The sequence below is a fragment of the Typha angustifolia genome, chromosome 10, assembly GCF_048772165.1.
Source record: "Typha angustifolia cultivar Huaian chromosome 10, ASM4877216v1, whole genome shotgun sequence".
In the NCBI taxonomy this organism is placed as follows: domain Eukaryota; kingdom Viridiplantae; phylum Streptophyta; class Magnoliopsida; order Poales; family Typhaceae; genus Typha; species Typha angustifolia.
In genome coordinates, this window is record NC_133248.1 from 5,155,723 (window position 1) to 5,227,811 (window position 72,089).

At 39.8% G+C, this 72,089-nt stretch overlaps 2 protein-coding genes across 2 annotated transcripts in view; both read right to left on the reverse strand.

Annotated features, from left to right (window-relative positions):
• Nucleotides 1–11,384, reverse strand: part of LOC140769174 (uncharacterized) — a 22,196-nt gene extending 10,812 nt beyond the window's left edge. The window contains exons 1-2 of the mRNA XM_073109779.1: nucleotides 10,056–11,384; nucleotides 9,875–9,951 (exon numbers count right to left, since the gene is read on the reverse strand). Coding sequence (XP_072965880.1) covers nucleotides 9,875–9,951; nucleotides 10,056–11,243 — 1,265 coding nt within the window. The 5' untranslated portion in view covers nucleotides 11,244–11,384. The remainder of the gene's footprint in view (nucleotides 1–9,874; nucleotides 9,952–10,055) is intronic.
• Nucleotides 11,385–24,168: 12,784 nt separating this feature from the next.
• On the reverse strand, nucleotides 24,169–46,138 carry LOC140768396 (polygalacturonase-like). The gene is made up of 10 exons (XM_073108658.1): nucleotides 45,763–46,138; nucleotides 45,631–45,662; nucleotides 26,281–26,400; nucleotides 25,927–26,058; nucleotides 25,658–25,804; nucleotides 25,165–25,372; nucleotides 24,902–24,983; nucleotides 24,705–24,813; nucleotides 24,491–24,593; nucleotides 24,169–24,392 (listed from the first exon to the last, which is right to left on the reverse strand). Exons 1-10 carry the CDS (start codon nucleotides 46,136–46,138, stop codon nucleotides 24,169–24,171), a joined length of 1,533 nt encoding a protein of 510 aa, XP_072964759.1.
• Nucleotides 46,139–72,089: the final 25,951 nt, after the last annotated feature.

The window sequence follows — 72,089 nt, forward strand, 5'->3', positions numbered from 1 at the left end:
AATGTGGATTCAAGTTTAAATAAATCCAAGCATAATAAGGAGTAATTCTATAAATAGTAAAAATTCTATATTATATAAGGTGCCATTTACTCCAGAAGCATAATAAACTGTAGTAAGCATTGTTTGTATAAATTGTTCTATCATCTTAGTCAAAAATACTCAGTCTTTAGATAAGTTCTTGATAACCCTCCAATTTCACAACAAAATCTTATCAAGCATAGTTTAAGAAGAAAACAGTGAGGCAACTGACAAAAAGAAGTGACTCCAAGCTAGTAGGATATACATATATCAGTTGAATCAAAGCATTAATTTAGATTATCTCGATCACCAAGGTCTGAAAACTTGGTTTCAGTCAGGGATTGTTATGTCAGTCAGCGCAGTTGGTATGGATCGATATATACCGTGCCAGTAGATTATCAACACTAGTACTGGAAGAGTATCTCAATAGTCCATTATGGTCACCCATGCTAACCGGTGTCACTGAGTATATCTTAATTTAAGCAACTCTAATTTGAGGTATCTTTCATTCCTTTGAATACCTCTTAGTCTTTTGGTGTTTAATCTATCCAAATCATATTCTAAATTTTGGAAATCAAAAAGAAATTTTCCCAAATGTTTTTCGGTAACTTAAAATATCCAAGAAAATTTGGGGAAAATCATGAGATTAAAAAAAATTACATGTGCTACACTAATATCTTGCTTTGAAGAATATTAATTTAGCCCTTAAAATCTATTTTAAGGCCCTGAAAAAGATGTTTCTTCGACATGTCGAGGCTATCTAATGTGCCAACACATTGACTCTACATGGCATGTACCAATGATACATACCATGACGAGCTAAAATCGACATGTCCTGATCACCTGCTATTTAGTTCAAGTCCTAGACTTGGATACCTGCTAATTATAGACTCAAATTGTTAAATTGATTAATGGGTTTAGTCAAGTCATTTAATTAGTTTAGTCGAGTCATTTAATTAGTTTAGTCGAGTCATTTAATTAGTTTAGTCGAGTCATTGAATGTATGATGAGTCCGAGTATTACTCGGTTTAGTCAAGTTGCTTGGAGTAATAGTAATCTGAATTCGAGTCAGTTTAGAGTTAGTCTTTATATATATATGTGGAGTGCAGCCCAAGTTGAGGAGGTATCAAGGAAAATTTGCATTGCCTTTATTGCTATCTTTCCCTTATCTATCTCTCAATTTCATCATCTCTAGCCTCCTTCACATTCTCCTCAAGCCATCTGACGCCCTTTTCCAAGAGGCTGAAGCTTATCCTCCCCACTCTTTCCTTCTAAAGTATTGATCTACCTATTTATCACTATCATCATCAAGCCTTTACACCATCTCCATCACTATCTATAAGCCGATCTACCAGAATTGCCCTCTAAACCTTGTCAACAGTTTGATTAATGGGAAGTCTTCCATGGCAGCGGACCACCCCATGGAGACCTAGACAAAACCATTGTCGCCGCCGACTTCATTACCAAGATGGTCGGAGACACCACCGATAAACCCCTCAACGGTGACGACTTGGCAACCGCCAAGGCTATGATTTAAACCACCCTTGTCATCATAAACCAAATTTTGATGGAGTAATCAAGGAGGCTTCCTAGATCACCACGAGGAGCCACACCACCAACAATCAATGTTGTTGCAAAACCCCGACTGTTACCGTTCGAGCAGCAACCCCTCCACATCCACCTCCTATGGAGTTTGAGGATGATCTAGATAAGTAAATTGAGGCACGGCTGCAGAGTCCGATCTCGACACCCACACCGAAGAGAATCAAGCACCTAACCGAAATTGGGCACCAATAATCCACTGCTTCGAGGAGGACAATCCCTGGGCAAAATATGATGAACCATCACCACATCATCGGGTTGAAGGTGAGGGCTATAGAGGTAGGAGACTCCCTCAAGACGAATAACCAGAGGTCGGAATTCGAGAGACCTTTGCGCTTGAATTTTCCAAAATTCAATGGAGATCCACTTGATTGGATTTATCAAGCAAAATAATCCTTTGAATACCAGCAGACTTTAGAGGCTCACAAAGTCCTTTTGGACTCCTTTCATCTAGAAGAGATAACCATAAGGTGATATCAATCCACCCAACGAGCTTAGCCCTTCCAATCTTGGGACAATTTTACAAAAGCCCTTTGCATCTGATTTGGGCCTTCCGACTATGAAGATTTTCAAACCACATTGACGAAGCTAACACAGAAAACCTCCGTTAGAGCTTATCAAGAAGAGTTTGAGAGGATTAGTAACTGAGTCCATAGATGGATGAACTCGGCCCTTAAAAGCACACTCATTTTCGACCTACGACAGGACATTCAAACTAAGGTGATGGTCTCTCATCCCTATCCTTGCTGGAGGCTTTCTCCACTGCTCAGGTAATGGAACAAAAGCTAAAGGATCTCGAAACATGTCATAGAGCAGCTAGATAGAACTTGAGGCAGGAGATGCCACCGGCCACCTACAACCATCTCGCACACCGGTTGGGCTGCCGTGCACCAGCTAAGATTCGCCTCGCTTCGAGGCCTTTTATAGAGGATAGAGGACTTCCGAGGGCCTCATACAATGACTCACTCCAGCCCAAGTGGAAGATCGAAGAGCTAAAGGGCTCTACTTTCATTGTGATGAAAAGTATACACCCGCCGACACAAATGTGTCCAGCCAGCAGCAATGGTGATGCTCATGGGTGAAGATGACGAAGATGAAGATGACGGACCAGAAGAAGAAGAAATTCAATGCCAGACCGACACCACCATGCATTCATTCATAGGAATGGTTGAGCCACCCTAGGCAAAGATGGAGCTATGGGAGATGCCACCCCCATTAGATGCTCTACCTGAAGATCGCTTTCATAGTTCTCACTTTGGAGACAAAGTGAACAGAAGCGTAGTGGATTAATGTAAGCCGAATCAGGTCAGATCACATCAAGAGGCATTGGGCTTGTCGGGTTGAGCCTAGTTATAATAGTTTAGCAATTTACTATTTTAGCACCTGCTATTTTGTTTGAGTCCTAAACTTAGGTACCTGCTAATTATGGACTCAAGTTGTTAAATAGATTAATAAGTTTAGTCAAGTTATTTGATTAGTCTAGTCAAGTTATTGAATATATTATGAGTTTGAATATTACTTGGTTTAGTCAAGTTGCTTGAAATAATAGCCTAAATTCGAGTTGGTTTAGGGGTTAGCCTCTATATATATGAAGGCTGTCCTAATTGAGGTATCAAGGAATATTAGTATTACCTTTATCGTTATCTTTCCCATCTCTATCTCTCAATTTCGTCCTCTCTAGCCTTCCTCACGTCAAGGTTCCCAATTTCGGTCAATCCCGAGTGGGATCGGTTGAAACGGGAGGGAATAGGTCGGATCCGACGACCTTGACTGCCGGCAACCTCGGGTGAGTTTTTTTTTTCAATTTCTAATTAATTTCTCTTTTTCTCTTTTTTTCCTTCAGGTGCTACTGTGGTGAAGTAGCAACACCAAGTGCTGCTTCACCACTTCAGCAGCAGCACCTGATGCTGCTACTGACCTGCAGCAGTAGCAACAGCAGCAACAGCACCTGCTGCTACTGAGAACCTAAGAGAGGCAGAGAGAGTTAGAAACTAGAAATCGGAAAGTCAAGGAAAAAAAATAAGAGGGTTTTATTTTCGTAAATTTTAAATTATTTTATATTTTATTTTAATTTTTGTTTATGTTTTTAGTTACAGAGTTATAGTGAAAAATATAATTAATAGCTCCAAAAGATAAATCATATGATACCAAAATTGGATAGCAACATTGCAGCACTATTGGATAAGATAAAAGACGTGTTAAATGCAACTGACATGAAAAGAAAATGAGTAATTGATGCAAATCTAGTATGGATGCAATGTTTTGGAGAACAATCGACCCAAACAAGTAACTAAAGTAAAATATAGTAAGCAATAATTGATAAGAAGTTAATTGATTAAAAGGATCACTACTAGATGGAAGGAGAGAAAACCACTCAGATAAGATAGTAGCTTCCTCAATTCTCAAATAGATACGTTCATAGTAGAAAGACTTAAAATATGGTGTAAAGAAAAAGACTTTAGAGTTTAGGTTTACCAATAAATGAAATAGTAGTGCTTTTACTTTGAAACCAAGTCTTCCTCCTCACGTCCGGGCACCCAAAGATTCTCTTTCACTACTGGAATCCTCTAGACAGTAGCAGTAACCAACAAAAAAGTAGAGGTTGAAGAAAGAGAGAGGTTTAAAGAGGAAGTAGAAGAGATTAGAAAAGGATCTTAAGACAGAGTAGAAGAAAGAGAGAGAGAAGAAGAAGAAGAAGAAGAAGACCACAAGGGAGAAAGTGAGAGATCTCAAATAAATCTTGTTCCAACTTGTCCTTGTTTCTCATATAATAACCCTTAAATAGGTTAACAACTTTGATTCTAGCTGATTCAAATAGGAACTTATTTCCTAATAGAACTCTAATTGATCATCTTACCTAAATTGGCTAACCCAATTTAGATAATAAATCAATGTGGACATCCCCCATATATAAGCTTACCATAACTATCAATTGAGATTCTAATAGGAATTTATTTCCTAATAGGATCCTAATTGATTAAATTTTACCTAAATTGACTAACCCAATTTAGGTAATAACTCAATACGGACATCCCCTGCATATAGGCTACCATATCTATCAATTGACTAAGTCAATTAATTATTTGAATTAAAAATCAACAATTAGACCAAAATTGGACTCAAGCAATTTTATTTTGGTTAAATTGAAGATGATGCCCACATCAGTAATGGTGTCAATCATTTAAAAAATTATTTAACCAGAAGACAAGGAAATATAGCAGTTTGCACTCGGCTGTCCTTGAAAGTTAGAAAATAAAAATTAACTCATCTAATTGCCAAAAAAAAGAAGAATAAATAATCAACACAATAAAAAGAGTCCATGGTTCGTGAAGAATTGATGTATAATTCTATACACATTGATGATGATAGCAATGAGCAAAATGGAGAGGATGATGAGAAGAGATAATTGAGGAGGGCAATAAAAGAGAGTAGAATTATACATAGAAAGGAGGAAAAGATGAGAAAAAGCACTGGTGGTAACTTTCAGTGATCTAGATTAGTTCATATACAGACAGAGAGAATACGGGGGCACCAATTCTACCGTTAGGACTCCTAGTGTTATAGCAGAGTCTGAAAATATTAGACCAATAAATATATATCTTCAAAAAAAATGGGTCGTACACAGACTTTCATCAAGATAGTTCTCAAAAAGATTAAAACTGTAAAGAAATATATTGGTAAGGCTATCTCTAAATTTTTCTTCTATAATTATATTCCTTTCAATGTAGCTGATAATCCTTATTATCACACTATAATAGGGTTTGGTATTCCGCCTCTTAGTTTAAATGATATTGCAACTAAATATCTTGACTGAAAGATAAATGAGCTTCATACTTACATTGAGATATTTAAACAGTATTGGGATGAATTTGGTTGTACACAGATGTGTAATAGATGAAGTACATAAAATAGAAAAAATATAATTAATTTCTTAGTGTACTCGAGTATAAGGACAATATTTTTGAAGTCTGTGGATGCTACTGCTAATTTCAAAAATACATATTATATTTGTCAATTGATGGATGAAGTAATACCAGAAATCGGTGAAAAAAGAATAGTCCAAATAGTTACTAAATAAGGTCAATTATAAAGCTGCTAAAAATTTACTTATGATAAGAAAACCTCATTTATATTAGATGTCATGTGCTGCACATTGTATTGATCTAATGTTAAAGGATATTGTAAAAAAACTTGAAATTAATATTGTCATACATGAAGGTCAGAGGTTGACAAATTTTATGTATAATCATGGTTGAGTTCTTAATTTACTTAACCAGATGATTGGTGGTTGCGAGATCATCAGACTCGACATCACTAGATTTGTCACTCATTTTTTAGCTTTAGAGAGCATCATGTGCTACAAAAATTATATTATATGAATATTTACGTCACAAGAGTGTAAAAATTAAGAATATGAAACATAAAGATAAATCTTTAAGTGAAACTTTGAAAAATATGACTCTTAAAAATAAATTTTGGGATGATATTACAATTGCCACCGTAGTATTTGAACCTCTTGTTAAAGTATTACGACTTATAGACAGTGATGACAAGTTTGAGATGAGTTTCTTATATAAGACAATGAACATAGCAAAAGAATCAATAAAAAAATTATGGGCCAAAGTTATAGAAAGTGGTGGAAGATTATTGATTCTAAATCAAACAGACAACTACAAATAGAAATATACATGCTGCTAGTAGGCATGCTTTTAAGTTTTAATTTATTAATTTACTTTTAGTTATAAATATTTAAAGATTTGAATGCTTACAAAATTTAAGTTTCTGCAGGGTATTTTCTTAATCCAAGATTTTAATTCTCTACAAATATCAATAATGATAGTAAAGTCTTGTTGGAAATTAGGAAGGTAATCAACAGGCTTGAGTCCAATATTCATAAACAAATCATTTGAGACAAAGAAGTGAGTTATAATTCAATTAAATAATTTTATTATTATTTGTTTCAAGTATTAACTTTCAATATAATCAGTATGCAATAATATATTTCTAATTTTAGATAGAGAAATATAGATTGAGAGCTGGGCAATCTAGTACTACTAAAATTGTTACAACTATATCTCATAACACTCCAACTGAATGGTAGTCTATCTATAAATGGGATAAGGCACCAAATTTGACACCAATAGAAAAGAAGATTTTTAAGTCAAACTATGTCTTCATCATAGTGTGAAAAAAATTAAACTACTTTCTCCTTAATCTACACAAAAGTACGCAACCGATTGACAATGAAAAGATTTGAAAAGTTAATTTTTTGCCATTATATTATGAGATTAAGGGAGAGAAATTTAATACAGAAGATGAAAAACTAATTGATCTAAATCATGTTTTTGATGAAAAAGACCCCTTAAATCTATAGATCAGAAAAATAAATGATAGGTTATTAGATAATAGATATAACCTATGGTTAGATAAGATATTAAGGGAGACTAGAGGTTAGTATGAATTATTTAGTTGCAGGAGATAATATATCTACCAATACCAGTCATAATCCTGATAATACACCTAGTGGTAAAATCGTCTCATCTACATTTGCTGAGGAAAATCAAAGAGGCATAAGGATTTAAGACTAAGAAATTGAGGATGTATATTCATATTAGCGACGTCATGAGAATGTGCTTCCTATGATTATAGTACATCGAGAATTTATTATTTAGAGTCATCACAAGTCCATATGCTATTATATTACCCTCAGTATCCTCAGTATTTTCAGACACAAGATCCATATACTGGTTATTATCCTCCTCAGACACAAATTATACAACAAGATCTATACAATATGACTAGTATAATAGAATCAATTTTTGGAGGATCAGATCCCAAGCATCATTATTTACAAACTTATGCTGATTATGAGGATGAAGACCAAAGAAATTTATAAGAACCAGCTCGGTATTCATTAAAGTTTTAAATTTTGCGTAAGTTAATACATTTTTTAAGATTTTAGACTTCATATGTGAGTAATTTTTATTTTCTTATTTTTCTATCATTTTTTCTAAACTTTTAGAAATTTTTCTACATTTTTAAATCATATTTAAAATTTTATGTAATTAAAAAATAGTTTGATCCGATACGAACAGCCAATACAGTCAATAGATATTGTTTTTCCAGACAGCCGATACTGATCTCGATCTGATACTAGGAACCTTGCCTCACATTCTCCTCAAACCACCGACGCCTTTCCCTAAGAGGCTAAAGCTTCTCCTTCCTTGTCCATCGATTCCCCTAGTCCTATACGGCCGACCTACTTCTCCTTCTTCCCTTTTAGAGTATTGATCTATGTATTCATCGCCACCATTATCAAGCCTCTGCACTATCTCCATCGCCATCTATAAGCTAATCAATGCTGCCCTCTAAACTACAATCACCACCAAAACCATTATCGGTCTTTCATCCAAATCAGAACTAGATAAAGTCTGAATCTAAAAAGAGTCTAAATACCAAAGATGTAAATTAGGAAGTTACGAACTGAATATTTGGCAAATATTCTCCCAAGATTACGGGGGCCAAAAAATCTATGACTAACCTAGATCTACCTTCTAAGCAAGGTTCACATCACCTTTCAATACCATGATTTCTATAGCAAACAGTGATTGAGATTTAAGGTTGAGGACCTTAACAAATTGCAATCATCTTTGACGAATTCATGCACTAAAACTACATGTGGTCTCTCCCTCTATCTCGCCTCACTATTTTTTTACAAATTAGCCAAGGAAGTTAGCCGCACCACCATAGGCATCGATGCCAAAGGTGAAGCCAAGAAGCTTCACGTCCAACCCAACCGATTATTGAATTTTACACCTTGTGATTGGCTATAGTTTTTAGGAATCACGAGGAAGTCAGACCTAAGCTCTTAAGGCCGAGTTGGTTAAGTCAAGTTAGGATTTGATTATTTGTAAGAGTCGAACTCGAGCCTGTTCGAGTGGCTAGCTGAGTTAGGTTAGATAGCCACTAAATCCATTGTGGTGCGCACCTAACATTTTGATCTATTGCATTAGGATTTGGTTGAGTCGAGTTGACCTAAGCTAAGATTGGCTTGGTCAATCAAATCGATTAGGGAGTTACTATAATCTATGTGGTGCGCCCTAGCCACCACCAAGGCCGACCATTGTTGCCTGCCTTCTCATTTAGTCGCACCCCTCAACCCTAAAGAACAGTCTTACTTCTTCTCTATCCCTTTCCTTACCATTTACACCGATATCCACCATTACCATCACCACCACCTTACCACCACCTTTGGTTGATCACCACCATGCCCACTTTAGCCAACCCTTCTACGATTCGCTCAGATAGATTTGTCTGCCATCCCAAGTCTCACATTTCCAAAACCACGCGTCCGTTTAACCGTTGGATCTCAAATTGCACCTTAATCTTGACAATCCACGGTAACCCTAACTTCTACCTCATGCCTTCGAATCCAATTTCGTCAACGAATTTCGACTCGAGTTGATCATGGGGTTAGGAAGGCGTTTGTATCATATTTCCTCTTATCTTATGATTTTGGATAACTCTAACTAGTTAGTTCTTAGGCTTTGGGCCTATGATCATGAGGCTCTATAATGCTCTTATGTTATTTTGTACCCTAAATCCACATCCCAAGTTGGTCGTCCCTATAAAAGTTATTCTCCTATCCAAAACTGTCCTCGAAGCAATGGAGTACAAGATAGAAAAAGATGAGAAATATAGTAGCAAGGACTAGCACCATTTGGCTATTGTGGAGTGGAGCATACGAAAGAAGCCTAACTAGAAAATGGTGCAAAAAGGTGAAGTTGCTCAACATAAGGGTTAGGAAGATGTATATGGAATGGGAAACAATGAAAGAATTGGTGGAGCCCCATGACTTAAAAACATATGAGGATACATGTTTCTTCTATTTTTCAAGTGAAGCCATCAGCATGCAATTCATATGTAGATCGAAGGGATGCTTTGGTAATGTATAACGATGATAAAGAAGGATAACCTCAAAATTCCTTCAGTTACATCTTACCCTTCTGAATTTCAGATGGAAAAAGAAAAAGAAAAGAGAAACAGATTCAATCTAGATGTCCTTTAAGAATGGTAGGCATCCCCTTGTTGAATTGGAGCAACGCAAAAAACAGTACTGGGATGTAAAATGAGAGCTAAAGTAAGTGAAATAAGACAATAGTATATAATACTAGAGAAAGAGCTGAAAACAGAATGAAAGAGTTGAGACTCCTTAAGAATATCTGCACAAAAGAACTGCAAGCATGGTAAGTACCTCAGGGCTTCGACTATGTGTTGCAGCTCAATTATCTTGAGTTGAGACTCCTTTACAGTACTTTCCACTGCACCCGCCTAAACAAGAATGAAAGAGAAATAACGAAACCATCCACGAATAACGCAATTTAAAAATTATTATAATGCATTTTCAAAATTTATATGTGATGAGCGTAAAATACCAAGTTATAGACTTCATTCTCATGTCCATCTTCTGAGTCATGTTTATTAGGGCCATCCAGTCCCAGATTTATCCCAGCCTCTCTCAGGCCCTCCTGTGCCAGTTGTAAGACATCGTTCGTTTTTGACGAGAGAGCGCTCCTGAGCAAGGTGCCAATATGCTGCTTCTCTGCCAACAATGCAGCCACCTTCTCATTCAAATCTTTCACTTCTTTGCTCCTCTCCTCCATCCCTTCTCTTACCTTCTCTGCTGCCACCTGCGCCAACTGGTAAACCGAGAATGATCCTTCCAAACAAGTCTTCAAATTCCCCTCCAAATCCATCTCCTTCCACATGAACATTGAATCCACCGACTCTGCTTGATCTAACTCGTTCAAATCCACCATCTTGGTGATCTCGTGCATCTCCCCAAAGGCCTTGGACATGTAACTCATCTGCTCAACGAGCACCGGTCTCTGCGCCTCCAATTTGGCCTCCAAGGTCTTAAATTTCGTATCGCAGTCCTCGACAAACTGCCGCAATTTAGAGATCTCGTTCTCCATCTGGGCGACTGAACTTGTTAATCTATCGATCTCTGCATCCTTTTTAGCGACATCTTCACGGAGGCCCGAAATTGTGGCCTCGAGCTGTGAGACCTCGACGGCGATCTCGTAGTTGCGCTGCTCCATCTGTTCACGTGCCTGGTCACGGGAACGGGACGCGGCGTCGAGCTGCTTCAAAAGGTCCTCGACGACGTCGTTGGCGCGCTTGATGACGCCATAAGCGATAGAGGGAAGGCCGGAGGGGTATTTCTGGGATTTGGGGAGGCCGGCGGCGGCGGAGTTCTTTAAGGCGGGGACTTTCGCGGAGACCTTGTCGATGCCGGACGAGAGCATCTGGGAGGCGGTCGCGGACTCAGATTGGAGGGAGGCGAGAGTGGAGGCGGAGTTGTCGCGATCGCGGAGGGCGTCATCGCGCTTCTTGATGGCCTCGTGGGCGAGGGATTTAAGGCGGTTGAAACGGGAGTCGAGGGCGGAATAGGCGCGGCGCTGCTCATCGAGCTCGGATTGGAGGGAGAGGATGCGCTGCTGCTGCTGCTCGGAGGAGGAGGGGGAAAGGGTGGGGGAGGAAGAGGGGAGCAGGAGGGGGGAAGGGTCGTCAGCGTCGTCGACGTCGCTGAGGACGGTGTCGTTGGGGTCGTCGTCGGCCATGGCTAGGGAAGGAAGGAAGGGGAAGAAAACGAGAGAATTGGCTTTTACCTACCGGTCAGTTTTTGTTTATTGTGGTTTTCCGATCGGGAGGCAGGAGAAAACGAGAGAGGAGGGGCCACGGTTAGCCTAATTGCGCTGCAAGGTGGAAAGTTATGTCGTTGGATTTCGACGGTAGGGCTGTCGAAATAAACTAGCTACTCGGCTTGGCTCAACAGAAGCTCGAGCTCGAGTCAGCAATTAGAGCTGAATCAAGCCTGAGCCTAATCAGAAGGCTCGAAAGTAATTTTAAGCCTGAGTTGAAGCCGGCTCATTCAGGCTCGGCTTGATAGGCTCAGTATAAAAGAAATTTATAATTCTCAAAACCCTATTTCCCAAATTTCCATCCCAACTCAACAACTCTCTCACAGCCACTCAACCCCTCAAACACCTATCTCCCTAGCTGAGCTCTCCCTCAGTCGCTTGGTCCTTCTCCATTGCGGCCCACTTTGTCCTCCTCCTTCGGTAAGTTGGCTCCTCCTCATCCTCCTCCTCAAGCCGCCGCCTCATGATTGTCTTCTTCAATTCCTCCTCAAGCCATCGTGTCGTCCTCCTCCTCCTCCTCCTTCTCCAAGTCCCATCGGCAAGCCAGCTCCTCTTCCTCCTCAAGCCGCCGCCTCGTCCTCCTCCTCCATCGGCTTAGCCTTGATCTAGCCTGGTCCAGCTCAATCTGACTCAACTTGAATGAGGCTTGATAATAGGCTTATTTTAGGCTCAAGTTCAACTTGGGCTCAATGTAGCCCGGTTCGAGCTCGGCTTGAATTGAACTAAGCCGAGCCTAAGCAAAATTATAAGGCTCGAAAGTAATTTCGAGCCAAGCCTGAGCTAGCACCAGCTTGCTCAAAATCGACTTATTTACACTCCTATTCGATAGAGTGTGGGTGTGAATTAAATTCGAAGTTCAAGAAAAGATCCATATCCAATAATAATTAGCAAGCCGCAGCCTCCACCCATCAACATAATACATTTTGACCAAAGTAGTCATATTCCAAATTGCTAAAATAGATTACTCCTCAAATTTATTAGAAAGGGGTCTATGGCACTATAGCCCCACTTAAAACATTAATTTTTTGTATTTCACCTTTTAGAGAAAATGCTGATAAGATAAGTATTTTTCATAAAAAGATGAAATACCAAACTCTTTAGCATTTCACTTTGTACAAAAATTTAAGAGAAAATGTTGAGCAGTTTTATAAAACACTTTCAAGTTAAGCATTTTGGCACCGCAAAATATTCTTCCACCTCAAATGAAAATGCTAAAGAGATAAGTGTTTTCACTACAAGTAAAACATTTATCTTTTAAGCATTTTTATTGAAACTGTCCTACCATATATAATGAATATTTCACATTACTACTGTTTGTCAAACACCATGTAATATCATAGAATTTGTAAGAAAAATATATTCAAAGATAAACAATAATGAAGACATTTTGATGATAGAATAACATCTACATATATTTTAGGATCCATCAAACACAAGTAAAACCAATAAATTCACACCAAAACCATATTAAAAGTAAAACTACTAAATAAGATATATTTATATCAAAATATTTCAAGTTCCCAAATAAGTATCTACCCTCCTGGTATATAAAATTGTAAATCTCATGGTTTCTTTCATTTTTCCTAAGCAACTTGGGTTATGAGACATAGACAGCTACTATATAAGTTGTGAAGTAGGCATGTCTGCATTTGTTGGTTGCTCTACTATAGTCTGCTCCTCTCTAATCGTCTCCTCTCTTGTCACCTCCTCTATAATCTCTTTTTTAGTCGGCTCCTCTATAGTCGCCTTCTTATCAGCTTGCTCCATAGTCGTTGGTCCCCCCAATATATCTCTCTCTCTTCTTCTACCTCCTACTTTACCAATACCTCTACCTCTAACTGCAAGAGATGGTAATAGTCGTTGCTTTGTAGGAGCTAGCATAGGCTGATACATTATAGGAGGAGTATGTAAACATCATGGTTCATCAACCATCTGCAATGCACTTTCTAACACACATGTTAATAATCACACTCATCGATGCTCGACAACCACTGCTATTCCATGTGACAAGTGCATTTAATTCTCGACGGTAAATATCTCAAAAAAAATATAAACCTACACTAAATATTTAATAGCTAGTTAATTTTTTTTTGCAAACCTCAAACCTTTGAGAATATAAAATATACAAACATAAAATATTACAATTTATACTAGACATATCGGAGTCTCAATAGTCGTGCAAGAAGGCAAAAATTGCATGTGTGTAATGATCACCTTCCTAACCCCACCACCACTATGAGTCCAAATTTGAAGATAGAATTCGATTCTAACTTATGAGTAGAAAGTTAGGGTTACCGTAGATCTCCAAAATTAAGAAGTAACTCGAGATCTAACCATTAGATGGTAGAGTACTTTTGGGGTTGAGATAGATTTGAGATGGAAAATGAATTTATCGAGATGAATCATGAAAAAGGGAGGCTAAAAAGGCATGGTGGTGAACGGCTTAGGGTTATGGCAAGGTGGTAGAGATGACAATAGTGGAAATCGATGAAATCAGTTGAAAAAGGATAAAGAAGAAGTAGTGCCATTTCTTAGAATCAAAGGGGTGCAGCCAGACAAAGAGAAAGGCTGCTATAAAGTGATACACCTTACTGAAGTTTTTTCTAATTGTGTTAGTTATTTAATTCTAAAAAGAAATAAAGATTCTGTATGCTGCGTTAGAACGTAGGAGGGGGTGCGTTCGAACACCCTTGCGAATGCCTATAGGCGTTCACATTGACAGAGAACGCAATTTGTGCGTTCAAACACGTTCAACCCTGTTCGAGCGCCTACAGGCGTTTACATCGACAGAGAACGCAATTTGTACATTCAAATATGTTCAACCCTATTTGAACGCGATCGATGAGAATTCATTATTTCTAGGGTTAATAATTATCATTTTTAGCTTATTTAGTTAGCCTCTTAATATAACAACCAATCTTTAAAATAAATAAATAAATAAAATTAATTAATTTTTGCATAGCATGATGTGGCCGGCCACAAGTGGTGCGAGCTGAGGGTGCCAGCTTCGGTGGGCCCACTAGTGCCGCAGCGCCGACGTCCCCACCGCCTCTCTCTCTCCCTTTAAGACTGGGTACCGGGTATTGACTATACATAGTGGTCTAGTATGATGATGACATATAGAGCTAACATTGATGATTGAGATGTTGAGAAATGCATATGATTTTATTATCATCTAATTACCTAATTATCGAGTGATCAATATACATCATATATGGTTGCATTTGGTATAATAGCATGGCCATGGTTGGCATGCATCATATGTCATATTTGAGAGAGAGTTATGATGATAGTATGACATAGTGATCTATCTGTTTATTCATTGTCAAAAATTATATATTTTTATTAGTTATGACATGTTATCTACTTTTCATTTATATATTATTGAGGATACATTTATATACTCATTCATGACATGATGCTCTTTTTGATTCATATTATCTAGTATATGATTTACTCTCTATTTGGCATCACTGATTTATGGTAAGATCTATTCACTGAGCCTTTTGCTCATGACTCTCTTTCTTTCTTTTCTAAACCCCCTCAGATATGTGATACGTGATAGTGACTTGAGATATCCCGAGAATATATTTTAGATTGATGAGGTGAGCTATAGGTGCGAGTCGGTATATATGATAATTTGTATAGAAATTGAGTTGTATCATTGTTTGTTATATTTGTACTTTATTGTATCAGACGATAATTTGTATAATACATGTCAAATTATAGTGTACTCGTGTATTAGTTGTTTAGTTGTATCTTAATAGTTTGTCGTGGCCTGTGTGGGTCCTGTCAGATTATGTAATGGTCTAGTGTATATTATTGTGGACTTAGATATTCATATGTTAACAAATTTATTTGGTTGATAGTATGATTTATTTGGTATTGAATTATATGAGTATGGATATATTAGCAGGTATTATTTCATGATGTCATGATTATATGTGCATAGAAGTGTATCTGTGCGTGACAAGCCCCACCCGTCCTATCGCGAGAGCCGCATGTGCCGTGTGGGCATATGGGCATGCACGTGCCCGTGCCAGACGGGGGCGTTACACTTAAGGTGTGGATGGCAACCAAAAACATTATGATGAATGAATATTAAGTCCTAGCCATGCGCTATCTAAACGTCGGTGATCTTCTAACCTCCCTCATTTATTGAGTCCTCCCTCCTCCTTAGAATCTTGGCCCCTTCACCTCTTCATCCTTATCCTCTAAACTTCACAACCCATACAGTCTCATGTCCATTATCATCAATAACCTTATCATCACCACCATCACCCCCACTTTTACATATTTTTGTCCCAGTTGTAGTTAGAATCTATGAAGGGCGTAAATACCAAAGATGTAGATCAAGAAGTTACAGATCGATCACTCTTAGTTTCGTAATATTTCGACTACGATTGAACATTTGGTGAATATTTTTCCTTAGCTGCACGAGCTGCTTTCCTACAATCGATCTAGATCTGGAAGAGCACGTTTCGTTTATAACAAGTGGTATTAGAGCCTGGCAGACCTCAGATGCTTTATTAATTATCTTATAAATTAATTTTAACGAATTAGATCATAGCCTGAGAGTGCCGTTATAAATAATACATATTAAGAACTAGCTCCAATTGGATATTAACTTTTGCTGATTATAATTTGGGCTAATTCAATTTTATCAAAGGAGTCGGTGGTCTAGGTGTACTTGTATTAATTGCTCATATCAGAGAATTAATATAGATAAATATAGGAAAAAGATATTAAGCAAGTTGCATTCTTTTGACGAAGCTTATTAATTAAATATTGTCTATACAATCTTCCATAAATTTGATAATAGTGACTTGGGTGATAGTTTGAGGAGAATATTTTTTATTATGTTTAATAACACGTCAGACCTTGGTATAGCTGTGTCGGTCTTACCTAATTAATAAAGGTCGGAATTGTGAGATAGACCTACCCAAGCCTATAGTGAACGTCCATAAAATTATTTAACTAATTAGTAGTACGAATATTGTGCTCATGCTTTTTATGTACTTTTCTTATCAAGGTGGACTCCGTACTCTATGAGAATGATCTCGTGGCAAAGTTACAACTACTATCAAGAAAGCGGTTCAGGCAATTGAAACTTCTATAATCTAAGAGTAGTGTAAGGAATGAAATAATTTACCTTATAACATCATCCCATTCATAGCAAACATGTGCATATGTTTTTCCTTACTGTTATTATTATACGTCATGCTGATACACTTAGTTAGGATTTTTTATATTGCATTAGGTGTTTATTTTCATTAAAATAAAATTTCTATAGGTCGCGTTCAAACGCAGGTGGAAGCGTGTTCGAACGCCCTTGTGAACGCCTTGTGAACGCTCGTGTTTGAACGCCTTGTGAACGCCCGCGTTCGAACATCTGTGTCGCGTTCGCAAATCCAGAGAAGGGCATTTTGAGTGCGTTCGAACGCAATCGGGCACGTTCGAACGCGATCGTTGGGAATCCTCTAGAATTAAGGTTTCATATTGTTTTAAGACTTGCTGGCTAGCCTCTATAAATATGTGGATAGCAACCAACTTCATTATGGAATTGGATTATTGATTTCTTGCCTCCTATATTCTCTCTAGACTTCTCCCTCCTCCCTCTTCATCATCCTTCCACCTCTACTATTGGCAAGGTTTCTCCTAACTTCTAATCTCTCTCGACTGTCAAGCCACCCCTCTTCTTTGGGATCTCAACCACTTCATTCTCTTCGTCTACTTCCCTTTAATCACATCCATAATCCATCCTCATCTCCATATCCATCCATAACCCTAACATCCACTTCACTTGTCACCACCACCATCACCCACGTTATCCCGTATTTTTGTCCCTTCTATAGTTTAATCTGTGAAGGGCATAAACATAAAAGTTGTAAATCAGGAAGGTACAGATCCAACCCAATTAGTTTCATAATTTTCTGACTACCGGAGAATATCTGACAAATATTTTCCTACAGTTGCGCAGACTGCTTCTTACAATAAATTCAGATCTTAAGGAATTATTCCGTAGCCGATCTTTTAGTTCTAGATCTCATTAATTGGTATCAGAGCTTATCAATTGGTATCATAGCCTATCATTTGATATCAGAGCTTATCAATTGGTATTAGAGCTTATCATTTGGTATTAGAGCCTATCAAATGGTATCAGAGCTTATCATTTTGGTATCAGAGCAGGTGAATCTCAGACCTCCATTAAGGGTTGAAACAAGGAAGATGACATCAACAAGAAGACCTATGGATAGCACACCGACAAGGGAGGACTCAATGCACGATGATCCTAATCGTAAGACCGATTTCTTTGGAGCGACCATGGCAGGACCGAGTCAACCAACGTCCATGGGTTCGAAAATGGATGAACTAAGGGGCAAGTTCCAAACATTGTTGCATAAAGTTGATAACATACAAAAGGATCACAATGAATTTAAGGAATATGTCATGAATCGATTGGGTTCGTCATCTCCTCGATGACAAACGGAGTTTCAAGAAGGATCAGCGGTGGGACCCCATAGAACCGATACCCCACAGGTCTAGGTGTGTCATATGAGTGTCAATAATCCCCTTCTACCTATGTATTCACATCATCCCCCACCTCCGTTACAAAACCCAAGACTGGCGGTGGTGGAACCCAAGAGGCGTGCAACACTAGTGCGCTTCGTCGATGAGGAGGATTGGCACTATGAGGATGAGGTTAATCCTTATGGAGTTGGTGATTGATGTGCTCAAGGATTTAGAGAAGGTGATCAACATGCACAGGTTTAGACCTGAACCAAGGATCTTTTGCGAACCCGACAACGCTATTCGGGAGAGAACCGCACGCTTGGACTTTCTAAAATTCCAGGGCGATGATCCAACAGATTGGGTGTTTCAAGTTGAACAATATTTTGATTATCAAGGTACAACGGAAGTTGAAAAAGTCTAGATGGCAAGCTTCCACCTCCAAGGAACGGCATTGCATTGGTATAGATCGATTATTCGTGGTGGTGGATTTATCAGATGGGCTAATTTTTATAGGAGGATTATACATAGACTTATGATAGCGGCATATAAAGATTTTGCTACCACATTAAGCAAGATGGTTCAAAGGACTACCGTATTGGAGTACCAAGCTGAGTTTGAAAGAGTTAGTAGTCGTTGTGAGCCACCATGGCCTGAATGTATATTGATGAGTATATTTATTTCAGGGCTGCGAGAGGAGATACAAGCGGATGTCCGTACTCTATGTCCTACTACTCTTGAGGAGGCCTTTGAGAAGGCCATAAGGATGGAACAAAAGCATAGGGCTCTAAAGATAGCAGCGAAAACCAATTGGGGCAACCGAGATGGGCGGTTTGCACCTAGAACGCCGGATGGAAATTTTGCGGTTTCAAAAACAGCGACTGTGAGCACTAGACCACGACCACCTTTGAGACCTTCTTCTGATGTTAGAGGAGTCACTAGACCCCCCCATTCGAACTCTCACACCTGCCCAGATGGAGGAGCGAAGAGCGAAGGGCCTTTGCTTTCGATGTGATGAGCGTTTCACCCCCGGTCATTGGTGTTCTAAACCGATCGGGAGTGTGATGCTTATCGATGGTCCTGAGGAGGATGATGAGATTGATGATGATGGAGAGTGTCCAGAGGAGACCCATGAGGAGGCCGTTGTGAAGGGCATAGAGGAAGATATCCAAGCTGAAATATTGATGCGTGCATATTCGGGTACTTCCGCGCCGAGGACGTTACAAGTAGATGGACTCGTTAGAAAGCATTGTGTGCACGTCCTTATCGATTCCGAGAGTACACACAACTTTTTAGATGAAAGGTTAGTGAGGAGATTGGGTTTGGATGCTGAACTGACTATGGGGTTTAACGTTGCTATTGGAGACGGCACGAAGCTTAGGGCGGAGAGCTTGTGTCGCCGAGTCGGTATACGGGTGCAAGGACACGACATCATTGTGGACTTGTATCCGTTGGCACTGCGAGGAGTGGACATTGTCTTTGGTGCTCAGTGGTTATAGAGTTTGGGACTCATCACATTTGATTTTTAGAGCATGTGGATGAAATATAGACAAGGAAACAAAGATGTGTGGCTTGATGGTGTTTGGTCTTTGCCGATTCTTACAATGCAGCCTATCGTGGGACTGTCTTGTGCGTATAATTTGGCCTATCTTCTTTAGTTAGGACCAGCAAGAGATGAGCCTCAAACGAGTTCATACTCAGGAGCCGTAGGAGTTATTAGATAACTTTTCTGGACTATTTAAGGAGCAGCAGGAGTTACCACCGAGGAGAGCGGCGGACCATCGCATAGAGATTATACCCGGGGTTGCACCGATGAACATGAGGCCATATCGGTATCCACATATGCAAAAAGAAGTTATCTCAAAGATGGCAGCCGAGATATTGGAGTAAGACCTCATACAACCAAGTCATAATTCATACTCACCCCCCGTGCTATTGGTGCGAAAAAAGGATAAAACATGACGTTTTTGTGTCGACTATCGATCACTAAATGCTATTACCGTTAAGGACCGGTATCCCGTTCCAGTTATCAAGGAGTTGCTGGACGAGCTTGCAGGGGCGACTATATTTAGTAAGCTTGACTTGAGGGCCGGGTATCATCAAATTAGAGTTCACCCGGTGGATGTGCATAAAACTGCATTTCGGACTCCGGATGGGCATTACGAGTTTCAAGTGATGCCTTTTGGTCTCACCAATGCTCTAGCTACCTTTCAAGGTCTCATGAATGATATATTTCAGCCTCTTTTGCGAAGGTATGTCTTGTTATTTTTTGATGATATTTTGGTGTATAGTAGGACTGAATTGGAGCATTGGCAGCATTTGGAGAACGTGCTAAATTTGTTGGAGCAAAACCAATTGAAGATCAAGAAGTTTAAGTGCCTATGGGGAGTACCAAAGGTGGAGTATTTAAGTCACATCATTTCAGCGGATGGTGTAGTGGCGGATCCTCAAAAATTTGCATGTATGACCGCATTGCCTATTCCTACTACTACCACCGAATTGAGAGGATTTTTAGGGCTTACTGGTTATTATCATCAGTTCATCCCGGATATGGCAAGATCGCTGCTCATATCATTTCTTTGTTAAATGACTCTTTTAGATGGACGGATGAAGCTACTTTAGCCTTTGAAAACAGCAATGACGACGGCACCCGTTCTAATGCTACAGGACTTCACCAAAGAATTTATTATGGAATGTGATATGTCGGGTGTTAGCATAGGAGCTGTACTAATGCAAAAAGGATATCCCATTCCCTATCTTAACAAGGCTTTATCATAAAAATCTCAGTAATTATCGACGTATGAGAGAGAGATGTTGGCAGTTCTGCATGCGGTGACAAGGTGAAGGCCTTATTTGATCAGTAGATAATTTATTATCCAAACTAATCAAAGGAGCCTTCCATATTTTATGAGACAGCGCATACACACTCTGGCATAGCAGTGATGGGTCACAAAATTACTGGGGTATGATTATGAAATTCAATATAAGAAGGGAACGGGAAATAGAGTGGCGGATGCACTATCGCGCCAACCTAATACCACCGAGCTTGTAGCCTATTCATCTCCTACCTTTCCCTTCCTTGACGAGCTAAAGTATGCATGTAAATCTGACCCAGATATTTTGAGATTGTTGTAGGAGGTGATGGATGATCCGGACGCCATATAGAGTTGGAGAATCGAGATGGTTTGTTGCTGGACTGCGAATGCATTCAGGTGTTAGAGCGTATTGGTCCGGTTGCATATCGTTTGGAGCTGCCGGAGAGGTCGAGAGTGCATCTTATCTTTCATGTTTCATTGCTGAGGGAGCGCATTAGAGATCATGAGATCGTTGGATCAGTTCTACCAACGCCGTTGGAGGAGATAGAGATTATAGAGCCAGTTCGAGTACTTGCGAGACACTGACTCTAGAGAAAGTCCTAGCACAAAGGAGGGTCAAACGTGAGGTAAGAATAGTCACATAGGTGCTGGTAAGCTGGATGGGATGGACATAGGAGCAGGCTACATGGGAACCCGAGACAATCTTAATAGAGCGATATCCTAAATTCGCACTTTGAGGACAAAGTGAGCGGAAGCATGGTGGAATGATGTGATTCGAACTTCACCAAGTTGTCTCGAGCATGGATATCCTATGGGAGTCTTTTCTTATTATGTTTAGTTATTTATTTTAGAAAAATAAGGATTCAGTATGTCATGCTCGAACGTAGGACGGGGTGCTTTCAAACGCCCTTGCGAATGCCTATAGGAGTTCACATTGACAAAGAATGCAATTCGTGCGTTCGAATGCGCAGACCCCTTTTGAATGCCCACGTGTGAACGCCTGCATACGTTTGCATCGGTAGAGAATGCAAAATACGCGTTTGAATGCGCTCGACCCCGTTCGAAAGCGATCGGCAAGAATTCACTATTTCTAGGGTTAATAATTATTTTGGTTTGTTTGGTTACCCTCTTAAGGTGTGGATGGCAACCAAAAAAATTATGTATGATTAATGTATTGAAATCTATCTCCTTTCTATCCTCTCTACTCTAATCTTCTTTTCGCTTCCTTCGAGCCTAGCCGTGCGCCATCTTGACAACAATGATCTTCTAACCTCCCTCGTCTATCAAGTCCTCCCTTCTCCTTGGGATCTCGACCCCTTCTCCCCCTTCATCCTTATCCTCTAAAATCCACAAACCATCCACCCCCATCGCCATTACCATCCCTAACTTAATCATTACCACCACCCATCACTTCCACCCTTACCACCACTTTTACATATTCTCATCCTTATTGCAATCAGAATCTGTGAATGGCATAAATACCAAAAGTATAAATCAGGATATTACGAATCGACCACCTCTAGTTTCGTAATATTCCGATTACGGTAGAATATCTGGTGAATATTTTTCCTTGATTGTGTGGGCTGCTTTCCTGCATTTAATCCAGATTGGGAAGCGAACGTTTGGACCATATCACAAAAACCCTAAACAAATCCTAATATGAAACAACTTATCCGATGCACATTCGAACGCCCCTTGACTACGTTCAAACGTCCAAAAATAGGGCTTTAGATGTGCAAACACGAACTAGGCATTCGGACGACCAAAAACTTTGCTCTGTATATGCGAACACAAATCTAGCATTCAAACACAGCGTTTGAATGCACTTGCCAGAAACAAAGATAGAAAATGATATAATTTGAAGCAGTTTGGTTGTGTCCAATCTGTATCAATCTAAAATCATAACTCTTTTAAATAAATGGTGTATATTTAAATAAATTAAAAGTATAAATATATTAAATATAATTACTACCATATAAGAATATATAGTATATTTGTAAATCATCACTAAAAATATATAATGGATGTCATTTAAGAATAAATAATAGCATACGTAAATCTCGTTAAAAATATAAAGTTTTGTTACGAAAATAAGTGTAATAGCAGCATTTTGTTATGATTCAGATATGGCTTGAACTTGACATTTGTTTTGGAAATAAATTTTGTTTTGAAAGAATAAAGATTTTTGATAATCACGTTTAAACATGATCGGTGAATTGTATTATCCTAGGGTTATCTTTTGATTATTTTGTTTATTATATTAGCCTCTAAATATGTGGAAGGGAACCTAATTGAATATTATTGATGAATTATTGAAGTTTTCTTTCCCATACCTCTATCTACTTCCTCCAACAGCATCCATCATTGGACATCATCTCCTTTCTCCTTCAATCTAACCATGCCCCTTTGCCTCTCAAGGATTGGTACACCCTCTTTCCCTTCGTCTAGCTTAATGCTCTATCCCACCCTCGCTTGTCATTGTCTCCCCCAATACCTAACTATTATTTCCTCTTCTATTAATCACGTCTATCATACCACCACCTGATCAATAGTTAGTATTTCCCTTATAACTTCTGATCTATACATCCAATCAATGTGATTTCAATTGCATTGGATTCCTTATTTCAAGAGGAACAACTTATCAAAGTTTCCAATCTATTGGACTGCTAGATCATCCGCAATTCTCCTTGAAAATTTTGCCATTGATAGGAACTAGGATTGATCTTCAGTTTTGTTTGCAACATCATTAAGCCAGATCATAACACATTTCTTTGTACATCAGTCTTTATTTGCTATAGACTATTATGTCTAAATATAGTACTAGAATAAAGATTTAGCTACAAACTTAAAATTTACTACTATATGACTTTTATACTAAAAATTATTCTAATTTGTTAGTAAAATTTGTTATTAAATATAGTAATTCTTGAAGTGAGATTTCTAATGTATCTTTAATTAAAACAAATCTTGTTTAAATATAAATTTTTATTAGTCGTAATAGTAATAGTAGTAGTGTGGTAACGGGTTAAAGAATGTTTGATTATTTTCATACAGTTGGAAGCTGGTTGGTATGGTAACGGGCTCAAGCCAAGTCAGTGTAGAATGGGCGATCAAACCTATTGTTAGGGAATGCTCCCTAATCTTATCTCTAAATCTCTCTCTAAACGTCTGCTTTACAAACAAAAACAACAGTACTATCACCAATAGCTTAGCGTCCTTTGCCTTCACTAAGAAAGTTTTTGACTGGGTCAACCCCTCCCTAATTTTCATTATAATTTGAATTTCAATTTAAATGAATAGGTCAGTAATAGTAGTAGTATGCTGAAGTACAAAACCTACATTTAATACGATGATCAATTAACCTTCCCGAAGAGGATAAAGAATAAAATAGAGGCAAGGCATGAATAGACGATGGCAGCCCATCTTATTCAGGCTAAATCAACAGATCGTTGATCAATAAGTTTCACCAAGTTGAGGTACTAGTATTGGATTTTGCGATGGATGCATAAATTAATTAATTAGGCGAAGTGTACAGGTGGGATGACTGTTCCAACTGTGGTGCCATAGGCATTGGTGATGTTGGACGTTGCGGGAGCTTTCTTCCCATCTTGTTTGAGAGTGATGTCGTTGAGAGTGATGCCCCTGCATGGTACGCTGTGGCTGCATTGAATGTCGATCGCCACCTCGCTAGAGGATGTCCCATGTATGTCCACGAACTGCACGTCGCTTATTTCCACTGCGTCTGCCTGTGTGAAGTATTCACTGTTTATTCTTCCCAATATTGTTCGTGTCATACAAATTCATCTAATCTTGGTTAATTACGTACCCTGCTCCGGCAACCTTCTGCTTGAGGACAATAGAATTGATCAATATCTATGGGAATTTGCACTGAGGTCATATTGATGTGCTGGAACACGATATTCCTCGCATAACCCTTCCCTCCCTATACAAATTAACAGATCTAGGACATCAAAATATATATGAATGCCTCATGCATATTTGGTTGATTGTTTCATTCAAATGGCGATACATATATGAACTCATATATATATACCTGCCATGTCTTGATCCTTGTGCCAGTCAAGGCCTGAAAAATATTGCAATCAGAGACGAGAATTTCTTCTACCATTGCTATTGAACCATCTTTTCCAAGGCTTCCAACACTATGTTATGAAAGATGGATGGAGAAAATTAATCATCTTTTCTCAAATTAACTACTCAAGTGAAAGGCGGATGTATATATATGTATACCTAATGCCATGACCAGGCCCACATGTGATTCGGCTGATGTTAACCATCGAGCTACCTGGTCCAATCGCTATGCAATCATCTCCTGCGATCATCATCACAATGGTTTTAGTTTCCAAGATATAAAGATGAATCAACTGATCATCTACATTTCTCATCCAAAATTAGCTATCGCCTACATTGCCTTGCTATAGTGTGCGTTATAGTGGTGAAGCTAGTAGTAACGGATCTAACTTGAGTAACTTCTTAATGAATAGTATACATACCAGTCCCAATACTGCAGGCGGTGATCTCCACATACTGGGACGCGGACACAAGAAAACCATCGGTGTTGGGGCTATTACCCGGTGCAGTTACTGTGACCCCGCTCACATGCACCCTAATGCAGTGGTAGAAAGTCATGTGCTTACTTGGGCCGTTTGTCAAGTGTATCCCTTTCACCGTGAGATCGTTGCACCCCAAGAATTGCAGTATCTAACACGGTACCCATTCATGCATACGTACGTGCAGTAATTAAGATCGAGCTAGCTATAATATGTAGTATATGTTGCATTACTTAATAATTTGTAGGAGCCGGAGTAGGAGATGTATATATACTTACATAAGGCCGGTTACAACCCTGTGGAAGAGGAGGCCAGAGAAGCAAATCAGCTAAGAGTATAAGGTTGTAAGTAATTAATATATAATTAACCTTTGTATATAAAGAAATACTCGTGGAGTGGAGATAGATAAAATTAGTCAATTTTAATAAGTACGTACGTTTTTCACACACTCCCACCATATGGCGCCTCGGCCATCGATCTGGCCACCCCCATCAACCGTTAGGCTGTTAACACCAAAGAATGCAACCAAGTTGGTTGTTTCCGTCGTCCATATGCTGTTAGGCGCTACAATGTTTCCACTCAACTGCATTTTAATATACACTAATTAATTTGTTCATGCTATGTTAATTAATTAAATGCACTTATGTACGTATGTAATTTTCATCAGAAAGACAGAAACTATATATATATATATATACATGTTACCTGGAAGTGAATTCCCGATTTACAAGGACCATAAAACAATATTCGGCTCAACAAAAACGTTCTTCCTGCAGGAACTAGGAATGTTGAATATCTGGTATCTGCACAGGCTGCTTCCCATGTCTTCAAGAATGCCTTCAATAACATACACATACAGCATAAGCAAACTATATATATATAGTTTGCCATTGTTCGTGCCGTTGTCAAAAACTTTCATTTGGTCGTGCAATGGCTAATTACAAATATGTAAGTTATGTTTTCACTCTCATTATTCTCAGAATAAAGTGGCTAATTGATTATGGAGAGAGAGAGAGAGAGAGAGAGAGAGAGAGAGAGAGAGAGAGAGAGAGGGGATACTTGTGTGTCGTTTGTCTCGCCGTCGCCAACTGCCTTAAAGGCAAGCACATCGTAAGTAGTTTCACTAGTAGCCAATTGAACGGCCAATGCGAACCACAGCCCAATCACTCCTGCTATCGTCTGAGAAACGGAAATACAATCACCAAAAACGATAATAAAATGATGGTACGTACTAAAGTGAGAAGGAATTAAAAAGCACGCAGATCAGATCGAGATGCATATATCTATCCCTAGCTCTTGGAAGTTGATCGATCAATCGAGCGCATACCATGCCTTGCTTTGCAGAATAAACGGGCTCAAATTATCTCGAAAATTGGACTTAATTTGCCGATGGTCTCATTGTGGGGAAGAGAGTCCTCAACGTTGGTTTGTATGTATAGAACCCAAGCATTTATTCTATTCTGATTTGCCAAGATGCATGAATATATATAAGTTAACGTATATAGTATATACACGTACGTACATTTCTGTTAGATACTAAAAAAAATTGTCTCAATGACTACTTACCGCTTTCTCTCGTCTTATATGAGAAGGCAGTAAAGATTCAACAATTAAATAATGAATTTTCCGACTCTATATATGTTAGATTGGTACGCGATAAATACAAGAAATCAGATTGGTGTATGGTATATTATCATGCATTAAGTGTGATATATATTGGATCGCTCGCTAATGAATCCTCTTCTGTTTTTAGTGAAACTGCATGTCAGTGGCTTATAACTTGCCGTTTCTAGGTTCCTTGCCACACAAAATAATGGGTCTTTTTTGAGATAGAATCGAGTATAGATCCCCCTGGAGTAACGTGGAAATTTCCTTCTTTTTCAAACTCCAGCTCATTGAGATGAATTATGGGCATTACAAGCCACAGCGAGACTCATAGGTTCCATCCGATCCTCACTTAGAAGATCCAATTACAATATTAAGAATACGGAAAGATAAAAGATAAGAAACAAAAAGAGCAAAAAATTCAAAAGGAAAGTCCCAAATTACATCTACTATATTGGGATACATGTTACCTTTTTAAGATAAAATTATTAAAGACGTACACCCTATATTTTGGTTTTGACTATATATATTACAACTAAAACCTTATCCTTTCCTAATTTGCAAATTGAGGACCCACTTACTGAAAAAAAATACCAGATCACAACCCTGAATTAAGTTTAACTTAATAGGAACAAACGATCAAATATTTTGGCCATCTCATATTATATTTTTATAATTCAGAAATGATCTTTATGTCTTTCTCAAAGATGATCTTTCTGTGATGAAATGACAATACTTTTGGATTCATTTATCTTTTATGAATTTCGGTGTCTGGATGCAATTTTGACATTGAAGGTCGAGATGAAGAAAAGGTAAATTTTGACACTAAAAGTCGGGATGAGGAAAAGGTAAGTGTCAACAGACAGTGCGATCATTACTCAAGATGAATAACGAGATACTGAATGACTTCTCACTCACCACCCGCTGAAGAACAGGTTAATACAGACCTAATAATTATCGCACAAAGAAAACACAATTGAGATTTAGAGATAGCTTTTCCGAGCAAAAATAGTTTTTCCTAAAAAAGGTAATCCCTAATACAAAACTAAAACACAATATAAATAGTTTTTCTATCATACTAATTAGTTAGAAATGAAATCAAATTGAAATCAAAAGCCATTTCAAAATAAATCGACTCGAGTTTAAACCGTGACAATCATTTGTATAGTTAGGAGGGTATTTGAATGGACTGACTTGAATAAAGAAATACCCGAAACACTCAACAACCACCCAATGAAGACTTCCATTTGAACTAACTTTAACCCGTCCAAATGGGTTACTACGCTCCTGTGCCATTCTCACCAAGTTTAAAATGACTCATAGTTAGTCGCCTTCCATAATATCTTCAATGTATGGAGAGAGATCAAAGATATTAAAAGTTGCTAAAACACCATAATCACACGTGGGAACCCCATCTTGTAAGCATTTTCCTTGTAATAGTTTGAACAAACCATCAACTCAAGGAATTAACTTTTTGGTCTTTTAATTGGAAACTTTTCTTTTTTGTTACGGACCAATTAGAGTTGATCCACAACAAAGGAGTCTATGGGTGAATAATGATTGGTGGAAAGGGTGAAAGGTAGTGGATTTCGATTGTAGGAGGGATGATGGCGATGGTGATGGTGAAGGAAGAAAAATTAATGTACTTTTACTCCCAGATTGTCTTACTCTTACTCCTAAGATAAACTTAGGTTAAAATAATTTCTCAATGCTTGGATGATTGAAAGAAAGGAGTCCAACCACTCTTATATATTGAGGTTTGGTACAATGAGTCTTAACTAACCATAAAGGCTTATACGATTCGAACTAGAATTTACTTTAAAGACTTACATGATTTAATTAGATTTACCTTAGAGACTTACATGACTTAAATTGGACTCATTTTAAAGGTGTATATAAGAGATAAGTATAAATCAATTAAAAGATAAATAGACTTGACCTATTAAGCCCAATATCCTCATGATTTGATCGAACTTGACCCAGTTCATATTAATCCACTACACTTCTTTTCACATTGTTCCCAAAGTGAGAACCAAGTAAGCAGTCTTCGGGTGAAGCCATCGATAGGGGTGGCATCTCTTGTAGCTCCATCTTCTCCTAAGGTAGCTTGGCCTCCTCTGGTCATTCATTTTTAACTCCAATCGCTTTCCCCATGATCATCACCATTATCGCTGGTCGGATACATTTGTGCCTCAGTGTATATAGAATGGAAGCATAGATCTTTAGCCTTTCGATATTACACTTGGGCTGGAGTAAGTCATTATATGGAGGCCCTCAGATGTCCATTCTCCTCTAGAAAAGGTCTCAAAGCAAGGCCATCCCCGATCAACCGAGGTAGCCCAACTCGCACAATAGGAGCGGTCACGTGTTGCTAATTGGTGTCTTCCGCCTCTAATTCTAAAATCGTAGTGTTGTGTTTATCGTGTTTTTTTTTTGTTTCCTGCTTTAACTTGATTTTCACATTTTGACTCAATTTTGATTTTCAGAGTTACAGTAGTATTTGGGCTTCCATCTCCTACCTGACTTCAATTTTAAAAGTTTGATTCTTATTTGATTTTCCCAAACTGAATAGGATGCAGTTTTTAAAACCAACTCTAATTTGGTTTTCAACTTTCCTAGTCTTTCTTGGTTTTGACTTTTCATATCACATTTTCATAGTCGGTCTACGTTTCTATATCTCCTTCGAAATTTTAGTTGGTATTAGAGTGGGCTCATCTTATTTTAGAGAGATCCTAGATATATGAATTTATCCAAAGAATGTTAGTCTACTATTAGGCCTCATCTTCTTGTTGGTTCAAACTATTCTTATTGGAAAGCTAGCTTGAGAGCATTTCTTAAATATATTGATGAATGCATTAGACTTTCGGTCGTTTATGGCTATTCTTCTCCAATTGAAAATTTTGGAGAGACTAATATTCCCAAGCCCAACGAAAGGTCGGACAAAATGAGTTTGATACTTTGGAATGCAATAATGAATCCATTCAGTAATATTTAGCGGTGTCTCCTAGGAAGAATTCAGAAGGATATGTTCCTATGAAGAAGCAAAAGAAGCATGGATATTCTAGAAGCTACACATGAAGGTACATAGTTTGTTAAATTATTTAAACTTTAGAGTTTGACCACTTCTTTGGAAATCCTCTAGATGGAAGAATAAAAAATGTTTGAGGGTTTTATGCAAAATTTACAATATAGTGAACTCAAGCTTCAACCTTGGAGAGCGGATTCCTGAGATATGCATTATTAGGAAAATCCTTCGATCACTTCCTAAAAGATTTCTATGAATGTAACGATGTTATGATCACCCCCTGGGTAGCTGTGATCGCAACAAGGTGTAGTCCAGGAGAGCAATGCTAATCGATCTAACCATCCAAAAGATGTTCTTTGGAAATTAGGGATCTAGTGCAATTGAAGTCTCATTGATTGGATGAGTAGATTGAGAATTGCATTGAATAAACTGACTAAAGGTTAGTGGTGGTGAGATGGACGTGGATGGTGGAAAATAGAGGGTGGCTAGGGTTAGGTTATGGAAGGTGAAATATGTCTATGGCGGTGGCAGCGGCGGTGGCGGCGGCCATGATCGAGGTCAAAGCTCGGCGAGAGAGAGGTGTTCAATTCATAATTTCATATTTGTTATGCCCAAATTATTAATTATTAATATTTTATTTTAACTAATTAATATGTTTTAGTTATATATAGACCTTTGATAAATTGAATCTAGCTTATTTAGTCACTAAAAATAGTCAAATTTGGGTTCAAACTAGATTTGGGTTTAGCTACTTAAGTTAATTGGTCAATACTAACCAACTCAAACTAGCTCTCATTTCTCATGTCATACTTAAGTCAAACCAAAATCCACTAATCACTTTCTTCGTTATCTAAATTAGAATGGAACAAAATTCCTTCCTTTTTTATTGAGAGATAGATTTTCAACAATTAAATCTCTATTAAGCTGCAGAATTTTAGAAAGGAATCTTCACCTAAAAAATAAATTTTCAGCAATTAAATCTCTGTCAAGCTGCAGAATTTTAATAAAGAATCTTCACCTAAAGAAATAGATTTTTAGCAATAAAATCTCTATCAAGCAGTAGAATTTCGATAAAGAATCCATTTGAGCAGAAACTTCTATTTAAGTAAATTGCCGACCTAATGTAGCAGATTTCTAGCTTATTAACCAAGATCTTTACTGCCATATTTTATCCAAGAAGTTTATAAATAGGGGTTGAGAGTTAGAGAGGAATAACTTTTCTTGATACTTTTTGTTCAGTTTTTTAGAGGAGTAGTAGTTTAGATTCCAGCAAATAAATTTGCAATTGTTTCAATTCAATTGGTAATAATAGAGGTTATTCAAAGAAATTTTTAATCTTTGCACGTCAGCAAGTTCATATTCTTGATTTTTTTAGTATAATTTTTTTTTTTGTTTTTTGGATTTGGACTTCAATGTTTTTGAAAGAAGTATATGATTTACAACTCTCCTATGTTAAATCTCATATTTATTTTTATTTTATTTATGTTATATTACTAAAATAAATTTCTAATTTTCTTAAGGTTGAAGATGAAAATTGTTGATAATATATTTCTTTTATTCTAAATCTCTTACTTGTCCCTAATTGCTAAATAGGTTGTTATTTATTCTACTTTAAATTTGTTGTTTAGAATTTGGATATTAATTGTTTTTCCTAAAAAAGGATACATCTAATGATTTTAAATTCTTACTCCATATTTTCTAAAAATGAAGAAAGAGATTAATTTTTATGAAAATTTAATTATTCACTAAAAGATAATCTTTTGATCTATCGGTTATTGATTTCTTGGTAAATTGTAGAAAACAAAGACATTTAGATTAGCTAATAGAAAGATGTTATCTACAATTTGAATTCCAAGATTTTATTTCTCTCATACTTAATTAAAAAATATGCAAAAAGTTTTTTATTTTTTTATAAAATATTTGTGCAACTAGATTAAAATTAATTATTTTTAAGATTTTCAAACACTTAGAAGTTTACAAATAAGTCTTCATGGGATTGATACCTTGCTTGCTAATCTACTCCATATATTTGTGAGTGTTATTTAATTTGTCACAACAAGTTTTTCACACCGTTGTCGTGGAGTGGTATTGAAAACTATTTTGAAAATTTAAAGTTAATTTTTCTAATTGTTGTTAAAAATATTAAAAAATAAAAATAATTTAAAATAATTTAAAAATAGAAAAAACAAAAAAATTCAAGACTTTTTTTTTCTTGTTCTTGAATTATTCTACAAAAGCCAAAGAATGGCAGAAGATTGTGCTTGAAGAAAAGAAAAATGCTTAAAAATTACTCCTAGCAGAGTAATTGCTAATTAGTTCAACTTATGTTAAAAAGTTTCTTTCATTTTAAAACCCAAGCCGAACATCTAACTTAAATTCAAGTAGACGTCGGCCAAAGGATTTCACGTCGCTCATGGGAACCTCTTGGAGAGAGTTATCTTTTGGTAGGCCTAGTGAGCACCTCCCAAATTACAATGTTTAGGTAAGTTTCATAAAAAAAAAAAGAGTTGTACTGAGGCGCCTAAGGGAACTAATAATCTGAAGAGGCCAACATGCACTGGTATTCCTTGGAACTTACCTGATTGTGTTTTGGTAGGCCTTAACTTGTAATCCTTTAGCTTACTAAAGGGAGTAGGAACTCTCTAAGTAGGAGAGAAGTGATTCTCTACAAGATTAGAATTGAAATTTTTTTTGCTTACTCTCATATTAGAATCTAAAAAAAAATTGTTGACTATGATTTGCTTGGTTGATTTGTATCTGTGAAGCCTTTTTAAACTAAGAGATTGGTTGAGTTCGAGATAGTTCAGCTCGGCTTGTTAGGAAATAAATGACTAAAACCATCAATCGGTTTAAGGTGGTACCATAACTTTACAAAAGCGATTTGCCCCTAATGAAACCCAACCTTTAAAATGCATTGTGCTACCTAACACTAATGTAGCTTGTTGCGGTTTTTGATTGAGATACATTGGACATGACCACCGCTTCAAATTATATTACTTTTATCTTTGTTTTATAAAAATAAAATGACTTCTGGCATGTGCATTCGAACATGAGTGGATGGCGTTCGAACATTTGATTCGCGTTCGTATATGCATAGCCTTGTTTTTTGCTATTCGAACATGATCTAGAGGCGTTCAAATGCACATCCGTTAAGTTATTTCATATTAGGATTTGTGATGGGATCTGAAACTAAAGATAGGCTACGAAATAATTCTTTAAAATATGAATTTATTACAGAAATTAGTCCGCACAATCGTGAGAAAATATCATCAGATATTCTCCGGTAGTTAGAAAATTACCAAACTAATTGTGTTGGATCCGTAACTTCCTGATCTACAATTTTAGTATTTACGCTCTTTGCAGATTCGAATTGTAGTAGGGATGAAAATATGGAATAACCTGGGTGATGGTGGTGGTGATGGGTGAAGTGGATGTTAGGGTTATGGATGGGTATGGAGATGAGGGTGGATTGTGGAAGTGATTAAATGAAGTAGATGAAGGGAACGAAGTGGTCGAGATCCCAAAGAAGAGGGGTGACTCGACAGATGAGGGAGATTAGAAGCGAGGAGAAACCTTGCCAACGGTAGATGTGGAAGGATGATGAAGAGGGAGGACGGAGAAGTCTAGAGAGAAGATAAGAGGCAAAAAATCAATAATTCAATAGCATAATGAAGTTGGCTGCCTTCCACATATTTATAGAGGCTAGCCAATAAGTTCTAAAATAATATGAAACCCTAATTCTAGAGGATTCCCGTCGATTGCGTTCGAACGTACTCAAAAATCCCCATCTCTGGATGTGCGAACGCAATACAAGCGTTCGAACCCACCCGACTGCATTCGAACGCACAATATACGTTCTTTGTATTTGCGAACCTGATGCAGGCGTTCACAAGGTCGTTCAAACGCGACTCCACCTATGTTCGAACGCGACCTATAGGAATTTTATTTTAATAAAAATAAACAACTAATACAATAAGAAAAGATCCTAACTAAGTGTATCAGCCCACCATGCTTTTCCCACCTTGCTCTTAAGATGAAAATTCAGGGAAACGCTCCAAGATATCAGTTTCCAACTCCCATGTCGTCTCATCAAATGGCTTGCCAAGCCACTCAACTAGAATCTCCATTGCCAATCTAGTACCATGTCATCGACGGCATCTAGCAAGTACTCGAACTAGCTCTACGATCTTTATCTCCTCCAATAGCTTCGGTAGAATCGATCCAACAATATCATGATCTCTAATGTGCTCTCTCAATATTGAAACATGAAAGACAGGGTGCACTCTCGACCCCTCCGGTAGCTTCAAAAGATATATAATCGGACCAATACGCTTCAACACTCGAAACAGACCAAAGTAGCGATGTGCTAACTTTTGGTTTCACATCGGACGTAAGGTCACCTATCGATACGATTGCACCCTCATAAACACCCAACTACCGATGTCGAACTCCTGCTCCCTATGGCTGAGGTCATAAACTTGCTTCATACGATTTTGAGCAAGTTTAAGATGAGCATGCAACCTCCTAAATGTGGCATCTCTATCCATCAATGCTAAGTCCACCTCCGTCCTATCTGCCAATGCCACTGGATCATAAGCACATAACGTCGGAGTCGTGCGTCCATACACCATCTCAAATGGAGTCATGTTAATGCTGCTGTGGTAGGCGGTGTTATAAGACCACTCTGCTCTCGGTAAGAACTCCAACCATTGTCTCGGTATCTCTACACCTCGGTTTGGCCATCCGTCTAGGGATGGTAGGCCGAACTGAAGTTTAATCGAGTCCCCTACAATCTAAAAAACTCAGTCCAAAAGTCACTCATAAATACACGATCACGATCCGAGACAATCATGCGTGGCATGCCATGTAATCGAACAATATCTCTAACGAAAATTTTAGCCACCGTCTTGGTTGAAATCGGATGTGACAATGCCGAAAAGTGCGCATACTTGTTTAATCTGTCAACTACCACAAAGATAACAGAATAACCACGTACCAGTAGAAGACCCTCTATGAAGTCCATAGAGATGTCCTCCCAAACATGGTTCGGTATAGGTAAAGGTTGTAGTAATCCGGCCGGTTTCAAAGTGGTTATTTTAGCCCTTTGACAGACTTCGCAAGCACGGACAAAACACCTCACATCCCGTCTCAATCCTAGCCACGTGCAACTCTGAGATACCCTCCTATAAGTCTTCAAGATACCCTCATGACCAGCCTCTGGAGTTTGGTGAAAGTGCTCCAATAATTTCTACTACAATCCGTCATTTGCGGGCACTCGAATGCATCTACGGTCCAGCAACAAACCGCCTCGATTCTCTAACTCGGGATGCCCGGATCATCCATCACCTCCTGCAACAATCTCAAAATATCTGGGTCAGATGTACATGCATACCTCCGCTCATCAAGGAAGGAAAATGTAGGAGATATATAGGCTACAAGCTCGGCAGTATTGGGTTGGCGCAATAGCATATCCGTCGTGTTAGGTTTTTATTTGTTGGCAATTGTGTACAAAATATTCTAAGTGTATTTTTTCATGTATATGAGCTTTACACAAGTCTAGAATATCACTGGTGTGAAGAATTTCAAGATCATTGGAGAAAAGCCGTCGCGTTCTCAGCCGCGTTCACAAGCGCGTTCGAACGCGGGCACTGCGTTCACACAGACAGAGAGCCGCGTTCACAAGCGCGTTCGAACGCAGGCACTGCGTTCACACAGACAGAGAGCCGCGTTCACAAGCGCGTTCGAACGCGGGCATTGCGTTCACACAGACAGAGAGCCGCGTTCACAAGCGCGTTCGAACGCGGGCACTGCGTTCACACAGACAGAGAGCCGCGTTCACAAGCGCGTTCGAACACGGGCACTGCGTTCACACAGACAGAGAGCCGCGTTCACAAGCGCGTTCGAACGCGGGCACTGCGTTCACACAGACAGAGAGCCGCGTTCACAAGCGCGTTCGAACGCGGGTACTACGTTCACACAGACCGAGAGCAGCGTTCACAAACGCGTTCGAACGCAACCTGAAGAATTCAAGCTATCGCGTTCGAACGCACTTGGGCCCGTTCGAACGCAAGTGAGATTAAGTTAGGCCGTTCGAACGCACTCGGGCCGCGTTCGAACGCACCTATGAAGTTTGCAATTTATTGGATTTTCGTGAGTACGAATATTACTTGGATTTGGAAATATCTTGGAGATCATATATAAGGATAGTGTTGCCCTAACTCTATGGTGGTTGAAGGAGATTATTCAAGGAGACCTTTTGGAGGCTACATTGGTTCTTCAACAAACAAGGCCCTTCGCATCTAAAAATCTTAATCTTTCGTCTTAAGGGCTATCTAGACGAAAGATCAATCTCGAGGGTTACTGAGATTGGACTTCAATCACAAGAAGCAGTGAATCGTGGGTTCTAGCGATCAAGACTGAGAGGAACAAAGTCGTTTGGATCGACGGGTTGTTTTGTGAGTCAGTCTTGTAACTGCTACTATCATAGTGATTGGTTTTGATCCGAGTTTGGATCCGTGGTTTTTTACCGTTTGGGTTTTCCACGTTAAAATCTTGGTGTTCATCTTTACTTTCGTTCTTTATATTTCTTCGATCTTTTACTTAAGCGAACGAGCGAGATCATTGCCTAGTATTTAGATACATACGTGTGTCTAGGGGTTTTTTCAATTGGTATCAGAGCAGGTTCTCTCACCCTTTGAGAGAGATCTATTAGGCATGGATTTTCATAGAGATGGACCATCATCTATTAGACCTCCTATTCTAGATGGATCAAATTATGGATATTGGAAAGCTAGGATGAGAGCTTATTTGAAGTCTATAGATGAGAGAGTATGGATGGCCATTGTGAACGGTTGGAGTCCACCAATGTACATGGTGAATGATGAGTTAGTTGAGAAACCGATTGAGTCATGGGATAAAACATATTATGAAAAAGTTGGCTGGAATAGCAAAGCAATAAATGCAATTTTTAGTTGTGTTTCCTCGGAAGAATTTAGAAGAATATCTACTTGTGAAATAGCAAAACAAGCTTGGATGATCTTAGAAACAACTCATGAAGGTACTATGGCTGTAAAACTTTCGAAACTTCAGAGGTTGACTACTAATTTTGAAACCCTACGTATGGAGGAGAATGAAACATTTGATGAGTTCTATGCAAAGTTAAGTGATATAGTCAATTCCAGTTTCAACCTAGGAGAGAAAATTCCTGAAAATAGAATTGTCCGTAAGATCCTTAGGTCTCTTCCAGAAAGGTTTCAGACGAAAGTCACAGCTATTGAGGAAAGTAAGGACATTGATTCTATGAAAGTTGAACAATTGGTAGGAAATCTACAAACATTTGAGTCCAGTCTTTCAAAACCGAGGAAGTTCAACTCACCCATCATACTCATCTCAAAATGACTGTTGAATCGATTCTACCGGAGATGAGTATGATGGGTGATCATGAGATTGAGTATGATGGGATCAGCAATTGCCAATCTCATGAGAGTTGCTGATCTCATGCACAGTCATTTTGAGATGAGTATGATGGGTGAGTTGCTGATCTCATCCACCAATCACCATTACCTAGGATCACGTGCCTCCATCCACAGATCCAAAATAGACCATCCTGATGTTTGTCCACTAAACGGATGATATCTTGAGATTTCCAACCCCGATTTGTCTGAAACTTGATTTGTTGGAAAGCTCTTTTATGAGGCTACAACATATCAAAATTTCACGTCGATCCGACGGCGGCATATTTTGAGATCTTATTTCAAAGTTTCGTGCAAGATCTAGTCCAGATCTAAGAATCGAAAGAGATCGAGTACTTGCTAGACGCCAGTTCTACCGGAGCTATTCGAGGAGATAGAGATCGTAGAGCCAGTTCAAGTACTTGCTAGACGCCGACGCCGACATGATACCAGATTGGAGATGGAGATTCTAGTTGAGTGGCTTGGCAAGCCATGTAATGAGGCGACATGGGAGTTGGAGATTGATATCTTGGAGCGTTTCCCCGACTTTTTACCTTGAGGGCAAGGTGGGGGAAGCGTGGTGGGCTAATATACTTAGTTAGAATCTTTTCCTATTGCATTAGGTGTTTATTTTCATTAAAATAAAATTCCTGTAGGTCGCGTTCGAACGCAGATAGAGTCTGATATGATCACGCCTCCGGCTATGGAGCTCTGATATCAAGCTTGGCTTGATACGATCACTCCTTTGGGGCTAAAGATCGATCTCTTTCGATTCTTAGATCTGGATTAGATCTTGCACGAAACTTTGAAATAAGATCCCAAAATATGCCGCCGTCGGATCGATGTGAAATTTTGATATGTTGTAGCCTCATAAAAGAGCTTTCCAACAAATCAAGTTTCAGACAAATCGGGGTTGGAAATCTCAAGATATCATCCGTTTAGTGGACAAACATCAGGATGGTCTATTTTGTATCTGTGGATGGAGGCACGTGATCCTAGGTAATGGTGATTGGTGGAGGACCGGCGTTAATGGGGTGGCACCGGTGAAAAGGTGGTGGTGGAAGGATTATGGTTGATGGAAGGGTTAGGGCAAGTGTTGGATAGATTAGAAAAAGGGGGAGGAGAGGGCCACTCCTAAGGGACTAGGGTGATTGGCCGGTCGAGGGAGGTTAGAAGCGGCGTCGCCAGGGATTGAGAGAACGGGAATGAAGAAGACGAAGGAGGCAAGGCAAAACTCAATCTCAATATTCAATAATCAATTTGGTTGCCCTACACATCCTTTTATAGGCTAACCAACAACTCAAATTAACCCTAAAAATATAATTTTCGCCGACCGTGTTCGAACTCGCCCGACCGCGTTCGAACGCACCGAATTCGCTCTTCTGGATTTGCGAACGCGATGCAGGCGTTCGAACGCGCGATCGAACACGCCTGTCGGTATTTGCGAACGCGATGCAGGCGTTCACAGTGCGTTCGAACGCGGTCTCTTCACCCACGTTTACAACCTTGTTCACAAACCGCGTTTGAACTCACTCCATCCGCGTTCGAACGCGACTTACAGAAAACTTATTTTAATGGAAATTATACACTAAAACATGAAATAAAAACACTCCTAAAGTGAATCCATGCTCGAGACGACGTCGGTGAAGTTCGAATCGTATCAATCCACCACGCTTCCGCAACCTTGTCCTCAAGGTTTGAAATTTGGGAAGCGATCTTTGAACTCTGACTCAAGCTCCTCCATGGTATGATCTTCTGCATTGGTTCCCCACATATCTGAAGGTATAGGAAATGTTGGTGCTGAGAAATAGGCAAGCTCACTCGTGTTCGGTTGGCGCGAAAGAGCATCGGCCGCTCGATTCTCAATCCCCTTTTTGTAGACTAATTCGTAGTCATACCCAAGGAGTTTCGTGACCCACTGTTGTTGGGCTGGGGTGTGCACACGTTGCTCCATGAAGTAGGGTAACGTGCGGATAGTAAACCGTTGGCCAATTAAGTAAGGTCGCCATTTGGTGACGGCGTGTAGAATCGCTAGCATTTCACGCTCGTAGGTGGATAGTTGTCGCGATTGGTTTGACAATGCCTTGCTCATATACGCCACGGGTCTACTCTCTTGCATCAAAACTGCTCCAATGCCCTCACCCGAAGCGTCGCATTCCACCATAAAGGGCTTGCTAAAATCCGGTAGTGCTAGAACTGGAGCGGTAGACATAGTTGTCTTTAAGGCTTCGAAGGCCTCCATCGCTTTGCCCATCCATTGAAACCCACCTTTTTTGAGTAAGGAGGTCAGCGGGCAGCAATTTTGCCGTAGTTGGCAACGAATTGCCGGTAGTACCTCGTCAACCCAAGGAATCCCCTCAATTCCCGCTGATTAGTAGGAATCGGCCAGTCCACCATATTCTTGATCTTGCTTGGATTGGCTTCCACTCCTTTTGCTGAGATTATATGCCCCAAGTACTCCACTCGTGACTCTCCCCAAAGACACTTGCTCATCTTGACTTTTAACTGGTTTTGTCGCAAGATATTTAGTACCTCCCATACGTGCCGCAAGTGCTCACTCAAATTCCTACTATATACTAGAATATCGTCAAAGAAGACGAGCACGTACCGACGCAAAAGTGGGCGGAAAAGGTTATTCATAAGCCCTTGGAAGGTGGCTGGTGCATTGGTGAGTCCAAACGGCATGACTCGGAACTCATAGTGGCCATCGTGAGTTCGAAACACCGTTTTGTGCACATTTTCAGGGTCGACTCGGATTTGATGGTACCCGCCCTTAAGTCAAGTTTGCTGAAGTAGGCTGACCCTGTGAGCTCATCCAGCAACTCCTCGATCACCGGTATTGGATACCGGTCCTTGACAGTAATTGTATTCAAGGCTCGGTAGTCGACGCAAAACCGCCAACTCCCATTTTTCTTCCGAACCAGTAGCACCGGCGATGAGTAGGCACTTCTACTTGGTTGAATAATCCCTTGTTCGAGCATTTCCTCCACCAATTTACTGATCTCTTCCTTCTGGACATGCGGGTACCGATAGGGCCGGACATTTGATAGTTCAGCCCCTGGAATGATCCGGATGCGATGGTCATGCCGACGGGTCGGCGGCAGTCCTCGGGGTTCCTCGAAGAGATCCTGGAACTCCTGCAGCAGCTCTTGCATGTCAGCGACTATTCTCCTTGGTGATGGATGTTCTGGTTCAGCAACAGTCATTTGCAATAGTAGAGCTCGGTCCCCTACACTAGGAAAGCCCACAAGTGGTTGCAATGTCGGCCCTTACCGTGGTTGATTTCCATCCAGCAGCACCTTTCGACCATTTCTCCGAAATGTCAGAGTGAGGTTTGAGAAATCAAATGTTACGGGCCCCAAGCTTTGAAGCTATTGAGTTCCCAAAACGATGTCGGCACCTCACAAGGCCAATGGATAAAGATCCAATGTGAAAGTTTGGCCTTGCACCTTCAATTCCACACCTCTACAAATAAAATCTGCTCGCAATGTGGTGCCATCTCCGATCGTCACATCGAACCCTTCCGTGGGTTCCGACTTGAGCCCAATCTTTCTAAGGAGCCTCTTGTCAATGAAGTTGTGGGTGGACCCGGTGTCAATCAGGATTCTCACTGTGGTTTTGTTGACTACACCGTTCACCCGCAAGGTTTTTGGTGCAGCTGTCCCCGAATAGGCATGGAGGGAGATTTCGGCTATCATATTCTCCACGGGTTGCTCCTCAGCTTCTTCTCCTTGATGTCTAACCACATCTGCACTTTCAGCTGCAAACTCATCCTCAGCTTCCTCCAATCCATCGATTAGCATCACCGATCCCATCGGTTTAGCGCAGCGATGCCCGGGTATAAACTTCTCATCACAACGGAAGCATAGACCCTTGGCTCTTCTTTCTTCTACTTGGGCAGGTGTGAGTGCTCGTCCGGGACCTCTAGGTGCATACTTCACATCTTGGGATGGCTTCAAAGGTGCTCGAGGAGGTACCACTGTAGCAACAACTCTTGGTACTCCAGTGATGTTTCCTGTCGTTACGGTTGGTTGGGATTGATTGCGGCTTCCTTGGCTTGTCCAACTCTACTTCAGGTGTATCTTCATGGCCCTATGTTTGTCTTCCGTAAGCACCGCATCTTCGAAGGCCTCCTTTAAGGTTCTAGGCCTTAAAGCCCTCACATCGGCTTGTATGTCACCCCACAGCCCGGAGATGAAGGTGCTGCGAAGTTGCTGATCCGTCCATGGTGGGTGACATCGGCTACTAATCCTCTCAAATTCTTTTTGGTATGACCCAACCGTGGTCTTTTGCACCGTCTTTGAGAGGAGAGCATCAAATTCTTCATATCCTGATGCTCCAAATCACTATGTGATATTGGCGCAAAATTCAGCCCAAGTTTTGATAGCCTCAATGGCATTGGCTGCTCAAAACCAATGAGGCACCACATCCTCAAGGTGGAAGCTCGCAAGCGTCACCTTGTATTCTTCCGCCGTACCTTGGTATGCAAAGAATTGCTCCACCCTATACAACCAATCGATTGGGTCGCCGCCTTTGAACTTGGGAAATTCGAGACGCACGACTTGTCCACGGATGCCATTGTCTCGTTCCGGATCATGTCCAAGTCCTTGTATAACTGGGGGAGGATGCACCATGAAGGGTTGATGATCCCTCCTTTGGTTTTGATTAACTCGCCGTGGTTCCGGATCATGTTGACCCACCCACGGATCTTGATCTCCAAGGTATAGTGGTTTGCTCGTCGGATGGGTTCACCCGCAACTGGACCTGGTGTAACCATCCTTGCTTGCTTCTACCCATAGGGTGGTGGTAGCAGCGGCTTTTATGGTTGCAAAGGCTGAACCGATGGCGGTGGGTTCAAGGGGGTGGACTCGCGTCGTGTGGTCGATGGTGCTTTCCCGTTCGCCATTGCTTCCCTTGTCGCTCGTAGTTTCCGCATCATCTCCATCATCATTTGATTATTGATGGCCATTTGCTCGGAAAGAGACCCCAACACGGTTTGAACGCTAGGTTCTTCCGTATTTCGATTAGATCGGGCGGTTCCATGGGTGGAAGTCCCTGCAACCGTTTCTCTCTCCTCTATTGGGAGAATCTCTTCTTCATCATCTTGCCGTGCAGCCATGGATCTGGTGATCGTCATAGGAAGCCCTTGTCCGAGGAACGGTGGCTCTGATACCAAGCGTGATACGATCACGCCTCAGGCTATGGAGCTCTGATATCAAGCTTGGCTTGATACGATCACTCCTTTGGGGCTAAAGATCGATCTCTTCCGATTCTTAGATCTGGACTAGATCTTGCACGGAACTTTGAAATAAGATCCCAAAATATTCCGCCGTTGGATCGACGTGAAATTTTGATATGTTCTAGCCTCGTAAAAGAGCTTTTTAACAAATCATGTTTCAGGCGAATCGGGGTTGGAAATCTCAAGATATCGTCCGTTTAGTGGACGAACGTCAGGATGGTCTATTTTGGATCCGTGGATGGAGGCACGTGATCCTAGGTAATGGTGATTGGTGGAGGACCGGCGTTAATGGGGTGGCACCGGTGAAAAGGTGGTGGTGGAAGGGTTATGGTTGATGGAAGGGTTAGGGCAAGTGTTGGATAGATTGGAAGAAGGGGGAGGAGAGGGCCACTCCTAAGGGACTAAGGTGATTGGCCGGTCGAGGGAGGTTAGAAGCGGCATCGCCGGGGATTGAGAGAACGGGAAGGAAGAAGACGAAGGAGGCAAGGCAAAACTCAATCTCAATATTCAATAATCAATTTGGTTGCCCTACACATCCTTTTATAGGCTAACCAACAACTCAAATTAACCCTAAAAATACAATTTTCGCCGACCGCGTTCGAACTCGCCCGACCGCCTTCGAACGCATCGAATTTGCTCTTCTGGATTTGCGAACGTGATGCAGGCGTTCGAACGCATGATCGAACGCGCCTGTCAGTATTTGCGAACGCGGTGCAGGCGTTCACAGTGCGTTCGAACGCAAAGTGCACTCTTTTCACCCACGTTTACAACCTTGTTCACAAACTGCGTTCGAACTCACTCCATCCGCGTTTGAACGCGACTTACAGAAAACTTATTTTAATAGAAATTAAACACTAAAACATGAAATAAAAACACTCCTAAAGTGAATCCATGCTCGAGACGACGTCGGTGAAGTCCGAATCGTATCAGAGTCGCATTCGAACATCCTTGTGAAAGCTTGTAAACGCCTTATGAATGCTCGCATTCGAACGTCTTGTGAGCGCCTGTGTCGCGTTCACAAATCCAGAGAAGGGGCTTTTTGAGTACGTTCGAATGCGATCGACGGGAATCATCTAGAATTAGGATTTTATATTATTTTAGGACTTGTTGGCTAGCCTCTATAAATATGTGGATGTTAACCAACTTCATTATGCTATTGGATTTTTGATTTCTTGCCTCCTATCTTCTCTCTAGACTCCTCCCTCCTTCCTCTTCACCATCCTTCCACCTCTACCCCTTGGTAAGGTTTCTCCTCGCTTCTAATCTCTCTCGTCTGTCGAGTCACCCCTCTTATTTGGGATCTCGACCACTTCGTTCCCTTCGTCTATTTCCCTTAATCACTTCCACAATCCATCCTTATCTCCATACCCATCCATAATCCTAATATCCACTTCACCAGTCACCACCACCATCACCTACGTTATTCCATGTTTGTGTCCCTACTACAGTTCGAATCTGTGAATGGCGTAAATATGAAAGTTGTAGATTAGGAAGTTGTGGATCCAACCCAATTAGTTTCGTAATTTTCTGACTATTGGAGAATATCTGACGAATGATTTTCCACGGTTGCGCGGACTAGTTCTTACAATAAATTCAGATCTTAAGGAATTATTTCGTAGCCGATCTTTTAGTCCTAGATCCTATCACGTTCACAAGGGTGTTCAAACGCGACCCCACCTGCGTTCGAACATGACCTACAGGAATTTTATTTTAATAAAAATAAACACCTAATGCAATAAGAAAAGATCCTAAGTAAGTGTATCAATTTGTTTAGAGTTTTTTTTTATTGTTGGTTGACACCAAATATGTGGAAAGCAGCCATCTTGGGACGATTGAATATTGAACTTTGTTTTGGACAGAACTGAAAGAAGAATATCCGGGGAGAGTGATGACAGATCCGGTCTTTGTTCTTCTTTTTCATTCTCAATAGGAATCCATCAACAAAACTTCCCTTCCATATGGATCGTCGTGGCATGTCAAAATTTCCTAGCGAACTTCTCCTCTTCCTATTGATAAAAAATGCTACAACCAATGGTTGTTCTTGGCGAAGCAATCGGTCCGCATGCTCCTCCCTCATTCTCAACTCGAACGCCGCATTCGAACGCGGATGGCGTGCGTTCAAACGTGCTTGTGAACACCTGCATCAGGTTCACAAATACAAAGAATGCAAAATGTGCATTTGAACGCGATTGGGCGCGTTTGAACGCGATCGACAAAAATCTACTGTTTTAGGGTTAATAATTACCATTTTTGAATTGTTTGGTTAGCCTCTAAAGGTGTGGATGGCAACCATGGAATCATTATTGAATGAATTGAGTTTTGCCCTTGTCTCCTTTGTCTCTTCTCTCTCGTTCTCTTGTTTCCCAGCGTCATTGCTTCTAACCTCCCTCGACCGGCCACTCACCCTAGTCTCTTAGGGGCAGCGACCGACTCCTCCCCCTTCTTCCAATCTATCAATCATCTTGCCCTAACCCCTTCCATCACCTATAACCCTTCCACCACCATTTATCCACCGGAGCCACCACATTACCGTCGGTCTACCACCAACCATTATCACCTAGGATCTCGTGCCTCCATCCACGGATTCAGAGATGAACTCCCTGATATTTGTCTACTAATCAGACGATATCTTGAGATCCCACTATCCGATTCATCTAAAACTAGATTTGTTGGAAAGCTCTTTTCCGGGGCTACAACATATGAAAATTTCACATCAATCCAACGACTACATCTTTCAGGATCTATTTTCAAAGTTCTATATTAGATCTTGTCTAGATCTGAAAATCAGAAGAGATCGAGCCTTGGCCTAAGGGGAGATTGTATCAAGTTGGTATCAGAGCCACCATTTCTCGGACATATGTTTCTTATGACAACAACCAGAGCCATGGCTACACGGTGAGATGAGGAAGATAAGATTTCCCCAATAGAGGAGGGGGAAACGGCTACGGGAACTTCCACCCGCGAAACGACCTGACCAAATCTGAATACGAAAGGGCCTAGAGTTCATGCTATGATTGGGTTTCAGATGATGATGGAGATGATGCGGGAAATACGAGCGACAAGAGAAGCTATGGCGATCAGGAATGCACCAATGTCAAAGATGTCAGCTTATCCAAAAAGCCTGAGATATTCACCATATAGACAGACGCTAATATCAAACAAGGTCACAAGTCGCGACTTTAGCCGGAGATAGACCTACGCTATAGTGGCGTGGCCAAAACCTTCTTCAACAAGCATGGCAATCACAAGGCAGCATGGGGAGCCCTCCGCAGCATACCCAATATCCTCCACGTCCTCCCCGCTCCCCACAAAAATAGGAGAGAGTTCGGCTATCCAACAAGATTGAGCTTCTACACCCCGACCCATGACCAACCGCAATGAACCGCCGCCGGCTACAATGGGATCCTCAACTATTATAGCAGCCCTCGGAACCTCCACATCTTCCCATGCTCCAAAGACCTCGCTGACAAACTGCGAAAGGCTGGCTGCACCTTTCTCGGTCCCTAGCTTCGAGGCAGTAGTTTTCTCTGACGAGCTCGACGATTGGAAAGGTTCTTTTGACGTCAAAACAGAGTTTTTCGACAAGTCAACAACCATGCAAACCACTATTGAATGGAGGAAGACCACGCATGGCCGTTAGATATCCCTCATCAGTGGTGAGGGAGATGATCCGGAACCATGAGTTCCAACACTTAGGCCGCCTTACACCACCTCCGTTTGCAACCGTGGCGAGTCAACAACTAGGAAGAAATCGCGTATGGCCTCTAGCGACCTTCCACCATTCTCCTTAGTCAATCAATGGTGGACTACGACTGCGTCGTCACTGGAGATGATGTTGCACCTCTCCGCCAAGGTAAAACTCGAAGGAGAAGGCTGCAATCTTCTACCCATGGCAGCATCGACCGCTAATAGCCCCGTAAAGACCTCGTGGGCTGTTGCTTTTCTTACCCAAACGGCCGAAAGCTTCCTGCCATGGCTGCGACTAAATGAAGAAGAAGGAGATGAAGATTTTGTTTTTGTCAACCTCAGCCTTCCACAACAATCAACCATCACCACCCCAAGAGGGACCTCACAGGCAGCTATTTTCATATTCTAGACGGCCAAAGGCTCCTTGCCGTGGCTGCGACAGGACAGAGAAGAAGGAGATGAAGATTTCATTTTTTTGGGCCAACTTCGGCCTTCCATCGTCGCCAACTGCCGCCACACCGTCGAGAATCCTGCCAAAGCAACTACTAGAGGTGGTCACTACTCAGCCAAGGCTACCACATGCCAAGGCAACTCCTATGGCAACGGCTAATGGAGATGGAATTATGTGAGAAATATTAGGGATTTCAAATTTTTTTGAAAACCCTAAGTGGTTAGAATTTCAAGATGGCTACATGGTTGGGCTTGACCAGGTTGAATTGCTAGACATGAGCTGGGTTGGACCTAAGAGCCAAAGGGGTTAAGTCAAGTGTGAGTCATCTCTGGACTTGGAGACTCAGTTAAGTCAAATAAAGGATATGATAAAAAACCCTCTACTTGACTTAAGTTGAGTTTGCTTATACCAGGATACATTTGACATGGATCCTAATCCATGGAGTGGGCAGAACGATTATGAGCACAACCAATAGTCAGTTCGGTTGGTTGAACCTAACTCAAGTCACTAGGAGGATCTAATCTGGATCCACCAACTACATCTAACTCGACCTCCCGAGCGCAATCAGATGCACTAGATTTGAATTGCTGAACTAACATTGAGTCAATTGGTTTGACCACCCGAGACTAAGTGGACTCAATGTAGACGGACCCGAATTCCACCTTAGGCCAGTAGGAGTACAAGTATCCAAGCTCGACTGAGGATGACTCATCGAACACAACAAGTTTGACTCGAGTCACCTTGAGGACAAGGTGTATGAAAGCGTGGTGGATTGATACGATTCAGATTTCACCGATAACGTCTCGAGCATGGATACACTTTAGGGGTGTCTTTTATTCTTGTTTTGATGTTTATTTCATAGAAAAATAACTTTTCTATATGTTGCGTTCGAACGTGGATGGAGTGCGTTTGAACGCACTTGTGAACGCCTGCATCTGGTTCATAAAAACAGAGAACGTGAAATGTGTGTTCGAATGTGATCAGACGCATTCGAACGCCGTGTTTGAACGCGGATGGACTGTGTTCAAACGCGCTTGTGAACGCTTGCATCAGGTTCGCAAATACAAAGAACGCAATATGTGCATTCGAACACGATCGGGTGTGTTCGAACGCGATTGGTGAAAATCTACTATTTTAAGGTTAATAATTGTTATTTTTGAATTGTTTGGTTAGCCTCTAAAGGTGTGGATGGCAACCATGGAATCATTATTGAATGAATTGAGTTTTGCCCTTGTCTCCTTCGTCTCTTCTCTCTCGTTCTCTTGTTTCCCAGCGTCATTGCTTCTAACCTCCCTCGACCGGCCACTCACCCTAGTCTCTTAGGGGCAGCGACCGACTCCTCCCCCTTCTTCCAATCTATCAATCATCTTGCCCTAACCCCTTCCATCACCTATAACCCTTCCACCACCATTTATCCACCGGAGCCACCACATTACCGTCGGTCTACCACCAACCATTATCACCTAGGATCTCGTGCCTCCATCCACGGATTCAGAGATGAACTCCCTGATATTTGTCTACTAATCAGACGATATCTTGAGATCCCACTATCCGATTCATCTAAAACTAGATTTGTTGGAAAGCTCTTTTCCGGGGCTACAACATATGAAAATTTCACATCAATCCAACGACTACATCTTTCAGGATCTATTTTCAAAGTTCTATATTAGATCTTGTCTAGATCTGAAAATCAGAAGAGATCGAGCCTTGGCCTAAGGGGAGATTGTATCAAGTTGGTATCAGAGCCACCATTTCTCGGACATATGTTTCTTATGACAACAACCAGAGCCATGGCTACACGGTGAGATGAGGAAGATAAGATTTCCCCAATAGAGGAGGGGGAAACGGCTACGGGAACTTCCACCCGCGAAACGACCTGACCAAATCTGAATACGAAAGGGCCTAGAGTTCATGCTATGATTGGGTTTCAGATGATGATGGAGATGATGCGGGAAATACGAGCGACAAGAGAAGCTATGGCGATCAGGAATGCACCAATGTCAAAGATGTCAGCTTATCCAAAAAGCCTGAGATATTCACCATATAGACAGACGCTAATATCAAACAAGGTCACAAGTCGCGACTTTAGCCGGAGATAGACCTACGCTATAGTGGCGTGGCCAAAACCTTCTTCAACAAGCATGGCAATCACAAGGCAGCATGGGGAGCCCTCCGCAGCATACCCAATATCCTCCACGTCCTCCCCGCTCCCCACAAAAATAGGAGAGAGTTCGGCTATCCAACAAGATTGAGCTTCTACACCCCGACCCATGACCAACCGCAATGAACCGCCGCCGGCTACAATGGGATCCTCAACTATTATAGCAGCCCTCGGAACCTCCACATCTTCCCATGCTCCAAAGACCTCGCTGACAAACTGCGAAAGGCTGGCTGCACCTTTCTCGGTCCCTAGCTTCGAGGCAGTAGTTTTCTCTGACGAGCTCGACGATTGGAAAGGTTCTTTTGACGTCAAAACAGAGTTTTTCGACAAGTCAACAACCATGCAAACCACTATTGAATGGAGGAAGACCACGCATGGCCGTTAGATATCCCTCATCAGTGGTGAGGGAGATGATCCGGAACCATGAGTTCCAACACTTAGGCCGCCTTACACCACCTCCGTTTGCAACCGTGGCGAGTCAACAACTAGGAAGAAATCGCGTATGGCCTCTAGCGACCTTCCACCATTCTCCTTAGTCAATCAATGGTGGACTACGACTGCGTCGTCACTGGAGATGATGTTGCACCTCTCCGCCAAGGTAAAACTCGAAGGAGAAGGCTGCAATCTTCTACCCATGGCAGCATCGACCGCTAATAGCCCCGTAAAGACCTCGTGGGCTGTTGCTTTTCTTACCCAAACGGCCGAAAGCTTCCTGCCATGGCTGCGACTAAATGAAGAAGAAGGAGATGAAGATTTTGTTTTTGTCAACCTCAGCCTTCCACAACAATCAACCATCACCACCCCAAGAGGGACCTCACAGGCAGCTATTTTCATATTCTAGACGGCCAAAGGCTCCTTGCCGTGGCTGCGACAGGACAGAGAAGAAGGAGATGAAGATTTCATTTTTTTGGGCCAACTTCGGCCTTCCATCGTCGCCAACTGCCGCCACACCGTCGAGAATCCTGCCAAAGCAACTACTAGAGGTGGTCACTACTCAGCCAAGGCTACCACATGCCAAGGCAACTCCTATGGCAACGGCTAATGGAGATGGAATTATGTGAGAAATATTAGGGATTTCAAATTTTTTTGAAAACCCTAAGTGGTTAGAATTTCAAGATGGCTACATGGTTGGGCTTGACCAGGTTGAATTGCTAGACATGAGCTGGGTTGGACCTAAGAGCCAAAGGGGTTAAGTCAAGTGTGAGTCATCTCTGGACTTGGAGACTCAGTTAAGTCAAATAAAGGATATGATAAAAAACCCTCTACTTGACTTAAGTTGAGTTTGCTTATACCAGGATACATTTGACATGGATCCTAATCCATGGAGTGGGCAGAACGATTATGAGCACAACCAATAGTCAGTTCGGTTGGTTGAACCTAACTCAAGTCACTAGGAGGATCTAATCTGGATCCACCAACTACATCTAACTCGACCTCCCGAGCGCAATCAGATGCACTAGATTTGAATTGCTGAACTAACATTGAGTCAATTGGTTTGACCACCCGAGACTAAGTGGACTCAATGTAGACGGACCCGAATTCCACCTTAGGCCAGTAGGAGTACAAGTATCCAAGCTCGACTGAGGATGACTCATCGAACACAACAAGTTTGACTCGAGTCACCTTGAGGACAAGGTGTATGAAAGCGTGGTGGATTGATACGATTCAGATTTCACCGATAACGTCTCGAGCATGGATACACTTTAGGGGTGTCTTTTATTCTTGTTTTGATGTTTATTTCATAGAAAAATAACTTTTCTATATGTTGCGTTCGAACGTGGATGGAGTGCGTTTGAACGCACTTGTGAACGCCTGCATCTGGTTCATAAAAACAGAGAACGTGAAATGTGTGTTCGAATGTGATCAGACGCATTCGAACGCCGTGTTTGAACGCGGATGGACTGTGTTCAAACGCGCTTGTGAACGCTTGCATCAGGTTCGCAAATACAAAGAACGCAATATGTGCATTCGAACACGATCGGGTGTGTTCGAACGCGATTGGTGAAAATCTACTATTTTAAGGTTAATAATTGTTATTTTTGAATTGTTTGGTTAGCCTCTAAAGGTGTGGATGGCAACCATGGAATCATTATTGAATGAATTGAGTTTTGCCCTTGTCTCCTTCGTCTCTTCTCTCTCGTTCTCTTGTTTCCCAGCGTCATTGCTTCTAACCTCCCTCGACCGGCCACTCACCCTAGTCTCTTAGGGGCAGCGACCGACTCCTCCCCCTTCTTCCAATCTATCAATCATCTTGCCCTAACCCCTTCCATCACCTATAACCCTTCCACCACCATTTATCCACCGGAGCCACCACATTACCGTCGGTCTACCACCAACCATTATCACCTAGGATCTCGTGCCTCCATCCACGGATTCAGAGATGAACTCCCTGATATTTGTCTACTAATCAGACGATATCTTGAGATCCCACTATCCGATTCATCTAAAACTAGATTTGTTGGAAAGCTCTTTTCCGGGGCTACAACATATGAAAATTTCACATCAATCCAACGACTACATCTTTCAGGATCTATTTTCAAAGTTCTATATTAGATCTTGTCTAGATCTGAAAATCAGAAGAGATCGAGCCTTGGCCTAAGGGGAGATTGTATCAAGTTGGTATCAGAGCCACCATTTCTCGGACATATGTTTCTTATGACAACAACCAGAGCCATGGCTACACGGTGAGATGAGGAAGATAAGATTTCCCCAATAGAGGAGGGGGAAACGGCTACGGGAACTTCCACCCGCGAAACGACCTGACCAAATCTGAATACGAAAGGGCCTAGAGTTCATGCTATGATTGGGTTTCAGATGATGATGGAGATGATGCGGGAAATACGAGCGACAAGAGAAGCTATGGCGATCAGGAATGCACCAATGTCAAAGATGTCAGCTTATCCAAAAAGCCTGAGATATTCACCATATAGACAGACGCTAATATCAAACAAGGTCACAAGTCGCGACTTTAGCCGGAGATAGACCTACGCTATAGTGGCGTGGCCAAAACCTTCTTCAACAAGCATGGCAATCACAAGGCAGCATGGGGAGCCCTCCGCAGCATACCCAATATCCTCCACGTCCTCCCCGCTCCCCACAAAAATAGGAGAGAGTTCGGCTATCCAACAAGATTGAGCTTCTACACCCCGACCCATGACCAACCGCAATGAACCGCCGCCGGCTACAATGGGATCCTCAACTATTATAGCAGCCCTCGGAACCTCCACATCTTCCCATGCTCCAAAGACCTCGCTGACAAACTGCGAAAGGCTGGCTGCACCTTTCTCGGTCCCTAGCTTCGAGGCAGTAGTTTTCTCTGACGAGCTCGACGATTGGAAAGGTTCTTTTGACGTCAAAACAGAGTTTTTCGACAAGTCAACAACCATGCAAACCACTATTGAATGGAGGAAGACCACGCATGGCCGTTAGATATCCCTCATCAGTGGTGAGGGAGATGATCCGGAACCATGAGTTCCAACACTTAGGCCGCCTTACACCACCTCCGTTTGCAACCGTGGCGAGTCAACAACTAGGAAGAAATCGCGTATGGCCTCTAGCGACCTTCCACCATTCTCCTTAGTCAATCAATGGTGGACTACGACTGCGTCGTCACTGGAGATGATGTTGCACCTCTCCGCCAAGGTAAAACTCGAAGGAGAAGGCTGCAATCTTCTACCCATGGCAGCATCGACCGCTAATAGCCCCGTAAAGACCTCGTGGGCTGTTGCTTTTCTTACCCAAACGGCCGAAAGCTTCCTGCCATGGCTGCGACTAAATGAAGAAGAAGGAGATGAAGATTTTGTTTTTGTCAACCTCAGCCTTCCACAACAATCAACCATCACCACCCCAAGAGGGACCTCACAGGCAGCTATTTTCATATTCTAGACGGCCAAAGGCTCCTTGCCGTGGCTGCGACAGGACAGAGAAGAAGGAGATGAAGATTTCATTTTTTTGGGCCAACTTCGGCCTTCCATCGTCGCCAACTGCCGCCACACCGTCGAGAATCCTGCCAAAGCAACTACTAGAGGTGGTCACTACTCAGCCAAGGCTACCACATGCCAAGGCAACTCCTATGGCAACGGCTAATGGAGATGGAATTATGTGAGAAATATTAGGGATTTCAAATTTTTTTGAAAACCCTAAGTGGTTAGAATTTCAAGATGGCTACATGGTTGGGCTTGACCAGGTTGAATTGCTAGACATGAGCTGGGTTGGACCTAAGAGCCAAAGGGGTTAAGTCAAGTGTGAGTCATCTCTGGACTTGGAGACTCAGTTAAGTCAAATAAAGGATATGATAAAAAACCCTCTACTTGACTTAAGTTGAGTTTGCTTATACCAGGATACATTTGACATGGATCCTAATCCATGGAGTGGGCAGAACGATTATGAGCACAACCAATAGTCAGTTCGGTTGGTTGAACCTAACTCAAGTCACTAGGAGGATCTAATCTGGATCCACCAACTACATCTAACTCGACCTCCCGAGCGCAATCAGATGCACTAGATTTGAATTGCTGAACTAACATTGAGTCAATTGGTTTGACCACCCGAGACTAAGTGGACTCAATGTAGACGGACCCGAATTCCACCTTAGGCCAGTAGGAGTACAAGTATCCAAGCTCGACTGAGGATGACTCATCGAACACAACAAGTTTGACTCGAGTCACCTTGAGGACAAGGTGTATGAAAGCGTGGTGGATTGATACGATTCAGATTTCACCGATAACGTCTCGAGCATGGATACACTTTAGGGGTGTCTTTTATTCTTGTTTTGATGTTTATTTCATAGAAAAATAACTTTTCTATATGTTGCGTTCGAACGTGGATGGAGTGCGTTTGAACGCACTTGTGAACGCCTGCATCTGGTTCATAAAAACAGAGAACGTGAAATGTGTGTTCGAATGTGATCAGACGCATTCGAACGCCGTGTTTGAACGCGGATGGACTGTGTTCAAACGCGCTTGTGAACGCTTGCATCAGGTTCGCAAATACAAAGAACGCAATATGTGCATTCGAACACGATCGGGTGTGTTCGAACGCGATTGGTGAAAATCTACTATTTTAAGGTTAATAATTGTTATTTTTGAATTGTTTGGTTAGCCTCTAAAGGTGTGGATGGCAACCATGGAATCATTATTGAATGAATTGAGTTTTGCCCTTGTCTCCTTCGTCTCTTCTCTCTCGTTCTCTTGTTTCCCAGCGTCATTGCTTCTAACCTCCCTCGACCGGCCACTCACCCTAGTCTCTTAGGGGCAGCGACCGACTCCTCCCCCTTCTTCCAATCTATCAATCATCTTGCCCTAACCCCTTCCATCACCTATAACCCTTCCACCACCATTTATCCACCGGAGCCACCACATTACCGTCGGTCTACCACCAACCATTATCACCTAGGATCTCGTGCCTCCATCCACGGATTCAGAGATGAACTCCCTGATATTTGTCTACTAATCAGACGATATCTTGAGATCCCACTATCCGATTCATCTAAAACTAGATTTGTTGGAAAGCTCTTTTCCGGGGCTACAACATATGAAAATTTCACATCAATCCAACGACTACATCTTTCAGGATCTATTTTCAAAGTTCTATATTAGATCTTGTCTAGATCTGAAAATCAGAAGAGATCGAGCCTTGGCCTAAGGGGAGATTGTATCAAGTTGGTATCAGAGCCACCATTTCTCGGACATATGTTTCTTATGACAACAACCAGAGCCATGGCTACACGGTGAGATGAGGAAGATAAGATTTCCCCAATAGAGGAGGGGGAAACGGCTACGGGAACTTCCACCCGCGAAACGACCTGACCAAATCTGAATACGAAAGGGCCTAGAGTTCATGCTATGATTGGGTTTCAGATGATGATGGAGATGATGCGGGAAATACGAGCGACAAGAGAAGCTATGGCGATCAGGAATGCACCAATGTCAAAGATGTCAGCTTATCCAAAAAGCCTGAGATATTCACCATATAGACAGACGCTAATATCAAACAAGGTCACAAGTCGCGACTTTAGCCGGAGATAGACCTACGCTATAGTGGCGTGGCCAAAACCTTCTTCAACAAGCATGGCAATCACAAGGCAGCATGGGGAGCCCTCCGCAGCATACCCAATATCCTCCACGTCCTCCCCGCTCCCCACAAAAATAGGAGAGAGTTCGGCTATCCAACAAGATTGAGCTTCTACACCCCGACCCATGACCAACCGCAATGAACCGCCGCCGGCTACAATGGGATCCTCAACTATTATAGCAGCCCTCGGAACCTCCACATCTTCCCATGCTCCAAAGACCTCGCTGACAAACTGCGAAAGGCTGGCTGCACCTTTCTCGGTCCCTAGCTTCGAGGCAGTAGTTTTCTCTGACGAGCTCGACGATTGGAAAGGTTCTTTTGACGTCAAAACAGAGTTTTTCGACAAGTCAACAACCATGCAAACCACTATTGAATGGAGGAAGACCACGCATGGCCGTTAGATATCCCTCATCAGTGGTGAGGGAGATGATCCGGAACCATGAGTTCCAACACTTAGGCCGCCTTACACCACCTCCGTTTGCAACCGTGGCGAGTCAACAACTAGGAAGAAATCGCGTATGGCCTCTAGCGACCTTCCACCATTCTCCTTAGTCAATCAATGGTGGACTACGACTGCGTCGTCACTGGAGATGATGTTGCACCTCTCCGCCAAGGTAAAACTCGAAGGAGAAGGCTGCAATCTTCTACCCATGGCAGCATCGACCGCTAATAGCCCCGTAAAGACCTCGTGGGCTGTTGCTTTTCTTACCCAAACGGCCGAAAGCTTCCTGCCATGGCTGCGACTAAATGAAGAAGAAGGAGATGAAGATTTTGTTTTTGTCAACCTCAGCCTTCCACAACAATCAACCATCACCACCCCAAGAGGGACCTCACAGGCAGCTATTTTCATATTCTAGACGGCCAAAGGCTCCTTGCCGTGGCTGCGACAGGACAGAGAAGAAGGAGATGAAGATTTCATTTTTTTGGGCCAACTTCGGCCTTCCATCGTCGCCAACTGCCGCCACACCGTCGAGAATCCTGCCAAAGCAACTACTAGAGGTGGTCACTACTCAGCCAAGGCTACCACATGCCAAGGCAACTCCTATGGCAACGGCTAATGGAGATGGAATTATGTGAGAAATATTAGGGATTTCAAATTTTTTTGAAAACCCTAAGTGGTTAGAATTTCAAGATGGCTACATGGTTGGGCTTGACCAGGTTGAATTGCTAGACATGAGCTGGGTTGGACCTAAGAGCCAAAGGGGTTAAGTCAAGTGTGAGTCATCTCTGGACTTGGAGACTCAGTTAAGTCAAATAAAGGATATGATAAAAAACCCTCTACTTGACTTAAGTTGAGTTTGCTTATACCAGGATACATTTGACATGGATCCTAATCCATGGAGTGGGCAGAACGATTATGAGCACAACCAATAGTCAGTTCGGTTGGTTGAACCTAACTCAAGTCACTAGGAGGATCTAATCTGGATCCACCAACTACATCTAACTCGACCTCCCGAGCGCAATCAGATGCACTAGATTTGAATTGCTGAACTAACATTGAGTCAATTGGTTTGACCACCCGAGACTAAGTGGACTCAATGTAGACGGACCCGAATTCCACCTTAGGCCAGTAGGAGTACAAGTATCCAAGCTCGACTGAGGATGACTCATCGAACACAACAAGTTTGACTCGAGTCACCTTGAGGACAAGGTGTATGAAAGCGTGGTGGATTGATACGATTCAGATTTCACCGATAACGTCTCGAGCATGGATACACTTTAGGGGTGTCTTTTATTCTTGTTTTGATGTTTATTTCATAGAAAAATAACTTTTCTATATGTTGCGTTCGAACGTGGATGGAGTGCGTTTGAACGCACTTGTGAACGCCTGCATCTGGTTCATAAAAACAGAGAACGTGAAATGTGTGTTCGAATGTGATCAGACGCATTCGAACGCCGTGTTTGAACGCGGATGGACTGTGTTCAAACGCGCTTGTGAACGCTTGCATCAGGTTCGCAAATACAAAGAACGCAATATGTGCATTCGAACACGATCGGGTGTGTTCGAACGCGATTGGTGAAAATCTACTATTTTAAGGTTAATAATTGTTATTTTTGAATTGTTTGGTTAGCCTCTAAAGGTGTGGATGGCAACCATGGAATCATTATTGAATGAATTGAGTTTTGCCCTTGTCTCCTTCGTCTTCTTATCTCTCGTTCTTTCATTCCCCGGTATCGCCACTTCTAACCTCCCTCGATCGACCACTCACCCTAGTCCCTTAGGAGCGGCCCACTCCTCCCCCTTCTTCCAATCTATCTATCATCTTGCCCTAACCCCTTCCATCACCCATAACCTTTCCACCACCACTTATCCACCAGTGCCACCCAATTACCGTTGGTCTACCACCAACCATTATCACCTAGAATCTCATGCCTCCATCCATGGATCCAGAGACGGACTCCTTGATGTTTGTCTACTAATCAGACGATATCTCGAGATCCCACCGTTTGATTCGTCTGAAACTAGATTTGTTGGAAAGCTCTTTTCTAGGGTTACAACATATAAAAATTTCACATAAATTCAACAGCTGCATCTTTCGGGATCTATTTTCAAAGTTCTATGTCAGATCCTGTCCAGATCTGAAAATCGAAAGAGATCGAGCCTTGGCCTAAGGGGAGATCGTATCATTTAATCTAATCAATCTTGCTTGCACAATGGAAAGAGCTAGTGACTTATCTTTCCATCGAATTAAATTAGCTAAAGGTGTGCGTTCACGAGCCCATGCTAAAGTTTGAATAACTTCCTGCCAATATCCATACTAAGAAATTAAGAACATAAAACTAGTAGCCCAAACAAGATGTCCAAATAAGAATATCAACTATTCATATCAAAAGGATTATATCCATCAATAAGTTGTGAAGAGTTTAACCATCCCGTCAAATAAGTTGAGGATTCATTAAATTGTGAAGCGTTACCCTATCATAATTGTGGAGAATTAAGTACGAAAACTATATGACTTGTACACTTTTTCTTCTTGTCTTTAATGTTGCTTCTTCTTCTATCTCTTAATCATTCTATTTATTTTATTCTATACAAGTCTCTCTAATCATTCTTTAATTAATACAATAAGAGACTAATTAGAGATAGTGATGAGATAATTATGATAAGTTGAATAAACAAAAAAAAATTTAATCAATGTTTAAAAAAAGAGAACTTAATGTAAGTTGCAAATAAATTAAGATATTTATTTAAACAATTATTAATTATAGTTAGAATTTTGTACTTAAGTGAAGAAAAAAATAGAGAAAAACAAAGAAGACATTAAACGATTTTTGTAAATATAATAACATATTTGTTGTTTTTTAACAACTTTCTATACATTGCATATACATTGTAGTATTTATATACTTCCCCGTTATAATTCATATAGAAACAAATAATAATCATGAAGAGTCATATTTTTTTTTGTTATTTAACTAATCATAATTATCTCACCACTATCTCTGATTAATCTATTATTTTATTAATTGAAGAGTGATTAGAGATTCATATAGAAAGAAAGAGAGAACAATTAAGTGATGGTAGAAGAAGAAGAAGAAAATATATTAACAACTTTTATAAATATAATAACAAATTTTATTGTTTTTCTATATATTTTGTCTATATTGCAAAATTTATATATTTCACCATTATTATTTATATAAAAATAAATAATAATCATATAGAGTTATATATTTTTTATTATTTAACTAAACCTAATTATCTCACCACTATCGCTGATTTATCTTTTACTTTATTAATTAAAGTGCGATTTGAGAGATTTGTGTAGAAAAAAAAATGATTAGGAGATAGAAGAAGAATTCCCTACTTTATAAATTTTATGTTGCAAATAAATTATAGGATCTACTTTAAAATCTTATGAATTACAATTAGGGTTTGTACTTAAACGTGTAATTTTATACCTAAATTAGGAATTATTTGTTCTATCAACAGATAGATTATTTAATCTGGACAAACTTTGAATACAAAAGTTGTAGATCATAATGTCAATAATTTTATTCAATTGATTTCATAATATTTGAACTTCGTATGATTATCTTTATAATATTTTCCTAAAACTGTGGTAAATTAGAATTTTGTAGTTTAAGTAGGAAAACTATACCTTTTTTTTTTCTTCTTAATATGCTGTTGCTTTTTCTTCATACAAAGTCATGCTTTTGGTTGTTTAACTAATCCTACAACTTATGAATTATAATTAGAATTTTATACTTAAACATAGAATTTCAAACTTAAACTAGAAATTATTTATTTTGTCATAGATAGATTTCTAATCTGAAGAAACTCTAAATACAAAAACTAGAGACCATGATGTCACTGATTTTATCTAATTGGTTTTATAATATTTAGATGTTAGATAATTATCTTTGAACTATTTTTCAAAACTACACTAAATTAAAATTTTGTAGTTTAAGTATGAAAACTATGTGACACATTCCTTTTTCTTCTTCTTTTTCTCTTATTTTCTTTTGTGCCAAAATTTCTTTAGATAAATTCCTAATCTGGAGAAACTTTGAATATTAAAATTCTAGATCATAATGTCACTGATATTATCTATTTAGTTTCATATTATTTAGACGTGAAATGAATATCTTCTGAATATTTTCCAAAACTACGTAAAATTAGAATTTCTTAGTTTAAGTATAAAATTCATAATTTAACTATAAATTTCATACTTAAAATATGAAGTTTCAGTTATATACAATTTCATAAAAAATATGCAAAAGATCTGATGTCAAAAAATTATTACATCAACTTAATAAAATTCGTGACATCATAATCTAGAACATTTGTGTTTGGAGTTTCTTCACATTTAATGTTATTTGTAGCGGAATAAAGAATTCATAGTTTAAGTATGAAATTTTGATAATGATTCATATTTTTTTAAATAAATGTTGTAATTTATTGATACACCTTACGAGAGTCTTCTCTTATTATATTAGTTGTTTATTTTCAAAAAAATAAAATTTTGTATAGGTTGTGTTCGAATGCAGGAAGGGGCGCGTTCGAAAGCCCTTACGAACGCTTGCATTAGTTTGCATCGACAAAGAACGTGGTTCGTTTACATTGATAGAGAACTCAATTGGCGCGTTCAAACATGGTCGACCCTGTTCGAACGCGATCGGCGAGAGTCCAATGTTTTTAGGGTTAATAATTGTCATTTTGGCTTATTTGGTTAGCCTCTTAAAGGTATGGATGGCAACTAAAATCATTATGATATAAATCTTAATTTCTTCTGTCTTATCTCTCTATCCTAATATCTCTCCTTCCTCTTCACTAACTAGCCACCTCTACTATTGGTAAGGTCTAATTTATCTTCTAATCTCCCTCGTCTGTTGAGTCCTCCCTCTTCCTTGGGATCTCAGCAGCCATTTATTCCCTTTCATCCTTATCCCTTAAACTATATCAACCATCCCACCCTCATCTCCATTATCATTCATAACCCTATCATTACCTCCACCCGTCACCACCACCATCACCCCCACTCTTACATATTTTTGTCTTAGTTGTAGTCTGAATCTGCAAAGGGCATAAATACCAAAATAGTAGATTAGGAAGTTATAGATGGACCACCCTCAATTTCATAATTTTCTAACTACGAGAGAATATCTGGTGAATGTTTTCCCTCGATTGAGCAAACTATTTTCTTGTAACCAATCCAAATATTGAAGAGGATGTTTCGTATCTATCATTTATTTGCAACATAGATTAAATTCTTGTTTTGAAACATTGATTCAAGAATTTTTTAAACTATTTCTAATTAGTCTATTATTGTATTAATTAAAAAGTGATTAGAGAGACTTATATAGAAAAAGTAAGAAGATTAAGAATAGAAGAAAAATAGTAGCAGCAAATTAAGAAAAAGAAAATACAACAAAAAAGAAGACGAAGAAGAAGAAAAGGAAGAACCAGCAGTAGAATTAAAAAGTTTATTAGTATCTTTCACTAATCTCTTACATTATTAATTAAAAATTTATTATATAACTTGTATAGAAAGTTAAATAGAGAATAATTAAGGGATAGAAGAAGAAAAAAAAGTACATTAACAAGAAGAAGACATATTAACAATTTTTGCAAATATAAAATTAACTTTTGTTATATTTTCTATACGCTACATAATTTATATATTTCACCATTTTAATAAATAAAGTAAGTGATTATTAGAGTAAGAGGAGAAGAGGAAGAAGAAAAGGAAACAACAATAGAAAAAAAAATAGAAGAAGAAAATATATTAACAACTTTTGCAAATATAATAATAATTTTTGTTATTTTCTAATAAGTTTTATTGTTTTTCTATAAATTACAAAATTTACATACTTCACAATTATAATTTATATAGAAACAAATAATAATCATACAGACATACAGAGTCATACTTTTAGTTATTTAACTAATTATAATCATCGAACCACTATCTCTGAATAATTTTTTACTTTATTAATTAAAAAGTAATAATAGATAGACTTGTATAAAATAAAAAGGAACAATAAAAGATATAAGTAAAAGAAATAGAAGAAGAATAAGGAACAACAAAAAAGAAGACGATGAAGAAGAAGAAGAAAAGAAGAAAAAATATATTAACAACTTTCATAAATATAATAACAATTTTTATTATTTTTTTATACACTTTCTATATATTGCAGAAGTTACATATTCACAATTATAATTTACATAAAAACAAACAATGATCATATATAGTCATATTTTTTGGTTATTTAATTAATTATAGTTATCTCACCACTATCTCTAATTAATCTCTTATTTACTAATTAAGCAAAGATTATAGAGATTTGTATAGAAACAAAATTAAGAGATAGAAGAAGAATGATGTGAATCTATCTATGATGGAACGGATAATTTATAGTTTATGTACCAAATTTTAACTGTAATTCATAAGTATTTTAAGTAGCTGCTATAATTTATTTACAGCATAAATTAAGTTCTAGTTTTGAACAGTGTTTCTAATTGTAATTCATAAGGTTTTCAAACATTTTTTCTTCTTTTGCTACTGTTACTCATTTTCTTTCTATCTCTTAATCCTTCTTTTTCTCTATCTCATAATCCTTATTTTTTTTCTATACATATCTCTCTAATCGCTCTTTAATTAATAAAATAAGATATTAATAGAGATATCATGCGATTTGCATTAGATCAGATCACCTTGAAAGACATTGGGCTCAATAGATTGAGTCTAGTTATCTTATTTGCTTATTTGCTTATTTGCTTTAGTTAGAGTCGTAGTAGGTTAGGATTTTATCTAATTAGCTAAATCCAACTCTGCGTAGTTTCAGAAAAATATTTATATATTATTCTATAGATAACGCCCCCGCCCGGCACGAGCACATGTGTCCACAGATGCCGTTGTCTCATTCCGGATCATGTCCAAGTCCTTTTCTAACCGAAGGGGGATGCATCATGAATGGTTGATGATCCCTCCTTCAGTTTTGAATAACTCATCGTGGTTCCAAGTCGTATTACCCCGCTCACGGATCTTGATCTCCAAGGTGATCTCTATAGTGGTTCGCTCGTCGGATGGGTTCATCTGCAACTAGGCCTAGTGGAACCATCCTTGCTTGCCTCTACCCATAGGGTGGTGGCAGCAGTGGCTCTTGTGGTTGTAAATTTTGAATCGGTGGCGGTGGGTTCATGGGAGTGGACTCACGTCATAGGGTTGATGGTGCGTTCCTGTTAGCCATGGCTTCCCTCGTCGCCCGTAATTCTCGCATCATCTCCATCATCATCTAGTTGTTGATGGACATTTGTTCGGAAAGAGACCCCAATACGGCTTGAACACTAGGTTCTTCCATATTCTGATTAGATCGAGCGGTTCCACAAGTGGAAGTCCCAACAACCGTTTCCCCCTCCTCTATTGGGAGAATTTCTTCTTCATCATCTCGCCGAGCAGCCATGACTCTGGTTGTCGTCATAGGAAGCACGTGTCCGAGGAACAGTGGCTCTAATACCAGCTTGATACGATCTCCCCTTTAGGCTAAGGTTCGATCTCTTCCAATTCTCAGATCTGGACTAGATCTGGCATGAAATTTTGTAAATAGATCCCAAAAGATGCCGTCGTCAGATTATCGTGAGATTTTGATATGTGGTAGCCCCGGAAAAGAGCTTTCCAACAAATCAAATTTTAGGTGAATCAGATCTAGGGATCTTGAGATATCATCCGATTAGTGGACAAACGTCAGAGGGTCTGATCAGGATCCGTGGATGGAGGCACGAGATCCTAGATGATGGTGGTTAGTGGTGGATTGGCGTTAATGGGGTGGCACCGGTGAAAAGTGGTGGTGGAAGGGTTATAGTTGATGGAAGGGTTAGGGAAAGTGTTGGATAGATTGGAAGGAGGAGGAGAGGGCCACCCCTAAGGGACTAGGGTGATTAGCTGGTCAAGGGAGATTAGAAGCGGCATCGCCGGGGATCGAGAGAATGAGAGTGAAGAAGACGAAGGAGGCAAGGCAAAAACTCAATTCATCAATAATGACTCCATGGTTGCCATCCACATCCTTTAGAGGTTAACCAAACAATTCAAAAATAACCCTAAATAGTATATTTTCGCCAACCGCGTTCGAACGCGCTCGATCGCGTTCGAACGCACCTATTTCTTTCTTCTTTAGATTTGCGAACGCGATGTAGGCGTTCGAACGCACCTGTTTCCCACTTCTCTGGATTTGCAAACACGATGTAGGCGTTCACAGTTGCGTTCGAACGCACAATTCACTCTCTGGATGTGCGAACGTGATGCAGGCATTCACAACCGCATTCGAACGCACTTGACTCGCGTTCGAACGCGACTTACAGAAAACTTATTTTCTTAAAAATTAAACATTAAAATAAGAAACAAAGACATCCCTAAAGTGTATCCGTGCTTGAGACGACATTGGTGAAGTATGAATCGTATCACAAACTCTCTTTCTCTCTCTTTCCCACTGTTACCGCCGGCGTCGTCCTTGGAAACCACCTCCACAAGCGTCGGTGAGCTCCTTTCTCTCCTCCCCCCTCCCACCTCTCTCTCTCTCTCTCTCTCTCTCTTGCTCATACCCAAGCTCGGGATCGTCGAAGCCGAGCCGCCGGCGAGAGGCCGGTTGTTGGCTGGCCAGCAACGACCGGTGCCCTCCCCGCTGGCCTGGGTCTGCACTTCCCTCCCCTCCTTCTCTTCTCTTCTCTTCTCTTTTTCTTCTTTCTTCTTCTTTCTTTCTTCTTCTTCTTTCTTCATCTTCTTCTTCCTCAGTTGTTCCCCCTTCTGCAACAGTGCTGGGCCTGTAGCACACAATGCCGAGCCCAGCACTGTGACAAGGGATTGCTCCCTTTCAATTTATTTACATTAATTATGTGATTTAGTTTCTAAAATTTAGGTAAATCAGTTTATCTAGATGGTAAATTATTTTGATAATTTACACTCACTAGTATAAGTATTAGCTAAGTATTTTTAGAACAATAATTTATTAATTATAGTTATAAATACTTGCATATGATTATATATAATTTATCAATTGTTTATTAGATTAGTACATGTAATCATATTGATAATAATAATCTTATATTTTATATAGTTAATGTTTATGTATGCTTATACATGCATATATTTAATATATTTGAATACAATGTGTTTCTAGCACCTTATTATTATTATATATTATTTTCTATGCAATAAAATGCTGAGCTAAGATAATTATTTTTTTATTTATGGATAATGATTATTATATGTATGATTAGTAACTAGTTAAGTAAAAGTAGTAATTGCCAAATAATTTAATTATAGTTAGTTATTTTATGTACATATATTTTAATTATATTATTGTATATCTAATTCTTTTATGCTTAAAAGAGATTAATTATTATATGCCTAATATATAATTAGAATTAGGTTATCATAACTATATATATATAATGTATATCAAGTTATTTAATAAAATCAAATAATTTATTATATTTTACACCAATGAATTCTAAATGGGATAAATGGTTAACATACCCCAAACCCTCTTAACGATGAGTTGATGTTTAACTGACAGACGTGAGAGATGCGTGGTTCGTGTCTTCTGATCAGACTGTGAGTAGTCTTATATTATATATTATATATTATATACATGCATGTTTTGGCCTCCAGCATGATTATATGACTTTATCTAGAGATAATTTCAGTTGAGTATATTTTATCATGCATTTTATTAGGCTGATCTGGGATATGAGTATATTAGTGATATATATAGATGATTGGAGATGACTATACTGTTGTGGTTTTATATCGAGATGATTTCTATCATGAGTGTGCATGTGATAAACTTGCAGGAGTATGCATGTGTTAGATATATGATTGGAGACTGCATTGCATTATTTTTCTCTTGACTTCCTTACCATCTAAATTTCTGATATACATGACTTGTTATAGTACTGGATATATGCATGTGATCTATCATATAGAAGGAAATGCATAAATCTCATTGATAGAAAAAGCATGAGGGTACCCGAGTAGGCGCCAGGGTTAGGGGTGCTTGGAGTGATGATTATGGTCGCTAATATGCGATATCTCGTAGCCCATGTCTGAGGTTAGTTGAGTTTGTGCACATAAACAATTGGATACCTGTCGTTCGCCGAGGCATGCGTGTGGCGAGTTACCCTCATATGATTTCTATTAACTAGTGGGGTACTCAATTTGGATGGATTTTGATATACTCTTAGTGTATGGCAGGGTATAATTATGGCTGAAATACCCTTAGCATATGGCAGGGTATGCTCTCAGCCTACGGGCAGGATATTGAGATAAGGTACCGGGTGTTGACTATGCACAATGGTCTAGTATGATGATATTATACCGAGATGTCGGTGATGATCGTGATGTTGAGAAATGCATATGATTTCATTATCATCTGATATACCTGATTATCGAGTGGTTAATATGTATCATATGTAGTTGCATTTGATATCATAGCATGATCATGGTCGGCGTGCATCATATGTGTTATATTTGAGAGAGAGTTATAATGATGGTATGACATAGATATTTATTTATACATCGTCGAAGATTATATACTTTGATCAGTTATGAGATGTTATCTACTTTTCGTTTATATATTATTAAAGAACATTCATATACTTATTCATAACATGATGCTTTTTTTTTCTAATTCATATTATCTTGTACATGATTTACTCTCTATTTGACATCATTGATTCAGAGTAAGGCCTATTCACTGAGCCTTTTGCTCAAGACTCTCTTTATTTTTTTTTCTCACCCCTTCAGATATGTAGTATGTGACAACGACTTAAGATATCTTGAGAAGATATTTTAAAGTGAGGATGAGGTGAGCTATAAACGTGAGATGGTATAGAAGATAGTTTAACCGGATATTGAGTTGTACCATTATTTGATATTTATACTATATTGTATCAGACGGTGATTTGTATAATATATGTCAGATTATAGTGTACTCGTATATCAGTTGTTTAGTTGTATCTTGATGGTTTGTTGTAATCTGTGTGGGTCCTACCAGATTATGTAGTGGTCTAGTGTATATTATTGTGGACTTAGATATTCATATATTAACAAGTTTATTTGGTTGATAGTATGATTTATTTGGTGTTGGATTATGTGAGTATGAATATGTTAGCAGGTAGTATTTGATGATGTCATGATTGTATATGCACAAAAGTTTATCTATGCGTGACGGGTCCTACCTGATCTATCACGTGCGCCGTGCGTGCCGTGTGGGCGCGTGGGTGTGCACGTGCCTGTGCCGGGCGGGGCATTACAACATGCACGCCCACGTGCCCAAACGGCACATGTGGCGCCAGTGATAGATCGGGCGAGGCTCATACGTACAGACACACTTTTGTGCCCATATAATCATGACATCATCAAATAAAACCTGCTAACATATCCATACTTATAAAACCTATCACCAAATAATTTATACTATCAACCAAATAAACATGTTAACATATGAATGTTTAAGCCTACAACAACTATACTAAATAACTATATAATCTAGCAAGACCCACACAGGCCATGATAAACTATCAAGATACAACTAAATCAGTAATACATGAATACACTATAATCTAACCTGTATTATACAAATCATCGTCTATACAACAGAGTATAAATGTCAAATAATTGTACAACTCAATATTTGGATAAACTATCTTCTATACCATCTCACGTCTATAGCGCACCTCATCTTTACTTTAAAATATCTTCTTAGGATATCTCAAGTTGTTATCATGTATCATAATATCTTGGGGATTAGAAAAGAAATAAAATAGTCATAAGAAAAAGGCTTAAAATAGACTTTATCTCGAATCAGTGATGCCGAACAGAGAGTAAATCATGTACTAGATAATATAAATCAAAAGGAGTATCATGTTATAAATGAGTATATGAATGTGTCCTCAATAATACATAAATGAAAAGTAGATAACATGTCATAATTGATAAAAGTATATAATCCTCGATAATAAATAAACGAATCTCCATGTCATACTATCATCATAACTCTCTCTCAAATATGACACATGATGTATGCCGATCATGATCATGCTATGATATCAAATACAACTATATATGATGTATCTTGACCACTCGATAATCATGTAATCGAATGATAATAAAATCATATCAATTTCTCAACATCTCAGTTATCAATGTCATCTCTATATGTCATCATCATACTAGACCACTATGCATAGTCAACACATGTACCCAGTCTCAACATCATGCTCGAAGGCTTAGAGCATATTTTGCCATCCAACAAGATTATCTCAAATATAACCATACCATGCCATTCGCTAAGAGTATCAATATCTATCCACACCGGGCACCCTTCTAACTCATAGAAAGCTCATGAGGATAACTCGCCACATATGCCCTAGCGAACAGCGCGTGTCTAAATATCTACTGCGCATACAGACTAATGACCTCGAATGTAAGGCCACAGGATCACGACTATGTCAAGCGATCACTCATCCACCAAGGTGTCCTAACCCTTGCTCCCACTCGGGTATCCTCATGCTTTTGATCAACTATTCTATCAATCACATTTTATGCTTTCCTTCTAAATGACAGATCATATGAATATATCTAGTACGATAACAAGTCAATACATAATAGGAATTTAGGTAGATTGTGGATGGATCAGTAAGACATATAATGAATTTATATAGTGAAAAAGATATTAGGTGATGTAATATAGATGATTGTAGATTGTATATGGAAAAGAATTATCGGATGACTAGTATGAAAAATTATGTTTGCAAGATATCTGTGTTAGTAGGTATAAAATTTTGATTGTACCGACAAGATGGATGATTTAATAGGGATATGTTTGTCCAATAGTATTACTAGAGGATTAATGTCTCGTTTAAATCTTTAAGTTGATGATTACCAAATAGGGTAATGAGCATAGAAAATATGGCATGGATACAGTTATTAGATTATAAATAATTTTAGTAGTTGAGACGTAATGTATATAGTTCTGGATGACGTGATAGTAGGTTTGGTTTAATAGTTGTTAATTATGTGAATATGATTAGATGGAAAGAATGATAAGAATTATTAGTTTATGTGAATATGATTAGATGGAAAGAATGATAACTATAGTTGTTAATTATGTGAATATGATTAGATGGAAAGGAATTATATAGAGTGATGATAGTTACTAAGTTGATGGTCTCATAACATATATGACAGTGAAAGTATATTTTGATTATTAGTTTAGTTTTGGACATTGATTTAGAGGATAAGAATATTATAGTATGACGTTCATGTGTTTTGGGTGATGAATTTTAATTACAAATATACATACTTATTTTTCTTATGATTATTAGGTGATATTAATGATGTTATAGAATAATTTTTGATAATGCTATAAGTTGAGACTTTTGAAGAAATATGAGGTTTAAGTGATTTAATTATAAATGAAATATGTTGGTTTTTAATTATAGATATTAAATTGAGATATTATGTGCTTGGACAGGTAGTTGTTTTGATGATACTAATTAGAGAAATAATTTGATAGAGTTATTCGTAGAGCATATATATATGATTATTTATTATGACTGATTGATGATTTGGAAGTTGAACTAATTACTTCATAGGATGGTAATGAAAGGAATATAGAGGGCTATGATATTTCATATACAGTGTATCGATGGATGTTTATTACATTGCTAGATGATAAACAAATAATGATGTATAGGAAAGTGATTATTACTAAAGGTTATTGAGCAAGCTTTTTAGAATGATGAGATTGATCTTAATAATTGTAACGACTTACAGGTTTGCATTTGAGTCTTAAGATAAAGATATTTGATTGGGAGAAAATGATTTCATGATTGGTCCCATTATAGTTTGTGAAAAATTGATCTTTTAATGAATTGCAAAGTTAAGGTTGTGAGTTGATTTAATGTAAAATGGAAGATATACTAATAAGGTTATAATTTATATTTTTTGATGTCTTCTAATCTATATGAATCAGTTATTTTATTGGCAGATCATAATAGCATGACCAAATCAGGAGATTAATCTTAGTAACTTTAGTTCATGTACAATATTTTTGTAGATTTGGGTAAGTTATGTTTCTGTATTCTTAACACGTATGATGGATTAGTAAATAGTTGTGTAACAATGAATTGAATATTATATCTGCTGAAATATTGAAGAGATTATTGGATTACTTAGTAGAACTTAGTAGATAGTATTTGGTGGATATACTAGTAGTGATAGTAATTCAATAGATAATGATCAAATTGGAATTACATGAATCGATGAATAAATAATTTGGATACAGAAAATGATTAATAGAAAGATCATATAAATTTTATCATGTATGTTCCTTGAGGTAGGTTGAATTTAACCATTCAAGTATTATAGTTTAAGAAGGAAGATAATGTAGGGAATCAGAAGGTTGTATTAATGCTATTTGATGTGGTAATATTATTAGTATTAACAGGTTGGATTAGATGTGCTAAATGTTATTTTGAGGAGTGTATTATGAATACAAATGATATTGTAGCCTTATATGGATAGGTGTGATCTCTTATATTGATTTGTTTAGTAATTGGCATAATGATTTAAGCATCTGAGCAATACATTTTTAAATAAGAGAGTTTGTACTATTGCCTAAATTTTATGAGGATATCGATTGATGGTAAGTATGTTTGGGTTAGTGATGTAATTTGTCTAGAAAGAGAAATATGAGTTAAGTATTTTGGATGTTCTTGAAATGACTTGTATTTGACATTCTACTTGGTATTAGTGATAATATTGAGGGATAATTCATTGAGTATGTTTCGGATCGGAGTATATATTTAGTAGATTGGAGATAATTTACTTAAATAGGTTGTATCGTATTATCATAGGTGATTATGGCATTACGATGTTGTATTGTTGTAGTTAGCAGGAAAAGTGATAAATTGAGACAACTTGAGGTGATTATGGCATTACGAAGCGCACCGGTGTCGCACGCCTCTCGGGTTCCACTACCGCCGGTCTTGGGTTTTGTAATGGAGGTGGGGGATGATGTGAAGGCATAGGTAGGAGGGGATCATTGACACTCATATGATGCACCTAGACCTGTGGGGTATCGGTTCTATGGGGTTGAAACACCCAAACCTTCAAATACACGTGTAAGCCACGTGGGTAAATCCCCCTACGCGGTGTATCACATGACCTGTCAGTACAAGGATTTCACAAGGCACACAATAGCATAATTTCACCATAAATAAACTCAACTATAAGAGTCCGGATACAAGTTCCACAGGCTACAACAAGCCTTCCAAATATACATCCAAAATACAATGCTCCTCTCCCCAACGAGGGCCCGAAGCCTCCCCTCCCCAACGAGGGCCTGAAGCCCAGAGATGGCTTCTCTCCCTCCACCGGGGCTTCTCGGATCGGCGACTAGACGCGAGGTTGTTGGCCGCCGTGGGCTCCGACGACGGCGAGGGAGGGGGGTTACATTATCGAAATTAATGGCAGGAGGGGAGGCTTACCGGGGGGTTGGCCAGTAGGCTCGGCAGCTCTCGGTCCGGCTTCGTCGACAACCCGCAAGAGAGGGAGAGAGGTAATGCAGTGGAGGAGGAAATGCGGGGAGGCTCGGGGTGGCTGCGGTGATGGGAAGGGGATAAGGGAGATGGGGAAGGTGGCGTGCACGGCAAGGGAAGGGGAAGAAGAAGGAGAAGGGAGAACGCTGGGGGGCAGGCTTCCTTGGAATTTTTTTTTTCTTTTTTTAATTAATTGGGTGTTACAACTATCCCCAACAACAACAAATTTCGCCCTCGAAATTACGCACCTGAGTCGATGAATAAATGCGGGTAAGTAGACTGAATCTCTTCCTCAGGCTCCCATGTAGCTTCTTTTACTCCATGGTGCCACCAAAGGACCTTGACTAGAGGTACGACTCTTCTTCGGAGCGTCTTCACACATCTATCAATGATCCGTACTGGTTGCTCCTCATAGGACAAGTCCTTTCTCAACTGGATAGGTTCTTCCCTCAAAACGTGTGACGGGTCATACAGGTACTTCCTCAACACCGACACATGGAATACATTATGAATCTGAGATAGCTCTGATGGCAAATCGACCCGGTAAGCAACCGGTCCTATCCGTGCCAAGATCTCATAAGGGCCTATATATCGAGGGCTCAGCTTGCCCTTCTTCCCAAATCGAAATAACCTTTTCCACGGCGAGACCTTGAGGAAGACTTTGTCCCCGACTAGAAACTCTAGGTCTCGACGTTGACGGTCAGCATAACTCTTCTGTCGACTCTAGGCAACCTACAAGTGTTCCCGTACCTTCCGCACTTTGTCCGCGATCTCCTATATCAGCTCTGAGCTCTCTATCTTCTGTTCCCCCACTTCATCCCAACTGACAGGTGTCCGACATTTCTGTCCATATAAAGCTTCATAGGGGGGCATCCCAATGCTGGAGTGATGACTATTATTATAAGCGAACTCAATTAGGGGAAGATGTCGGTCCCAACTGAGTCCGAAGTTTGCAACTAAGGCACGTAGCATGTCCTCTAAGGTCTGGATCGTCCGCTCTGACTGACCGTCAGTCTGAGGATGATAGGCAATGCTGAATTATAATTTGGTACCCAGTGACTTAGCAAAATGATGCCACAGCCTAGAGGTGAACCTGGGGTCACGGTCAGAAGTTATAGAAACTGGTGCCCCA

Excerpts from the sequence above, each read along its gene's own strand:
- LOC140768396 (XM_073108658.1), bottom strand. The coding sequence starts at position 46,138 with ATGGTTGTTGACTTGTCGAAAAACTCTGTTTTGACGTCAAAAGAACCT. Across the intron at positions 45,663-45,762 it reads TGCCATGCTTGTTGAAGAAG|GCTTTTTGGATAAGCTGACA; the intron begins GTTTTGGCCACG and ends TGAATATCTCAG. Across the intron at positions 24,814-24,901 it reads GGGCCTGGTCATGGCATTAG|TGTTGGAAGCCTTGGAAAAG; the intron begins GTATACATATAT and ends TTCATAACATAG.